This window comes from Furipterus horrens, unplaced genomic scaffold (assembly GCF_987537825.1).
Source record: "Furipterus horrens unplaced genomic scaffold, mFurHor1.1.pri manual_scaffold_5, whole genome shotgun sequence".
Lineage (NCBI taxonomy): Eukaryota > Metazoa > Chordata > Mammalia > Chiroptera > Furipteridae > Furipterus > Furipterus horrens.
Window position 1 is genome coordinate 121545909 of NW_028327175.1, and position 67992 is coordinate 121613900.

The 67992-nt window shown below is 47.5% G+C and overlaps 5 protein-coding genes across 28 annotated transcripts; 2 read left to right on the forward strand and 3 right to left on the reverse strand.

Annotated features, from left to right (window-relative positions):
* The first annotated feature begins 2388 nt into the window (after positions 1-2388).
* On the forward strand, positions 2389-7683 carry DOC2A (double C2 domain alpha). Of its 3 annotated transcripts, none has more exons than XM_090277538.1 (11): positions 2389-2472; positions 3560-3837; positions 4402-4481; positions 4701-4775; positions 4897-5006; positions 6534-6660; positions 6741-6800; positions 6876-7039; positions 7171-7252; positions 7346-7442; positions 7526-7683. In XM_090277538.1, the coding sequence occupies exons 1-11, from the start codon at positions 2456-2458 to the stop codon at positions 7669-7671; spliced, it is 1236 nt and encodes a 411-aa protein (XP_090133664.1). In that variant the 5' UTR covers positions 2389-2455; the 3' UTR covers positions 7672-7683. The 3 variants fall into 3 exon arrangements, with proteins under 3 accessions (XP_090133664.1, XP_090133665.1, XP_090133666.1); XM_090277539.1 differs by lacking the exon at positions 2389-2472 and adding an exon at positions 2821-2876; XM_090277540.1 differs by lacking the exon at positions 2389-2472 and adding an exon at positions 2870-2912.
* A 412-nt stretch (positions 7684-8095) lies between these two features.
* On the reverse strand, positions 8096-16911 carry INO80E (INO80 complex subunit E). Of its 9 annotated transcripts, none has more exons than XM_090277557.1 (8): positions 16402-16911; positions 16179-16249; positions 15902-15954; positions 13236-13314; positions 13030-13141; positions 12529-12645; positions 9358-9452; positions 8632-8692 (listed from the first exon to the last, which is right to left on the reverse strand). In XM_090277557.1, the coding sequence occupies exons 1-8, from the start codon at positions 16480-16482 to the stop codon at positions 8689-8691; spliced, it is 612 nt and encodes a 203-aa protein (XP_090133683.1). In that variant the 5' UTR covers positions 16483-16911; the 3' UTR covers positions 8632-8688. The 9 variants fall into 9 exon arrangements, 8 of the variants coding, with proteins under 8 accessions (XP_090133679.1, XP_090133678.1, XP_090133680.1 ...); XR_016511185.1 differs by lacking the exon at positions 9358-9452 and adding an exon at positions 9135-9344 and having other exon boundaries at positions 8639-8692; positions 16402-16908; XM_090277559.1 differs by lacking the exon at positions 9358-9452 and adding an exon at positions 9260-9344 and having other exon boundaries at positions 8653-8692; positions 16402-16908.
* A 63-nt stretch (positions 16912-16974) lies between these two features.
* On the forward strand, positions 16975-20756 carry HIRIP3 (HIRA interacting protein 3). Of its 2 annotated transcripts, XM_090277550.1 has the most exons (7): positions 16975-17253; positions 17331-17451; positions 17571-17682; positions 17910-19174; positions 19275-19437; positions 19521-19619; positions 19702-20756. In XM_090277550.1, the coding sequence occupies exons 1-7, from the start codon at positions 17084-17086 to the stop codon at positions 19860-19862; spliced, it is 2091 nt and encodes a 696-aa protein (XP_090133676.1). In that variant the 5' UTR covers positions 16975-17083; the 3' UTR covers positions 19863-20756. The 2 variants fall into 2 exon arrangements, with proteins under 2 accessions (XP_090133676.1, XP_090133677.1); XM_090277551.1 differs by lacking the exon at positions 19702-20756 and having other exon boundaries at positions 19275-19447; positions 19521-19581.
* Positions 20757-20814: 58 nt separating this feature from the next.
* Positions 20815-37299, reverse strand: TAOK2 (TAO kinase 2). 8 transcript variants are annotated; one of them, XM_090277546.1, is made up of 19 exons: positions 36537-37299; positions 33451-33617; positions 33191-33262; positions 32996-33097; positions 32459-32504; positions 32230-32326; positions 31958-32071; positions 31760-31851; positions 31214-31307; positions 31033-31114; positions 30074-30241; positions 29647-29907; positions 29318-29479; positions 27452-27817; positions 27162-27365; positions 26620-26859; positions 23275-23487; positions 22147-22329; positions 20815-22063 (listed from the first exon to the last, which is right to left on the reverse strand). In XM_090277546.1, exons 2-19 carry the CDS (start codon positions 33580-33582, stop codon positions 21542-21544), a joined length of 3150 nt encoding a protein of 1049 aa, XP_090133672.1. In that variant the 5' UTR covers positions 33583-33617; positions 36537-37299; the 3' UTR covers positions 20815-21541. The 8 variants fall into 8 exon arrangements, with proteins under 8 accessions (XP_090133672.1, XP_090133671.1, XP_090133673.1 ...); XM_090277545.1 differs by having other exon boundaries at positions 29647-29925; XM_090277548.1 differs by lacking the exon at positions 20815-22063 and adding an exon at positions 22519-22574 and having other exon boundaries at positions 29647-29925.
* A 790-nt stretch (positions 37300-38089) lies between these two features.
* Positions 38090-49121, reverse strand: TMEM219 (transmembrane protein 219). 6 transcript variants are annotated; one of them, XM_090277561.1, is made up of 6 exons: positions 49101-49121; positions 47181-47382; positions 46904-47093; positions 41100-41329; positions 39552-39721; positions 38090-38190 (listed from the first exon to the last, which is right to left on the reverse strand). In XM_090277561.1, exons 1-5 carry the CDS (start codon positions 49106-49108, stop codon positions 39584-39586), a joined length of 768 nt encoding a protein of 255 aa, XP_090133687.1. In that variant the 5' UTR covers positions 49109-49121; the 3' UTR covers positions 38090-38190; positions 39552-39583. The 6 variants fall into 6 exon arrangements, with proteins under 6 accessions (XP_090133687.1, XP_090133691.1, XP_090133690.1 ...); XM_090277565.1 differs by lacking the exon at positions 49101-49121 and adding an exon at positions 48591-48674; XM_090277564.1 differs by lacking the exon at positions 49101-49121 and adding an exon at positions 48591-48650 and having other exon boundaries at positions 47181-47379.
* Positions 49122-67992: the final 18871 nt, after the last annotated feature.

Sequence of the window (67992 nt, forward strand, 5' to 3'; positions counted from 1 at the left end):
CTTAAACCTAGCCCATGTCTCACCCAGCTAATTGTAACAGCCTGTGGACTTGTTGATCTCTCTCTGCTCATTCTTCCCCCAGCGAGGACAAGCCAGAAAATGCACACCCACTACTTAAAGTCCTCCAATGGCTTCCTGTGGCTCCTGTGTGAATTTGGAACTTCTTACCCTGACCTGCAAGACTTGCCCAACCCTATCCCCATACTCTCTATGGTTCTCCCTTCCTTAGCACACTCCAGCTTGGCATGCACCCCTGCCTAGGACACCCTTGCCCCACACTTGACTTGGATAAATCCTCCTCATTTTTCAGGTCTCAGCTGAGACGACACTTCCCCTGGGGAGTGCACCTAAGACCCCACACCTTGTGCCTGTCCCCAGTCACCACATCAATCCAGTCTCACTGCATGGGACTTGTCTGTGTATTGTCTATCTCCCTACAAGTCTGTGAAGCCAGAGATCATTGATTTTGGTCATAGTCTTACCACTACAATATATAGGAGGTATTTGATAAATATTTATTAACTTAATGGATGGATGAAAAGCCTCTTCACCTCTCGACAAATCAGGGCTCAGCACTGTCTATTTCCCCTGCAACAAGGCTCTCTGGAGGGTGCTGCAGGGCCTGAGCTAAGCCCCTTAAGCAGAATACAGTGGAAGTGCAGAACTCTAAGGCTCTTGCCCAGCTTAACCCTTCCCCTCACAGTAGGCCCAGGTCTGCTTCTGGCCACCCCCCCCCCCCCCAGCTCTGGTCCTGGATGGCGTCTCCCTTAGCCCTGTCTCCTTTCTTACCTTGGAGAGCCCTAAAGGAAACATAATGGTTGCCTTTACTTTAAAAATACATTATTTTAATGCTTTTGAACAGGTAACATATGCACATGGTACAAAATTTAAAAGGTATAAAACCATATACATTGAAGAAGAACTCTTTCCTATTCCTGCCTTACCCTGCCTCACAGCCATGTCCTCAGAGGTCACCACAGTTACCACTTTCTTGTGCAGCCTTCCAGAAATAATTTATGCACAAATAAGCCTCACATATAAACTCCTTTCCCCCCCGACTCAAATGAAAGCATTTCATACGTGCTACTCTGTACCTTACTTTTTTCAGTTAATGTGAGATTGTGAAGATGATTCTGTACAAGTACACAAAGGGCCTCTTTCTTTGCCATGGCTGCTTACTATTTTAATGAATGAAATTGTGTCATTACTGATTTAACTGGTCCCTTTCTCATGGACATTTAGGTTGTTTCCAATCTTTTGGCATTGCAAATAACCTTAAATTTCTATTATTTTGCTCATGGGCCAGCATATCTATAGGATAAAATCCTACAAGTGGCATTTCTGGGTCAAATAGTCTACATATTTGTCATCTTAGTATCCGCTGTCAGGCTGGCCTTCGCGATGGTGCTGTCCATTTACCCACAGCCTCATCAACATTGTGTGTTAACAGATGCTTTGACTTTTATTATTTGATAGGTGACAAAGGTAATCTCAGTGAATTCTGACTTTGCATTTCTCTCTTTAAAAATTGAGCATCTTGTGTGAGCAAAGGTCCAGTGGCCTGAGAGATCGAGGTGTGTTCTAGGAACTGCAAGTAATATTCCTGAGAGCCAGTGTGAGGAGGCGGGTGATGAGATCAGAGAAGTCAGGGTCTTGGGCTGAAGGCCCTTGGAGGCCACTGTGAGGACTTTGTCTTTGGAGGACAGCAAGTTTGGGGCAAAGGAGAGCAAAGATCAAAGGCTGAGGTTAGACTGTCAGGTGTCAGGGTTCAGGTGAGAAAAGGCAGATTGCTGAGGAAAGACTGCAGTGCTCTGGGGCATTCAGTGCGAAGCCCTACACCCCTCCGCACCTGAGGAACAGAACTGGGGGCAGCAGGGGGTAGGGAGAGGGAGGGTAGATTTCAAAAGGGGAAGCCTTGGCTGAGAAAGGGACGCACGCCCTTGGGGATGGATTGGGTCACAAGGAGAGGCACCTGAACAGTCAAAGGTAGGAGACGTGGGAAAGCCACAGCCTTGGACCTCTGTCTCCTCCCTCAGACTGTGAGATCCCCTAGCTGGACTTGGGGACCCTGAGATCCCAGGCCAGCTACCGCAGGAGGATCAGAACTCCTTGCCCTGCAGGATACTGGGACCTCCAAGCCCCGCCCCTCAGAATAAGGGGCGTGGAGGGCCCGACGCCCACCTCTCCTCCGCACCGCTGTGCTGGGGAGCGGCATGCGTTGCTTAGGGGAAGAGGTGAGAAAGGGAGAGCCGGTGTCGCCATGACAACTAGGCGGGTGGCCTGGTCCTGGAGACTCGTGAGGGCAGAAAGGAGAAAGCGAGGGAGTGGGCACCATGGGCTCCGCGCGGGGCTAGGGACGGGAGCCAGGTCTCCGGGGAGGAGTTAGGAAACACCGGGCCCTTCTCACTGTTGGTTCCTGGTGACGCAGTGAGCTCGTGTGTTTGCCAGTGTGTGTATGCGAAGTTTTCCGAGGTGAGTGTGTCAGCGCGTGTCTGGGTTTGTGCAGTGTGTGAGAGTGCGCACGTGGGTACGGGCGTGTGGGCGGGAGTGTCCGTGCAAAATGCGGGTGCCAGCCTTTGTGCTTGTGATTGTGTGCATGCACTCGTGTGCTTTTCTAAGTGTGCCCGCGCGGGCGCGGAGGGAGAGTCCGTCCCTCCCCAGCCCCGGCCCCGGCTCCCCGCCCCCAGCTGCGGGCGCCGGCGGCCTCCCGTCTCCACCTAGCTCACCCCCTCCTCCCGCACTTTCTCCGGCTCTCCCTCCCTCTCCACGCGCACAGCCCGACTCCAAGCTCTTCTCGCTGGCCATCCTGGGAATCGCCACCGCCCAGCTTGCACCCGTCGCCAGTGCTTGTGCACCTGTTGGAGGCACAGAGACAGGTGCAAGGGGCTGGGTCGCCGGGGGCAAGGGCGAGGGTATGTGCGTTAGTCTGCGTGTGCCTGTGGGTTTTTTTTTTTTTTTTTTTTTTTAGCTCGCTAGAGGCTGCAATTTCTGGCTCCTCTGGAGAGCCAGTCTCAGGAGGAGGCATCTTAGGAGGGGAATCTCAGCTTGGGCTGCAGGGAGTGGGGGATCAGGCAGGCAGGCGAGCAGATCCTGGGGACTGAATGGACAGTGGGAAGTGAATGTCTGGAGGAGTGGGTGACACCCGGACCAGACAAGCGCCTGCAGCAGAAGGATGATGGACAGAGCCTCAGAGAGACAGAGGAGACCTATGGGGAGGCTTCTGGGAGTAGGCAGGGCCCAGGGTCAGGCAGAAGCCCAGAATGAGGGGCAGGAAGGGAAGATGACAAAGGGACGATTTGGAGGTAAGTGGGCAAGGCTGAGGTGGAGCCAGGATCTATGTGGGTGGAGTTTGTTGGCAGCCCAGCCTCTGTGAAGCAAAGCTGGGGGTCTAGAGGACCCAGGCCCCCTGCCTGCCCATCAGCTGGCACAGGCTGACCTCTCCCTCCACACCTAGGAAGGGAGGCCAGAGACTGGAGGTTTCCAACTGGCCCTTAGCCAGAAGACTGTAGGTATAAGGAGTCTGCAGTGAGCTCACGCACTCAAACCTCCCTCCTCCCAGACTGGGGTGCTGCATGAGGGGCCGCAGGGGTGATCGCATGACCATCAACATCCAGGAGCACATGGCCATCAACGTGTGCCCTGGGCCCATCCAGCCCATCCGCCAAATCTCTGACTACTTCCCCCACCGGGGACCAGGACCTGAAGGGGGTGGCGGGGGCTATGGGGAGGCCCCTGCTCGGCTGTCACCCCTGGCCCTGGCTCCCCCTGCAGCCCTCCTTGGAGCCACCACACCTGAGGATGGAGCTGAGGTGGACAGCTATGACTCAGATGATGCCAGTGAGTCTGGGGCTTGAAGGGTCAGGGTGCTAATGGGGGCCTCTAGGCCGGTGGGAAGGGGCTGGGGTCCTGCTGGTGGGGGGGGAGTGCAGTGGGGAGGCAACAGGGGCACTGCCACTACAGCTGCAGTCAGTGTGATGACAGCTTCAGCAAGGCTCAACATTCAATATTTCTGCTGAGACAACCACCCACACAGCCCTAGTTGCGGCCCAACCAGAAACCCAGACACACACTCACAGGCTGACAGTTACAGGCACACACCTTCAGAGCCAGCACACACAGCTGGCCTGCCCACAGGTCTCTCACACACCTTTTTTTGAAAAAAACAATTTTTATTTATTTTTAGAGAGAGGGGAAGAAAGAGGGAGAGAAACATTGATCCGTTGCCTCTCACACACCCTCATCCAGGGACCTGGCCCACAACCCAGGCATGTGCCCTGACCAGGAATCAAACCAGTGACCTTTCAGCTCACAGGCTGGTGCTCAATCCACTGAGCACACCAGCCAGGGCTCACACACCTGTCTTTACACCCTGACTCACACCACCTCTTCTCTTTTCTCCAGCCATTTTGGGCACACTGGAGTTTGACCTTCTCTATGACCAGGCCTCCTGCACTTTGCACTGTAGTATCCTCAGGGCCAAGGTGGGTACTCCCTACCTCCCAAGCTCCAGCTCTGTTTGCCTCCCATGTGGGAGGGGTGGGATTCCATCTTATCTTCCTTTCTTCAGGCTAGACCCCTGCTCCCCTCCCCATGTCCCCCTACCTCCTAGTACCCTTCTTCTTGGCTCTCCACACCCAAGGACCCACTCTGCAGAGGGAAGGCTGGGAGCTCACAGCCATCTTTCCTCCCCTCCTATCCAGGGCCTCAAGCCCATGGATTTCAATGGCCTGGCTGACCCCTATGTCAAGCTGCACCTGCTGCCTGGAGCCTGCAAGGTAATAGCTTCCTCCCACCTCAGCCAGACCCAGCTTGTGGATCTAACCCTAACATTCCCTTGCTTTCAGCCTCTGTGGGTCTAGGGGACACGCATTGAGAATCTTCATTACCATACCACAGGCCAATAAACTAAAAACTAAGACTCAGAGGAATACTCTGAATCCTGTGTGGAACGAGGACTTGACATACAGTGGAATCACAGATGATGACATCAGCCACAAGGTGCTCAGGTGAGGGACCCAGCCTCTCTGGTACGAAGGACTTCAGCTGTCATTGGAACCTTCTTTGGTTGATCTATTTCCCATTAAGCCCTTCTCAGATGCTCAAGTACAGTCAGTGGCTTCCCATCCTCTTTGGTAGCAGGCCAGAATGTTTCCCAGGCAATCTACCCCCAAATATCTCCTACTGCTCCCCACCTCTTCTGACTGGTCAGGTTCATTACTCCTAACATTTGCCTGTTATCTCTTCTACCTGAAAAGCGCTCCCTGCTTTTCTGCCACCCTAAATTCCACTCATCCTTTGAGGTTCTGCAGCCTCCAGAAAGCTTCCCCTTGTCACCAACAGCCCTTTTCAAAGCTCCTAAGTCAGACCTATGCAGCAGAGGTCTGCCCATTCTGTTGCCTGTGTCCTTCTGATATCTCTAAGGAGTGAAGTCTTCAGGGACAGGAAACTTGCTCAGCCATTCCAGGAGGTGGAGCTGTGGGGAGAGGGGTCCCTGGTGGGGAATGAAGGGCAGCAAAACTTAGGCTCCTGAGAGAACTTTTCCTTTGTTTGGGGGGAATAGGGAGACATGGAAGAGTCTGCATCAGGGTAGGGCATAGTCAGGGCTGTGTTTTAGAGAGATCACCTTGGTGTTGGGTGTGAGGTAAGACTGGAGGACTGGGGACAGAGGCAGAAACCAGAAAGGCTAAGCCCCATATTTCAGAGGCTAAAGAATGAAGATTCAATCACTTTCTGAGTGCTTAGTAATACCCAGCCCTGGCCTATACATTTTTACATTTCTACATTTCACTTGATTCTCCTAATAGCTTTAGGAGGCAGGTAATCATCATCTCCATTTTATAGATGGGAATTGAAGCTTCAGGAGGCTGACTTGCCTAAGGTCACACAGTTGCTAGTAAGTGGAAGAGCTTTGAATTGAACACTCCTACACAACACAGCTACGTGAGTGTCACAGCAGAACTAAGTGCAGGGGGCTGAAGAAGGGGACAATAGAAGTAAAAGCAACCATTTCTTATCTCTGGCCTCATGAGTCTCTCCTAGGCTGGTTCCCTGCTCTGCACAGAAAAGGACAGGAGCTGCAGAGGTGGTGTGGGGACCTTGTTTGAATGCCCAAAGTTCCTTGAGGCCCTTCTAGCTCTTATGTCCTGAATCTGTGACCCACATTCACCAATACACACCCTATGCACATTCAGTAGAATCCTGTCCACAGGCCCTGAGTGGAGGTGGGATGGGGAGGGTCCCCAACATTTGTAAGGGCTTCCTGAAGTAGCTTAGCAGATCTTGATAGACCAGGGATGGGCTGGGAAGCTGTAAAGGGAGGAGCAGAGAAAAAGGGCAAATCAAAACATCCTTCTCAGGTGCCAGGCCTGGTGCTTACCACACAGCCTGTGAGGCAGCCCATTTTATAGGAGAGGTATAGAGTATTTAAAGCAGAGCGGGACCAGCCTCAGGTGCCCATGGTTCTACCAGAGGTACTTCCTCACTAGAGTGGGCTCAGGTACCCCAGGGGCCCTGACCTTGCAGTTCCTTGCCAGGATCTCCGTGTGTGATGAGGACAAGCTGAGCCACAACGAGTTCATCGGGGAGACCCGTGTACCTCTCCGCCGCCTCAAGCCTTCACAGAAGAAGCATTTCAATATCTGCCTCGAGCGCCAGGTCCCGGTCTGTGTGGGGCTGTAGGGTTCCCAAGAGGGAGGCCCTGGGGAAGCCAGGTTTCCAGAACCTTTTCTTTCCCCTCTCAGCTGGCTTCACCCTCTTCCATGTCGGCAGCGCTGAGGGGCATCTCCTGTTACCTGAAGGAGGTAAGGCACCTCACGGGGGCCAGTCTGGGTGGGAGGTGGTAAAGATGTAGGCTAACCTCTGTGTCTGCCCCAAAGCTGGAGCAGGTGGAACAGGGGCCTGGGCTGCTGGAAGAGCGAGGGCGCATCCTGCTGAGCCTCAGCTATAGCTCACCTCGCCGGGGACTGCTGGTGGGCATCATACGCTGTGCGCACCTGGCTGCCATGGACGTCAACGGCTACTCTGACCCCTACGTTAAGACGTGAGCCCTCCCCATGCCCTGAGGCCCACCCTCCCCTCCCCAGGGAACCTGACCCCTGCTTCATCCTCCTCTGGGGCCTGGCCTACCCCTGACCACCCTGTTCCCCTGTCCTTGCCCCACCTCCTTGGCAGGTACCTGAGGCCAGATGTGGATAAGAAATCCAAGCATAAAACAGGTGTGAAGAAGAAGACTCTCAACCCAGAATTTAATGAGGTATATAGGGCAGGGACCAAATATCAGGGGTGGAGGTGGGGGTTGATGGAGTAGGGCAATGCCTCATGGAAGGTGTGGCTTGCCCTGTCCCAGGAGTTTTTCTATGAGATGGAGCTCTCAGCTCTGGCCACCAAGACTCTGGAAGTCACAGTCTGGGACTATGACATTGGCAAATCCAACGACTTCATTGGTGAGGGAGAAGCCCGCTGGCTGGTAGTGGTGGAGGGCAGACTGGCATGATGGGGCCCTGACTTTGCCTCTACTGCTCCCCAGGTGGCGTGTCCCTGGGGCGAGGTGCCCGGGGAGAGGCCCGGAAGCACTGGAGTGACTGTCTGCAGCAGCCAGACTCAGCCCTGGAGCGCTGGCACACCCTGACCAGTGAACTGCCCCCTGCAGCCGGGGCTCTCCCCTCAGCTTGAGTGGTCAAGCAGCTGCCCAGAGCTGGCCCTTTGGGGCCGGGGCCAGTACCCAACCTTCGCACGAGTGTGTTGCACGTTTACACAGGGTGGATGCCCTGCCCCACACTACCTGTCTTATTTTGTGAGAGTCTCTGTGGCTGTGGGTCTGTCTTCTCGTAAAGGACTGTGAAGATCTATATTCACATATGCAAACTTCCTCCTGCCTGATTCACTACTACATGCAAATATGCAAGCCACCCAACCTGTGCGCAGCTGCAGGGGGAGTCCTGCCGGGGCCCCTGCGCCGAGGACCCAGCTGCTGCTCCTCTCTCCTGCCTCTCCATGCTGCCCCGTCCCCTCCACACACAGGGAGGAGGTCGGATGGGGTGGGGGGGGAGGTTGAAGGAGGAGAAAGTTCCCCCAAAAGAAAAGGACAAAAACCGAAAAAGAGCCACTCCTTTAATACAGAATCTTCATTAAAACAAAACAAAACACCACAAAACACCTAGCCCTGTACAGCTACCCTTTTAAACGGAGGTGGTGGTGGGCACTGCAGGGTCTCTGCCTCTCCTAGAGGTGGCAGATGTTCCCAGCAACTCATTTAAATAACCATCCCCAGAATGGGGCCAGGATGTGAGGGGCAGACCCGTGCCCTCCCTGGTGAGGGGCCCACCTTCCAGGGGACATTTGTGCATGTTTACGCCCTGATTGTGTCAGTGGCCGCAGCATGGCAATTGGGCGTCAATAAATGTCTCTGTGGAAACTGGGGGCTCATGCGTGTTGGCACAGGGGACGCTGGACAGCAGCTTGGGCAGGTGGGTCACTCCGGGATGTCAATCACCAGGTCATCATCCCCATCCAGGGCGTCATCCCCACTACCTGCATCGCTGAACATCTGCCGAGGGACTGCACTCAGGATTGTGGGAGGGGGCATCTTAGGGGGTGGCAGTGGGGCCAGGGCTGCCCCCACCCCAGCCCCAGAACCCCGGCTAGGGAAGGTCAGCGGCCCTCCCACAGGGCAGTCGGGGGGTCCCACCGTCATCTGCAGCAAGGAGGGAAGAAACACAGGGAGGGGCTGTCAGGGAGGAATGGGATCTCCAGGAAGCTGGCACTTTCCCTTAAGGTAATTCTGGGGGATGGGGAAGGGGCAAGGCTCATTCAAGGGGTACTAGATACAGCCGGGCCAGCCATGCTGGAGTCAGGGGGCCTGCCCACCTTAGCCCCTTCAGTCTCGAGCCAGCAAATGCATGGGGGAAAGGGGGAGTGATGGAGGTGGTGATGAGGGTGGCAGCAGGGCTTACAGGAAACCAGGAGGGAAAGGCTGGGCCCTGCCCTCCCCAGGGTGGCACCTTGGCAGCCCCTGCAATGGCAGTTAGAGCCAGAGTCAGAAAAAGCCTGGAGTGCCTGCCTGTCTGCCTACCTCTGGGCACCTCAGATACCACTTGCCACCACTGGCCTCCTCTCCCTCCCACTGTGGGACTCACTGGTTTGGTGGAAGGTGTCCTAGGGTCTTCATTCCCTGCTGTGTGAGGCTTCTCCTGTCTGGGATGGGCCCCTCCTTGGGAGCTCCACAGTCACCAGCCTAGGTCAGGCCATCCTCTGAGCTCACCTGGACCAGCCTCCTAACTGGCTTCCCTGCCTTCAGCCTCTCCCAGATCCAGCTCCTCCTCCACACTGCAGCCAGAGTGAGCTCTCTAAAATACAAACCTGAGCTTGTCATTTCTCCACTTGAGGGCCTCAGGCTCCTTGCTGCCCTGGGGACAGGCAGTGCTGCGTGCCTGACAACAGGCCAGTACCTCCACCTGGAATGTCCTTTTCTATTTGTCAGAAGTCCTGCTTTTGTTCTTCCTGCCCAACCCTCCAGCCCCACTCCTTCCAGGTCCCTACAATGCTCCCCACAGAGAATGTCTGTGGGCTTCATGCTTTGCCTGGGCCACAAACTGAGTACCTACTAACAGGGATTTCCGTTAATGATCTCTGACCATTCTGACCATCCTGGGAGAAGAGGTCATGGGCCAGAGGAGAAAACTGACATTGGGCAGTGTCCAACCTGGCCCTGGGGTGGGGGTGGCAGGAAACGCTTCTGTGTGGCCTTCACAGTGGTCCTTCTGATTGCTTTAACCCATTCAGTCCTCATGGCCTACTTTCTGCTTCTCAAGGAGCCCCCACCCTTACTGTTGCTCCTGGGGTGGCATGGAAAGCCAGAGTGGGGTTTTAATCAGGGTCAGCCCCTCAGGGTACAGGTGTCTGTCAGAACTGATGACACAGGAGGCTCAGCTCTGAACAGCACCCTTGCACCCAGTACCAGGCACCCATATGTACACATAGGAGCAGACACACATGTACAGCTGAAAAAAGCAACACAAGGACTGTCCCCCTCCTCTGGCTACTGCTCTTGATCCCTACTCTAGTTCACATGTCCTAACATTCTTGGGCTTACTCGCTGGCCTCCTCAGGTGACCGACAGTAGGTAATGTTTATCTGTGGCTTACTAGGGATCAGACACTGGGCTAAACTTTCTCCCTTAACTCAGTTTATCATAACAATGACCTCAGGAGAAGAAAACTGAAGCTCAGAGAATTAAATAATATACCCAAGTCACACGCAGGAGCTCGGATTCAAACCCAGCCATGTCTGCCTAAGGCCCAGGTTCTTACTGACCTGTGTCAGTCTTCACAGCTTTCCCTCCTCTCCTCAGACTTGCTACCACCCAGAAACTTCACGTGAAGTCACCCAGAAACTTCAGTGACCCCTGCTCCCTTTACAGACCCTCCAGATTCTGAGCATCAAGGCTTTCTCTGATCCCACACTTTCTTATATTTCTTTTCAATGTTGTTCTATCTTATCACTCCTGCTTCAGACCAAACAACATTTCATCACACCCTTTGTCCTCCTGTAATATCCAAATCTCATTTACCCTGGGCTCAAATGCTGTCTCTCCTTTGAGGCCTTCCCTGATTTATTCCCTTCCCCAAACACAGCAATTGATTTGGGACTCTCTCCCAACCAACATTTTCTCTCTCCTGTATGTCCAGAACTATGCTCCCCAACACTCCTCTAGTTTAGGACCCAACACCTCAGAAAGCCTCAGAACTGCCATGCCCACGCTGTACTATGCCTCTGTCCATCAGCTCCAGGCCTCGCTGACCCTCGCCATTTCCACCATCCAGAAACAAAACGCTGCCTGCTAAGTAGAGCGAAGGGTCAGTGTATCACCCATTTTTCAGGCTTAAGGGCCAAGATCACACAGGGAGGAGGTGCAGAGCTGGGATACAAACTCTAGAACCCACACGCAACACCACCGTAAACGTGGCGTCCCATTTCACTTCTGGCTCCAGAACTTTAAGTCAATAGTTCACCCAACTTGGGAGCTGTTCAGCCTGGAATCGATTCCACTTTGACTTAGAGCTAGAAGGGCACTGTGCCTTTTGTGTCCTCATGTCTCTCTTCTCTTCTCCATCCCTACTCCTACCTGCTGTTTGCATCCACCTCCATGCTGATGACTTCCAAGCAAGTACCCCACGAGCTCCAGGCTCACGTTACCCTGTTGTCTTGTTGGCATTTCCAGACAGAATCTCAACATGTCAAAAAACAAATTCATCTTCCCTCCCAACCCTGCTCCTCCCAGTTCTTACTTCTTCAGTTGCTCAGGCTAAAAACCCTGGTGTCATCCTTGACTTGTCTCATAGCCCACACTAGTCTTCCTGTGGCTTATCCTTTGACATAGGCCTGAGAGCCACTTTTCACCCTCTATACTGTTGTTGGATTTACTGCAGTAGCCTCCTCCCTGGTCTCCCAATTTCTATCCTGACCCAAACCCTTTCCTCTCCTCAGTCTATTCCCCACATGGCAGGGTGAGCAATTTTGTTAACATGTAAACCAGATCAGATTCTCCCTCTGCCCAATCTCTCCAAAGGCTCCCTATTCATTCACAGTGCAAGCCAAAGTCTTTACACACCTATAAGACCCTACACTACCTTGCCCCTCAGTTACTTCTCTGACCTGCTCTCTGATCATTCTCCCCCTCTGACTTGCATCCAACCATACTGGACTCCTTCCTGGTCCTTGAACAAGACAAATACACACCCCGCTCCCGGGCCTTTGCACTGTTTATTCTTTCTGGCTGAAACACTTTCCCAGAAAGCCACTTGGCTTGTACTCATTTCGTTTAAGTCTCTGACCAAATAACATCCCAGACCATCCAACCATAAGTATCTGTCCCCATCTACTCTTGTGTTTCCCATTCTCTTTACCCGACTCCATTTTTCTGCATTAATACCTATTTATCTTGCTATTTTCTGCCTATCTTGCTAGGATACCAGCTCCACAAAGACAGAGATTTATCTGCTTTGTTCACTGCTGCATCTGCAGCACCTAGAACAGTGCCTGGTACATAATAGACACTCCATAAATACTCATTGATGACATGTAGTTTGATTGCTCACTTTACAGACAGAGACTCTGAGACCTAGAAGGTGAAAGAGCCCTGCTCAAGGTCCTATAGTTTTAATTGATGCAGCCTTGACTTGATTCTAGACCCCACAACTCCACTCCTCCCTCTGGGGCTGTCTGGCATCACATAACACCTGTGAAAATGAGGCTGGGCCCCAGTCACACTGCAGCAGTGTAAGGGCAGGACCCTACGCATTTTCACTGAGTCCCCAGGGCTGGTCCTGCCCCTGGTTTATCTTCACATTGAGTCTGTGAGCCAGAACTTCTCTAACCCACCCCTCAGTGCCTGGCCCTGGGCTGGGCCCCCAGCAGCCCCAATCAATCCTTCAGAATTCTTGGACAGGCCCCCAGCCCATCTTGAGCCTCCCTCAAAGGGCTATCCTCCTGCCATTCTGGCCCCTCACTAACATCCCAAAATCAGGGTACCTTGAGTTTCCGGGGCAGGCGGGGCCGTTTCTCCCGCTTGGGCCTCAGGGGGCTGGGCTCGGGCAGCTGCAGGGTCAGGTAGTCAGAAGGGAATGGGGGGTAGGGAGGGGAAGCCAGCTGCAGGTGGGAGTCAGGGGATGGAGATGGGGAACAGAATGGATGGGTTGGGGGTGAAGGGAAAAAACGCAAATAGGAGGAAGAATGGAAAAACAAGAGATGGTGATGAGTGTGGCTTCTGAGAACAGAAGGGGATGGGACAGCAGCAGGACTTTGTCCTGGGGTCTGCTCTCCTCAGTCATTATCTGACCCCCATTCCTACACCAGAGAGAGTTGGGTAGCCCTGACTGACACCCCTCTAACGGATGCTTGCCAACCACACCCAGGCTGATGTCTCGGGAGCTGGGCTACCTTTACCCTGAGGCGCGGCCCCTCTGCCCAAATGATGCTCACCTGCTTCCCAGGCATCATAGTTACCACTTCCAATCCTTGACCCCAACTCACCGAGCTCAGGTATGGGGAAGGGGCTCCGGAGGCCTGAAGGGGAAACCCTGTTGAAGGAGGCAGAGAGAGGCTGGAGGGAGAGGGGGCACCCCCCATCGGAGGGCTTCTCTTCCTGGAGAAAGGACAGGAGAGGGGGTCAGAGGCAGCTAGGAGGCCCAGGTGCCCCCTAGCCCCACCCCCAGAGAAGAATGATGGCTTCTTCTCACCTCTTGGGGGCTGGTGTGTCTGACAACTTGGGTGTCCCCTCTGTCTCGCTGTTGTCTGAAGATGCAGTGGCATCTGAGTCTGTGGGAGGCAGGGGGAGGGCAGGTCAGTGGGGGAGATTTCTGTCTACCTCAGAGGAGTATAATTTTAACTCTATGGAAGGGCTCCAGGGAATTCAATTCTCCAGTCAGTGTGTACAGCTATTCTAGGGAGCCTAAAAATTCCCCAGCTCCTTAAAATGTCCTTTACAACTGAATTCCATAAACACTTTCTGCCCAAGCTCCTCTACAGTAACACATTTGTCAAGCATGTAGTTATGTGCCAGACTCTGACCAGGCACTTTACATTCACTGCCCCTCCTTGTCTTCATAACCATCCAGGAAGGTGACCACCTCACCTCCACTTTCCAGATGAGGTCACTGAGGCTGAGAGTAAGGTGTGGGGCTGGATTTCAGCCCAGTTCTCTGACTCCTTGACCATCTCTAAGCTGCCTTCAGATCCTGCCTCTGCTCCACTCCCTATATGCAGGGTCCTTTAATCTACCCCTCAAATCTCTCCTACTCTTATCCACTACCCCCCATTCCAATTGCCACAAGGTCAAGCCACTACCTTGTGGTGTTAAAATGACCTAAAAGCAATCTCATCTCTCCTGTAGCACACTGTCCACGCCAACTCTAGAATGACCTATAATATAAACCTGATCATATCTGAAATACTTCTGAATGTGACCTCAATCCACCTTTCTGACTTCCCAACCAAACTGTACACTTCACATCATGCCAATCAATTTCCTCAAAAAATTTTCTTATTTCTCAGTTCTGTGCCTCCACCTAGGTCTATCATTCATTTAACGAATAATTGCTACATGTGATATATGCCTTTCTCAACTTCCTGGCTCAGATATATCCTTTAAGAAGCAAATTAATATGCATGTCTAATCACTACTGTACCCCTGAAACTAATATAATATTGTATGTCAATTTTAACAGAAAAAGCAAAAAAATGAAAGAAAAAAAAGCAAGCACCATTTAATCCCACCTCTCTAACAATTAAGTCTTCCAAAATCCTCCAGGCCCAGTAAATCGCTGGCTCTTCCAGAACTCTACTGTCACTTGTCATGAGTCTCCGTATATTGTGCTAAAATATTTCACATGTGGTATTTCCCACACCAGACTGTGGGCTTCTCCAGGATATTAGTGGCGGCTTACATGTCTGGCTCTTACTCCTTGATTTATCACAATGACCATGAACATGCTGGTTCTTTCATGCTTCCTATCCTGAAATCCCCCTAGAGAAGGAAGTTAATTGGAGTACCTCAGCAAAGGAACAAGCAGACAATGAGAAGCCAGAATAACAGCCAAACATTTTGCCATGACCTACATGAGCTGGCTTCTACCTACTTCTCTGACCTCATTTATCATCTACCATCCCCCTATGATATGCAAATAAGTGTTGTGTGTTCCAATAAAACATTATTTACAAAAACAAGCACTTTGGCTGAATTTTGTTTGCTGACCCTGCTCTAGACCAATGTTTAAGGGTACCACGGACAAGGGTGATTGTCTGTGAGATGGTTTCTGAGGGTCCCACCCTGAAACAGGGGCACAGATGCCAAGCCAACTGCAGGGCTTTTTCAAACTGTGTGTCTCAGCTCATTAGTAGGTCATGAAGTCAATTTACTGGTTTGTAACCAGCACTCAGTGAAAAAAGGAGAAAGCAGTCTAAAAAGTATCAGGAAAAATTGTGTATAGTGATCTTAACATTGTTTCATTAAATTTTGTTTTATTAGTATGTACTTAGCGACTTGGTTGTGATACAAAATATGTTATTAGTGTCTCAAAAAATAGTTTGAAAACACTGTTTTATATGCTTTAGCCCTTCTGCTCTTCAGATAACCTACTCTTCTGTTACCTCAGAGTATTTGCATTTTATTATTCCCTCTGTCTGGAAATTTTTCACTTTTACCTTCTAAGAGTGATTTCTTCTTATCTAGGTCCCAGTTCAAACACTACTTACTATAAAATACTTTCCTTGAGCACTCTATTAAGACATTGCCTGTCATCTGCTTTTATATGGTCTGCAAACTAAAAATGGCTTTTACATTTTTAAGTGGTTGGGGAAAAATCCAAAGTATTTTATGATGTAAAAATTACATGAAATTCAAATTAGTGTCCATAAATAAAATTTTACTGAAACACAGCCATGCCCATTTATTTACCATCTTTGGCTGCTTTTGCACTACAACAGCAGAACTGAGTAGTTGTGACAAAGACTGTATGTTCTGCAAATTGTAAAATATTTGTTATCTGGACCTTTACAGAAAAAGTTTCCCAATCCCTGCTCTACTCCAATCACTACCACATAACCCTGATTTTATTCTAAGTTCTAATTTACTGCTTACTTATTATCCCCAACTAGAATACAAATTCCAAGAGGCTTCGTCTACCTTGGTCACCACAGCATCTCCTGTGCAAAGGACAGTGCCTAAAACACAGTGCATGTTCAATAAATACTCGAGTGAAAGAATGGTAGACGTGGAGTGCAAGCAACTAGGCTTAAGAACCAACAGAAGCTCTATCAGTCTCCACAGCCTATAAGGACGGGCCCACGAAGCTTGCTGAAGTGCCAGGAACCATGTCCTCCACCAATTTTTCATGACCTTGCTCACCAGAAGAGTCTTCATCCACGTTCTCGTACTGCAGAAGTCGGTCTAGGAGGAAACTAAGGAAAGAGGAGGAAGAACAAGAGTGTTTATTCCAACCTCATCAATGTTCTCCTGGACTTGTCCCTTCTAGCTGGCCCCTTGTATCCTAGCAACAGCCCCAAGACAACGCATCATGCATTTTGTGGCCCCATTCCCGGACGAGGTCCTAAAGTTGAGCCACAGGAGCCTCATTACCTGCAGGCCTCCCTTCTCACCCTCTCCCCTCCACCCAGAGTCTCACCTCTTGTCCCGGGACACCTTCAGCAATTTCCTCTGTGCTTTCCTCAGTTCCTCCTGAAAGCACTCGTGTTCCTGTATCACAGTCAAGGTGTGCGCTGAGCGGGCGGTAGACCGTAAAGGAACCCGGAACCCGGCGACAGCTCACCCACTCCCTTAATTCGTGGGTAAACTAAAGTCCTACAAGCGACAGGCCTCACCCCCGACCTCCCCACCGCATCACTCACGTAGATGAGGAACTTGAGCTTCCTCTTCAGGTTCCGGTATTTCTTCTTGTAGTCCACTTCGCCGTCCGCCGGCCCGTTCATGACTGGCCCCGGGAGCAGTGCCCGAGTACTGCGGTCCCGCTACCCCAAACGGTTTAAACCGGTCTCTCTCGCCCTCACTTCCGGAGACTTAGGTAAAACCGTGTCCACTGGAACTACAACTACCGGCACACCCCGCGCCCAGAGATCGTAACCAATCTGGCTGCCCGCTCAGGGAATACCGGAAAAGAAACGTTACTTCTAGGTGCTACGCTGAAGATGGAGTCGTTGCGACGCAGCAGTGATGTCGCAAAGATGATAGGTGCTGGAGAGCGTCCTTAGTTATTCTAAACGTGCTCAGCGATTGGAAGCCACAAGACTTGTTCCCCGGGGATTCCTACTTTTCAGGAGAGATGTCCTTTTCCTTCTGTTTTTCTAAGTCACAACGGCCTGGCTGGCCCGTTACCACGGACGGAGGCAGCGTCGCGGATTGATTACGTTACACCCAACGATTGCTGTGCCAAATCAGTTTCTAACGAGAATTAAGAAAAACAAAAACAAAAACGATTGATTCTAAGAAAAGGAAAGAGCCACGAGACCGTCCAACTGCCGGGAAAAGCAAGTTTTTTCTGGCAAAGTTCTCGGTCCAAGCGGCCCGTGACCGATGCCTAACGGCATCACGACACTGCGCGTGTGCAAGTTTCTGTCAAACTCACTGAAGGTGGCGGAGAAGAAAAAGGCGGGAGCCACCAATCCCAGTTGGCGCAAAATGGCGCGGGAGAACGAGATGCGGGAGTTCACCCGTACCTTCTTCCGAGGCCGCCCGGACCTCAGGTGCACTGGAGGTTGGGGTTGGGGTTGGAAAGGGCAAGGGCGGGACGGGGACTCAGCATTGATACATGTCTCCGCAGCACGCTCACACACTCCATCGTGAGGGGGAGGTTCTTGGCTTACACCGGCCGCGACCACCTGAATCCCGCGGAGAAGCAGGCACTGAGGCAGCTAGTGGAGGACGAACTGCTGAAGATGCAGGTGTGGGCGCCGAGCCCCCGCCTCGGGAGATAGGGTTTGTTGCTGAGGAGTAGTTGCCCGAGAGGGGGTGTGGCAGAACACCACCTCGATAACGTTTTGCCCTTTTGATGCACAAACAGGTTAATGAAGCCGGTGCCAGAGAAGGACTAGACCTTGCAACGAGGGTAAAGAGGCTTCCCACCCTCTGCAGTGACCCAGAGATAAAAAGGTTCCGTTTGAATTCAGAGTCAGGTTAGTGCCTTCTGTATAGTTGGTTCATTCAAAAAGTATTTATGTCCCAAGGCATTGGATGAGGGCATGAAGCCAGTGAGTCAGGAATTGGGAAGGGTGGACTGATAGCTGTTTTCTGCTGTAGTTCCCTTCATCTGTCAGAGCAGAATTTGAGGCAACCTATCCCAAGTGTAGGGAGAAGGGACAGGAAGAACCTGTCCCATCCTGCTCTTCTCTCCACATTCCAGAGTCCACTCCAGACTGCTTCAGCTCCCCAGCAACGAATGGGATGGCAGCAGTAGTCAGTCCAAAGCAAGCCTCAGAAACAGTTGAGAGCAGCGATGGGGAAGAACAGGAGCACGACCTTACTGCAAAGACTGGATTAGAGGAGGAAGAGAGCTCTGCTAGAACAAGTAAGATTTGGAAGGAAGAGAGCAGTGATGAAGATAATGAGGAGGAAAAGGAGCCCAAAGGTAGGACTAGGACAAAAGCTGTGACAAGAGACAGGACCCGGTGGAAGGGCAGCAAAAGGCAGAGTGGAAGCAATGAGGTTGGGGAAGACAGATGGAGGAAGTCGAAACTAGCTACTAAAGGCACTGGAAACTCAGCCAGAGTAGAAAGTGGAAAGTCAGTCAATGGTGAGGCAAGTGACTCGGAGAGGGAGGTGAGTGACAGTGAGGCAGGGGGGACACCCAAGGGGGAGAGGAAGAGCCACTCTTGCAGGAAGAACTCCAAGAAAAGCAGGAAACGAAGCTCTTCCTCTTCAAATGGCAGTCCGGAACCCAAAGGCAGGACAGTGAGGGTAAAGGTGGGGTGGAAGGCTACAATTAGGAACAAGCAGGCACCAGGCAAGATTTCAGCCAGTAGGAAGCAGGCCTTGGAGGAGAATGAACACAGTGAGGAGAAACCTGCCCAGGGGACAGGAAACAAAAGGGCTAAAAGCCACCAGAAGAGTGAAAAGGAGAGTGAGGAGGAGACCTTAGCCAAGAAAGAGAACAGAGAGGAAGAGGAGGAGGATTGGAAACCCAGAGCTTTGAACAATGGAGGGGAAAAGTCAGCTTGGGAGGAGAGGCGTGGTAAGCAGAAAAGCAGGACAGCGAGAGTGCTGGGAAACTGGGGGCACAGAGAGGAAGAGAAGGAAGCAGCAGAAGCAGGCAGCGGGGATAGCAGCGGGGGAGATGAAGAGCCCCTAGTGCAGAGGAAAAACAAGGACAGGACCCAGTGGAAGGGTGGCAAAAGGCAGAGTGGAAGCAGTGAGAAGCATGGGGAAGACAGATGGAGGAAGTTGAAACCAGCTACTAAAGGCCCTGGAAAGTCAGCCAGAGTGGAAAGTGGAAAGACAGTCAATGGTGAGGCAAGTGACTCGGAGAGGGAGGTGAGCAACAGTGAGACAAGGGGGATCCCCAAGGGAGAGAGGAAGAGCCGCCCTTACAGGAAGAGCTCCAAGAAAAGCAGGACCCGAAGCTCTTCCTCCTCTTCTTCAAATGGCAGTCCGGAACCCAAAGGCAGGAAGGTGAGGTGAACATGGGCTGGGAGGCCACAATTAAGGGAAGAGGGAGACTCTGCCTGAAGCCCAGAAGGCTTGGCTTTCAACTGTTGTTTTTCCTTGCCAGGCTGGTCATCATGGTGAGGACCACCCGGCTGTGATGAGGCTAAAGCGCTACATTCGGGCCTGTGGAGCCCATCGCAACTACAAGAAACTGCTGGGCTCCTGCTGCTCACGCAAGGAGCGCCTGTGTATCCTCCGGGCAGAGCTGGAAGCTCTGGGCATGAAGGGTGAGGCCATGTATGCTGTGGGGGCTGCAGGAGAGGGCCCTGGCTGCTGGGGAGGAGAGTATCACAAGCCTCTTCTGCTCCAGGTAACCCTTCTTTAGAGAAGTGTCGGGCTCTGAAGGAGCAGCGTGAGGAGGCAGCTGAGGTGGCCTCCTTGGACATTACTAACATTATCAGCTGTTCAGGTGAGGGGCTCCTTCCTACTCCCCAGGAACAGATGGGGCTTGGACTTCCTCAGATAACTGATTTCCTACTTCTTCCCTCCAGGTCGGCCACGCAGACGCACGGCCTGGAACCCTTCCGAAGCAGCCACCCATGGGGAGCTATACCGCCGGACCCTGGACTCAGAGGAAGAGCAGTGTCGTCCTCCACGCCCAGACTGGTCACATATGCGTGGTATCATCAGCAGTGATGGAGAGAGTAACTGAGCTCCCTTATCTACCAGGAGGGACTTTAGACACATATATATGTATATAGCACCTCCTCAACCAACCTCCCAACTCAGTGCCTGTACTGAGCAGAAGCACTTTCTCCCAAGACTTGGCAACCCCTAGGGACACAGTTGTTGGGATACTACTTCTCAGCTTCATGTTCCTACTTTAAAGTGCTTATAGGGATTTATTTTTTAAGACTCAATAAAGGAGTGTTTGAATCATATCAAAACTAGTCCCGCACTCTTACCCTACCTGTACTTTGGGCCAGGAGGCTGAGAACTGGCCCCTTTCCTCCTGCCTGCCTCAAGTCTGGTTCCCTTTAATTTCCCTCAGGTTTTCCAAAGAAGTCCCAGCTTTTAGATCCTGCCATCAGGCTCTGTCAAAGAAGTGTGGCTCCTATCCTCCTTCCTCCAGTCTGACTAGTGTACCTCTCTGATCCTCCTGCCTAGTTGGAAGGAGCATCTGAAAACCTGGTCTTAAGAATGTGAAGCACAAAATGAAATAACTTGGGGACAACTGGTGTTTATGTCTCATCGACACCCACTTAGTCCATGGGCCAAGTTCCAACATTACAGGAGTGGGTACAGGACCCATACTTGACCAATCAAGGGTACCACCCAGGCCTCTGGCTACAGATGGAGCCTATGAACTCACTTCAGGACTTTGCTGAGATTCTTGCTGTTGAAGTTGCTGGTAGGATGTAAGTGTGGAGCCTGAGCATGAAGTGAACCTTCTAAAAATCTTTGACGCCAAAGCAAAGGGAAGCAGAGGTCAAAAGTCTGATGATCCCCCTTTGAGGCTCTGGATCCAGCCATGCCCAAAGTCATTAAAATCATTAAAATTTTTAGTTATACAGCCCAATAAAATTAAAATATGCAAGTAACACTATTACCTGCCGCTGAACAGTTCCTAATATACACCTTGAACAGGAAGGGTGAGTCCCAAGTCTGTTAGAATAATCAAGTTTATTAAAAGCTTGCCATGGAGCTCTGTGCCAGCCCCGTAGCTGGGAGGGGCTCCCATGACTGCCCCCAGACCTGGGAACAGTCCCTTCCAAGGTCCTTCCCTTGTTCCCCTGCCCCAGCTCTGATCGATCTCAATTAAAAAAAAAAAAAAAAAGACTGCACAGGACATCAATGGCAACAGGGGAATGGAAAGACCCAGGCATCCTGACCCCAAGACCCCATTCTGATCCTTCGTGCTAGGAAGGACTTTTCCTCTTGTTGTTCCCACCTAGATCCCAGACTTGCTCTGCCACATCCCAGGCCTGGGGTTGGGGGACCTGGTGTCCCCAGTCCATGGCCCCATTGCAGGGGTTAGTATAGTTCTCTGAATATAATACGTCTAGACCCACCCTTCCCCTCCCCCAGGGGACTAGATGAATATTTGACACACACACACATCTCCCTCCTTTGCCGAGGCTGTGATGGAGAGAGACCCTGGCACCATGGTGGGGAGGCAGGGACTCCTGGTCAGCCTTGAGGCAACTATGCCCAAGTTGACACTAGGCCACTGGCCAGCCCAAGAAGCTCATGAGATGAGGAGGTTTGAGGGGAGCTGGAACCAACATCCTGTTTCCCACCCTTGGGTGGACCTCAAGCTCACAGCCTCTCCAGAATCAGGCTCCACCCACCCCTGCCCTTGCCCCTGCATCTGCTTATCCACCTTGCACTTCAGGAATAGAAGTGGGAGGAACCATTGAGGATGTGGGAAGCAACACTGGTGCTGCGGCTCAGAGGCCCAGGCACTGCGGCAGCAGGTGGACCCACATTGTCACTACCACTGCCCCCTGAAGCTGCACGCCGCAGGGGCTGGGGGCTGTTTCTTAGCAGCAGCAGGGCTCCACCACGGGGTGTCCCACTTTGTGCTGGGGGCCCCAGCCAATTTGGGGGACCTGGGGGAGCCAGCAAAGAGGGCTGACGCCAGGCTGGGGGAGGCATGCCTGGTGGAGGAGGGCCGTGGCTCCAGTGTGCCCCTGAACGGGGAACAGGGCGGGAAGGCCAAGCAGGGGCAGGAGGTGGAGCAGGATAGCCCTGAGCAGCAGCCTCAGCTGGGATGCCCCCCAGAGCCATACTGGAGAAACCCAGCCTCATGCTCTCAGCATCAAAAGCCTCTATCTCACGGGCCTGCCGTTCAAGCAAACTCCGGATTCGCTCGGAGCGCCCTGTCTGTAGGGCCAGCAGCTCCTCTTCCACCTGGGGCACCAAGAAGAGAGAGAGTCCAGTGAGAGTGAGGGGACTGCCCTCCCCACCCTGTCTTGGAGGTCAAGCCCTCTCACCCGCTGTTCTAGCAGTGCCCGCCTCAGAGCTACTCTCTGCTCCAGCTCTCTCAACTCCCTCTCGTGTTGGCTCTCTGTGCGGATCTTGATCTTGCTTTGATAAGCATTGAGCAACTCCAGTTCCTGTTGAAGCTGCTGCCGAAGGGCCTGGAACTCTGCTTCTTGGGTCTCATCAAGCCGCAGCTGGAGAACAGAAAGAACTAGTTTTAGGGGCCTCCTCCCCCACTCCCACAATCCTCCCCTGCCCCAGGTAGGCCTGGGCCCTAATGTTTCAAGAAGCAGCCAGTGTCAACATCTATCAAAATAAAAGGTCATCATACCCTGTAACACAGCAATTACACTTCCAGGAATTTATCCCCAAGGTATACTTGCACATGTGCTCGAAGGTGTTCACTGAAGCGTTGTAATAGCAAAATACTGGAAACAACCTAAATGTCCACCAATAAGGGATGGGTTAAATAAATTATGGTACATCCATACCATGGAAAATTCTATGCCGTTAAAAAAATGATATGTGTACTGACATGGGAAGATGTCCAAGAAATATTAGGTGGAAAAAAAGGTTAAAGAACAGTATGTAAATTATTATTCCATTTTTGTTAAAAGATTTTATGTAACTTTTAAAATATGCATAGGAAAAAATCTGTACAATGAATTATTAACAAGTTTCCTCTGAGAGGTAGCATTGGGTGGAAAAATGGAATAGCATTACTTTTTATACCATGTGTATATTTTAAGTGGCCCATTCCAGTGTTACGTGTGATCATTTTTAGAACAGCAACCTTCAAAATCCTCCAGAAGTCTGAGAGAATTGGCCTGAGGGCTACAAGCATTTTGATTTGCTCCCTCTTCACACATTAAACTAACTCAGGCTCAATAAAAATTATAGCCACTCTTCCCTTGGTGGTTCTTGGTAGAGTAGGCAGGCTGGCTTTGTCAAGACCTTAAGAAAATACTCGAGAGATAATAGAACCATTGCTGAAAATACTAACAGTGGGAGAGTTCTGAGTTTGCCAGGAACAAAAGGCCCCTTCTACGTCCACCTGCCCCCCACTTTCACTGCCCATAACTAAGCGGGAAATAGATGCCAACCTCCACCATGTTCACTCCCTGGAACCCAGGCCTCACCGCCTGTGAGCTGAGCATCTCTGAGATGGACTGGTCGTATTGCTCAGCTAGGATTGCCAGCTTTCGGGTCTGTTCTTCTTTGAGCCGTTTAAGGAGGCTCTTATGCTGAGCTTTGGGCGTGGTCTCCAGCAAGTGTGCCCGCAGAGCCTTGTACTGCCGAGTCTGGATCTTACACGTCTCCTGGAACTGCTTCTTGATCTGCAGCTCCTTAGACTATGCAGTGGATGGACCGATGGGAAACGGGGGCAGGGGAGAAGAGGAAGACGAGGAAGAGGAGGAGGAAAGGAGGAGGAACAATCAGGAGAGAAAGGGAGAAGAGAGGAGGAGAGGAGACAGAAACAGAGACAGGGAGAGGGAGAGAAACAGAAAACATGTTAGACAGAGGGGGTGGGGGGAACTGTATACAGACAGACATGGAGAGGTGGGATTGTGTTGAGAAAGATCAGAAAGATTCTCAATGGGCAAGAGATGTAAAGAAAACAAGACAGGTTCCAAGAGCATCTTCAGAGTTGGGTGGAAAACTCACAAGAAACAGCAGAAGAGGTTGTAGACAGAAAACAATTTTTAGAGTACTGAGGGCATACAAGAAGCTTTGACCATGCAAACAGAAAATAGGACCCAGAGATAGAAGCATGTGAGCAGGTACAGAATGTGTCTAAGAGGAGTGAGAAAACCAAGTCACACAACACACCCACGGAAGAGAGCAACACAGCTAAAGACAAAGGAAGGCCCAGGTTCAGTACCTCTGGGTGGGAAGGAGGCAAGGAGGATAAGCAGCGAGCTGAGAAATGGATAAGAAGAGGTGGCCTCATCTCGGACCATGTTAAGTCAAAGGTGCAAAAGGGCAAAGGAGGTGGCCAAAAAGGGCCTGACAAAGTCAGTGGGCCAGCAGCTGTCACTCTGGCCAGATCTCCACATTGCAGCCAGCCCCTTATGCACTCGGCTCCCAATCCAAGCCCACAACTAATTCCATTTCCATGGCCCCCATACTCTCTGCCTGGCCCCCCAAGTTCATCACCCGCTACTGTAGAGCGTTTCCAGTCCCATCCCCTAGCCTTCTAGGATAATGCCTGATGCCAGGAGAGAAACTCAGCTCCCAGAAAGAAGGGAACCACATTGGGAACAGGTTGGGAGACAAAGTAGGGGATGAGCACAAAAGGACCTGGAACCTAAGGAGTCCACAAATGGGAACTGTGGGACCAAGAAGTAACGTCAAAGTTCAAAGACGTCCAGACCCCCAAGTTGGTGGTGGTCATGATGCAACAAAGCTATGATGGCAAAGAGGATGAGGCTGAGGAGTGAAAGGGGTTGAGATAACGCAGAGGGAGGTAAAGAGGTCATGGAACTGGGGGCCAAGGGTCTGAATTGGGGGCATACCAGGGAGGCTAGGCGGCAGGACAAAGCAGACAGAGGCAGCCTGGGCCAAAGGTACAGTTCCGCTCAGTATTTTATTTGTGTTTGTCTTTTTCTTTTGTTTGGTGGGGGGAAAGGGGACAGGTTGGAAGGGAGACAGAAAAACAAAATCAAAGAGAGAAAAAAAAAAACATGACTTCCCACCCACCACCACCCCTGGCCCCAGGCCTGAGTCGATGAGGGTGAGGATGAGCACACACACAGCAGGAGAACAGCAATAACTTAGGGGGGCCGGGGGGAGCTTCGGGAGAACACGAAGTGTATCTTGTGGGCTCCGCAGTGGAGGAGGCTGCCTGTCTAGAGGTCCAAAGGGCTGGGGGGGTAGGTGTGGAGGTGGGAAAGTATACTGAGGAAGGATGGGTGACAAGGAGGACTGGAACTGCAGAATCTTCACTGAGTAGTGGGAGATAAAGTGCTCAATGCTCTAGATTTGGGCTAGTGAAGAGCTAGAGTTGGTTACCTCCAGGGAGGCAGGGCCCGGGACTGACGGGTTCGAAATTTCCGCACAGCTAGAGTCCCTGGGGGTGGTTGGTGGGAGGCAGGGGGCCCTAGCCTGCGTTGGCTGCGTGGTAGCAGTCGGGGGATACGGCTGGGCCGCTCACCTCGAAGCAGGCCCCAGCTGGCCAGTGTGTGGATAGCCCAGGGAGGTAAGCGAGAGGCCAAACCCTGGCTGGCCCGTGCCAGGCGCCAGTTCCAGCCCTTGCACAGGGCCCAAAACCTTGCCAATAAGGCTAGTGGGTGTCGGGCAGCACGGGAATTACTCCGCCGAGGCCCAGGGACGGGCAGTCGGCTGCGGAAGCCATCCTTGTTGGTTTTGGGGTAGAGTGCAAACAGACCCCGATCCCCAACAGCCCCACAGCCCTGTAGGGCTCTAAAGGCCATAGGTGACAGGCACAGCAGAGCCCGCAACCAGAGCCGAGAGATGCTCCGGCGGATCCGAGGGCCCTGCTGCTGCACCCACTTGCCCCCAGCTGCCATAACTGCCAAAGGTAGAGCCAGGCCTAGCCAGGTTAAAAGCCAGGCTGCCCCAAGGCCCAGAGGAACACCCATAAGGCCTCGGCGCCAGCTCAGACTCAGGACAGCCCCCACTGCAGTGCCTTGGGCCAGGAGTAAGAACAGACTGGGGGGCAGATGCAGAGCTGTACAAAGAAGTAGGTAGGAGGCCCCCAGGCCTACCAGCCCCACTTCAAGGGCCAGCAGTGAGGCCTGCAAGCCACCCCCACCCTGGGCTGCCAGGAGTGGGAGCAACAACAGAAGTAGTAGGGGCAGGAGGCCAGAGGAGGACCCCACTGCAAAGGAGAGACCAGCCAGGAGGCCATGGGACAGGAGTCCAGGTAACTGGCTAGCAGGGCTGGGCCTCAGATATGTTGGAGGTGGTTCAGGGGGGATGTCTGGGGAGGGACAGCCATCTCCAGGATCCCTAGGGGTCCTAATTGGAGCCCTCTCCTCCTCTTCCTCCTCCTCCTCAGGCACTGGGGTCAGTGCTAGACCCTGAATCCAGTCAAGCTCAAATTCCTCATCCAGGAGGCTCCCATCCCCCTTTGTCCACAACCTCCATGCCCCAGTCACCTCCTGGTCCACAACGTTCCTCTCCTGAGGTGCTATGGATGGGACTCTAAGCTCCTCTATTTCCACCTCAGGAAGACCCCAAACTTCCTCATTAAAACTCCTTAGTTTTTGTGGACTAGGACTAGGGGTTTCTGATTCTTCCCCCAATATCCTCTGCTCCTCTGGTTCCAAGGTGGCCCCTTCCTTTCCCAGAATCCTTCTCTCTGGAACTGCTTCCTCCTCCTCTCCCAGAATTCTTTGGTCCAGGACTGCCTCCTGGCCAGATAAGCAGGGCTGCTCTTCTCTAGGGGTGCCTGTGCTGGGTGGTCCCAGAGCCCCAGGAATGGGGGGTGGGAGGCCCGGGGGACGCTGGCCTGCACGTACTTTGAGGCTCTTGGGCTGCTGGCGAACCTGGGCTGCATGCTTCTGCCGCAACTCTTGCTCACGCCGCTTGTTGTACTCCAGCTGGTTGCCCAGCTCTGTCTGATGCTGCAGGCGGGTGAGCTCTGCCCTTGTGCGCTGTACAGCCTGAAGCTGTCGTAGCTCCAGCTCCCGTGTGGCCTCATGCTGTCGCAGCAGCAATGCACACTCCAAGTCCTTCTGTGTCTGTTTCTTGTTCAAGTCCTAAAGCAGAAGAGAGGCAGGGTCCAGAGCTCGATTAGGAAGCCTTATTGGTGTCAAGGAAATAAGAGCCCCAAAACTCCTTGACAGAGGGAGCTGACGGTTAGGACAAGAGGTGTGTAGATGAAGAGTGTATGGGAGCTAAACTCCTGGCTGGCTCGAGAACAGAATCCTACAAGGACTCCAGCAGGGTCTGCCTGATGGGCACAAGAAGCAAAAGTGCTCAAGGAAGCAGAATCATAACGTGAGCAAATGGAAAATGGTTTCTGGGATCCTGGAGGGGAATGGGGGATGGGGTGACCTACCTCTCGCAGCAGATCCTGGTCTAGGCTGTGACGAGCCAACAGCATCTTGCGCTTGTACTGGCGACACTGCAGCTCAAAGTACTGGCGCTGCCTCCGTAGCAGCCCTGCCTCCTCCTCCGCCTGGCACTGTTGTAGCTGCTCCTTCTGCCGCAAAAGCCACTCAGCCTTCTCCCGCTTGGGTGTGCTGGGGTTCTCCTGGAGCTCCTGGACACGGGCAGTGGGGAGTGCAGGGTGGTCAGGTTCTGCCACACCCACCAGCAGGCCCTACCAGCTGCTGTAGCCTACCCCACCTCCTTCAGCTGCTCCTTCCGAAGTTTGTAGGTTCTCTTCTGTGCCTCCAGCAGGGCAGCCAGCTCCTTCTTCTGCTGCCCAAGGATGTGCTGCTGGAACTTACGCTCCTCAGCCTGGGCAGCTCGCGCCTCTTTCTCACCGATAGCCTGGTGCCGCCGTGCCAGCTTTTCTGCCTCTGCCCCAAAGCCAGCCCGCTGCGCCTCAAGCTCCCGCTGTAGCCGTGCACTATGCTCCTCACGTTCACCCCTCAGCCGTGACTCCAGGGCCAGTAGCTGTTTCTGGTGCTGTCTTCGCATCCGCTTATAGCCACTAAGCTGCTCCCGCAGAGCTGAGTCCTGCTCATGCTCCTGGATCTGACGGCTGACCTAGGGTGGGAGACAGGATGAGAAGGGCTCAGCCCTGGTCCTCATTTTAACACTCACAATCTTCATTCTCTATGGAGAAAGAATATAGGTTTTAGACTCAAAGGTTTAATTCTCATCTGGTATATTCCTCACACATAAACCTCTCTAAGCCTGCCACCTCCACTGGATAATGGAGATATAATCAACTTCACAGGCTGATGTGACTGAATGAGACAATAAAAGGTCCTGAGCACAGGGACTGGCATCAAGGCAGATACACTTCAGATTACTTCATAGACATGGGTCCAAGTCCCAGCTCTGCCACTTACTAACCATGTGACCTCAAGCAAGTTAAGGCTGCTAAGCCTTGGTTTTCTCATCCATTAAATGGGGCAATAATACCTCTTCATAGGGGGCTGTGGAGATTAACTTTGATACGTACGTACTAGTGGCTAAAACACTCTGAACGAGTAAGTGTTGGCTTCCTTGCCCTTCAGCAAACACTGAGGACCATTACAGCCCAAGTACAGAGCCGGGATCTGGGCCATGAGATACCGGAATAACAAGAACACTGGGCCTAGATGTCCTCATTTGAGGTCTGAGCTCAGGTCCATTGTCAAGGGGTTACGTCAGTGGACCCCAAATTATTCCAGGTGGCCAATAGCCTGGAAATCACAGACTTCTCTGCACAGTACCACAAAGAACCTAGTATCACAGGATCTGAAGAGTTGTCCTAGCAGACCAACCAACTACATGCAGAGATCATAAGAACATATTAGATCAACCAGTAGCCTCTAAAGAATGCAGTCTAAATGTTTATTTAAAAGTATGGATGAAAAACTATGTTTTATAAAAAGTGTACCTACTTTTTCCTGTCAACTGAGAAAAACATTGCTATGATTTAATTTTAGGAACAGACCAAGGTCCTGCTTGAAGAATTTGAGAACCATCAAAGGTGTCTGGCCAAGTGCCTTGGGCAAGTAGGCCCTCTGAGTCATGGCCGCCTCACCTCGCAGATGGGATCATACCCTCTCCCTCCCAGAGGAGCTTGAAGGATAAAACACAGTCATGTGAACAGGCCTGAGAACCAATCAGTGCTATGAGGCAGACACCTGAACACCACCCCTGCCCTCCACAAAAACAGAACCCAGCATACCTGTCATAATGTTGTTCAGGAGCAGCACAGTACAGGAATATAAAGCAGTGGTTGGCCAGGAGCCTGGGAAGGCACCTCAGGAGATACTATTTAAGCCCAGCCACAAAAATGAAATGAGTTTGCCAAGCTAGGAGCACCCAGTGTGGCCAATCCCCTAGAGGTCTGTGACTTCCAGGGGATTGGCCACACTGGGCGATGTGACCAAAACAGTCTGCAGGAAGGAGCAAGGGTCGATGTGAGGAAAAGGTGAGAAGACAGCAACCAAATGTGAGGGTGGAATCTGGACTTGCTCATGTGCCACAAGGAGAAAATCATTTCTGGACTTAGATGGGGCCTTCAGGCAGAGGGAGGATGGCTACACTTACCAGGGAGGCAGTACGGATGGTGGCAAAGTGGTCCCGGTTGCGGCAGTAGGCTCGGCGGCGGGCAGAAGAGGTGGTAGAGGTGGGAGCTGGGGCTGCAGGTGGCTGGAGAGGGCCTGGGGTCAGTTCTGGCTGGTAGGGGTCATCATACAGGTTGTCAGAGCCCTAGAGGGAGGGTGGGAAAGATGTCTCAGGCTCAGAGGCCACAGTGCTCAAAGGGAGTTCCCTGGAGACCCAGATTTAGAGGCAGTCATGCCTGGGAGAGAGAGCATGAGCAGGAGAGCTGGGCTGGGCCTTGCCACTGTCAGGCCTACTCAGGGTGAGTTGCATACCGGCAGCCGGTGTATAATGGAACTATGGGAGGTGACTGTGTGCTCCCCCTCCTGCATCATGGCCATCTCCCGGGCTTCAGGGCCTTCTTCCTCCTCTTCCTCTTCTTCCTCCTCTTCCTCCTCCTCCTCATTGTCTGAGGCATCTGCTAGGCTGTTGACTGAGCTGCTCTGACTGGAGGCGCTGATGGACATGCTGGGTACTGAGTGGCTACTCTCTAGACTGGTCAGTGTCCCAGCCCGGTGCATATAGGGCTCCGTCTCCTGTAGACAGGGAGTAGGCTGTTGGGCAGGGGAGGACAAGGGGTGTGTATGTGGAGGTAGCACAAGGAGACAATGGGTGTGATGAGGCGTGGAGAAGGTGGGGGTGAGCAGCTGCTAGGAGACAGCACAACATGGTAGTAAAGGGTGGCAGGACAAGATGGGTCACCTCCTCCTCCTCTGGGGCCTCGGCACCAGGGCCATTGGGTGCCTCTTGGAACAGTATCTTCTTCATCTTGCGGTATTGCAGGTTGTCTAGCTCCCGCACAGCATCCTTGGTCCTCTGAATTAGGTCCATAATGACTGTGGGTGGCCGCTCCCGGAGCACAAAGCGGTGCTGGGGAAAGAGAACACTGAGGCCTGCTGCCAAGCAACCCCATGACCCTCAATATCCTATGGGTGTTGGCATTTCTCTAGCCTGAGGCAACTCCCGTGGGGTCCATGCCCATCATGGGCTAATGCAGGCCTTGTCCTAGCCTCTCTTTCCACATTAATTTCCACCACCCAATCTCTACTCCACAGTCTCTTGTTCCTTTAGCTATGGCTGACAGGCAGGAATAGTCAGATCTGGATTCTAGTCCAGGGCCTATATCAAAGTTGTGCATGGCCTGGGCATATCACGAGGCTTCCCTGGGCCTCATAAGGTATTCCACAATTATAAAATACCTGTCAAACTAGACAATCTATGTCTGTTCCCAACTAGGGCTCCTAAGGCCCCCATGGATCTGTGAAGGGAATGGGGGCCCCTCTACTTCTGATAACTCAAAAAAACCTAAGGAAATCATACATTTACCCATGGCAAGGCTACACAGGCTTTTGGCTTGATTTACATCAGATCAGTGTGGTAACTCTGGTTATCGCACGCTGACCAGAAGCTCTGGCTGGCAATTATATACATCTTTGATTAATAAAAGATGGGAAAACAAATTATTACTTAATATCTAAAGGCAGTCTGGCAGATAAAATCCAGTAAAACACAGAGTCCATGGGGTGTGGGGATGGGGGTGGGAATTCATAAATGAAGTTCTTGGAGGAGAAAGAATTAGAAATCACTACTTTCATTGAAGGGTTTCTTGTGGCTCTAACAAGCTACAGTTCTAGGAGACTGCTAGGCCAGTGAACCCTTACCTTCAGAAGAACCTCTGAGGTTGGTCTGTCTTGAGGGATTTTCTGAAGACAGGAGTCAACAAAATTCCGGAAGTACTCAGACCTAGTAGTCACAGGAGGATGAGGGAAGGGTCAGGAAGCTGTGAGTCAGGCAGCCTAACCCTATGGCCTAACCCCTGGGCCCAGGAATCCAGGTCTTTACCAGTGTCCTGACTGGAGCACAGGGGACTCGTTCTGTGCAATGTGGTATAAGGCACTCATCGCGTTCATGTTAAACAGTGGTGGTTTCCGTTCAGCTACAGAAAAAGGTCAAGTGAGAGAAAGTGAGAGGTGGCAGGTGGGTAGGAGACAGGAATGGAAATCAGAAGACTTGGGTTCATATTCCAGCTCCCCCGTTCAGTTCTGACCACGTTGAAAGATGCCTCCTTCCCCAACTTGAATTTGTAAATTCCATGAAGGCAGGAGCCTCATTCACTGCTATACCCCCAGAACATACTAGCACAGCACACACGGTATACAGTGAGTGCTCAAGAAAGGTTTAGGACTAGAGCATTAGCCAGAAAGCGATGAATACTATGAAATCTTTAGGTATAAGAACTGGCAGGATTTGACAGCTGCCTGTATTGGGGATCAAGAGTTGAGTCAAAATGGACAGTTTGGAGACCTCGAAGGATGTTATGGCATGGGGATAGGAAAAGAAAGAGGAGGGAGTGAAAAGAGGATGAGAGGGCAGAGAGGATGTCTTTACCCAGCTCGATGCAGGTTATCCCCAAGGACCAGACATCCACCTTGCCATCGTACTGCCCTTCATCCATTGCCAGGATCACCTCCGGAGCCATCCTGGGAGAATGGTCAGGAGGAAGAGGCTAATTAACTGCCCAGACCCTGCCAATTCCTGCTCCCAACATCCTGGGAGCTCTCTCCACTCACCACCAGTCCCGCTCACCAGTATGGGGTGCCCACAAAGGAGTTGGCAGGTGCCATGATGGATGCAGAGCCGAAGTCCCCCAGCTTCACCAAGCCTGGTTCTGACAGCAGGATGTTTCCAGCCTTCACATCCCTGCCAGAGAAGCCAGCATAGGAATAAGACATGCATCTCAGAAAGGCTGGGCAGGAGCTTTAGCACCAAGTTTCAAAGAAGGCTGTAGCCCAACTGAATGAAGAGTGGTGTAGAGAGCACCCCTCCTCCCTCCCAGCCATCATCAGTGCTGCTTGTACCTATGGATCATGTTGTGGGAATGCAGATAAGCCAGGCCCTGAAGGGCCCCGTGGGTCACAGCTGCAATCTCCACCTCCTGAAGGGGCTTCTTATGCACTGGGGAGTGAGGGGAAACATCAAACTGAGGGAACTTAAGGGTGGGCCTGGAACAAGCCCACTTTAACCTCCCCTTGCAGCTTCTCTGTTCTTCTTCTCTCTCTCCCACTTGTTGGACAAACAGTTACTTACCTTCTAGAAGGTCAGAAGCTGAGCCCAGGCAATACTCCATCACCAGCTAAGGAAGGGTCAAGGGTCAGAGATCAGCAGAATTGGCCACCCCTGGCCCATCTCCCTTGGGCAGAGATGTAAAACAGAGAGCTTCCTTGCTCTATCCTTCACTCATGCAATACCCGGATGGTAATAACAGGGTGGAAGGACAACTGAGAAAATGACGGGGTGGTGGGAGAATCCCTAGAGTCAGGGTTTCTCCCACCTGAATCCCTTCAAAGCCCTATTCAATCTCTTTTTCCTCCAACCCATGTGCCCCTTTCCAGCTACTAAGAGTCTGTGTCACTCTTCACACCAGATTCTCCTTCTGGACAGACACTGCTGCTCGTGGCTTTGTTTGAGAACTAGAGGTTGGAAGAGATTTCCTTTTTCACAAGATCCCCACACCAGCACTCTGAATAGGGCCCAAGTAAGAGACTAGACCAAGATAAGGATGGGCCTGAGTGGGAAGGGGTGAGAGGTGGCAAAGACCAGGCTGGAGTCAGGGGGCTTGCTCACCCAAGCCGTGTGTTCCCTCAGGTAACAGCCCCGGTACTGAATGGTATTGGGATGCCGGAGCTTCTGTAGGAACCGAACCTCCTTGATAATGTCTTGCCACTTCTGGGAGGCGGTCAGAGGGAGGAGAGGCTTACTCAGCTGCATCCTGAGACTGGGGTCTCCTGCTCCCACACAGTCTTGTTAAGCCTAACCCACCTCATTTGACTGCTTCCCACTGTAGGACATCTTCTTGATGGCCACCACCTCATTATTCCGGACATCCCGGGCCTAGAGGACCAGACCAAAAGGTGGGTGAATGCACCAGTGAGAACTGGGTAGTGGGAAGACTTGCTGGCACGGTAGGAGAGAGCAGGAAAGGCTGGTGTAGTAGAGTAATGTAGAGGACTGTTTGGACGTCCACGGGAAGAATAATGCAGTCCCCATCCCTACCCCTGCCCTCCCAAGCTCCAACTCACAAAGTACACAGCTCCAAAGCTGCCATGGCCAATTTCCCGAAGGTCGGAGAAGAGCTTTTCAGGGTCATCCTTGAAAAAGAGCTCAGCCACATCAGGGTCCTTCAGGCTCCCCGCCCGGCCCCCAGCTGGCATGGTGGCCCCTGAGGGCCCTGAGAGTGGGGCCTGACCTGAAGGATGAAAACGGGACCCTTAGAGCAAGGATGGGACTCTCAGAGAGGAAGGGGCCCCTCAAGTTTGTCTTCTTCCCTAGTTCTCTGATGAGGGGGAGGCACTGCTGAGGATGGGTGGGGTGGGGAGATTAGGAACAACATCAAAGCTCCAAAAAAAATGAAGTTGCCCTGGCAACCAGAGCACAGGGGCTGCTGGGGCCGGAGTCCCTGGAGTTCCTAAAACTGCTAGGAAGACTGGGAGCTAAGCATCATCACCAACCCCCTCAGCTCTCAACAAGTTCCATTTCCCTATAACCCCTACTTCCCCCTTCAAGTATAAAAGATTCTGCCTCCCAGCCAGAACCCCAAATCCCCAAGTGTCCTGTCTCACAAGTCCCATACTCCAAGTATTTCCAGGTACCTTCCAAATCCCCTTGACGTTGAGGTCCCCTCCTCCCTCAACCTCTCACGCCCTGGAAGAGAGCAGGAAATGGCCAGGCCGGAGGTAGTGGAAATCCGGCCATTGTTAGAAGTGGGTACTGGCCCAATAGGGCCAGAAGACTCATTCTCAAAAAAGGGCTAGGGACACTGGCAGAGAGGAGATCTAGGATGGGAAGTACAAGGCCAGAAATGGCATCTGGTTTTGGGGGCCTCTCTGTGACCTGGTCTGCCTTATTTGTTCATTCCAATTGCATAGGCACCACATACAGGTATAGGATATTTGAGATATACAAATAACATTTATTGAGCATGTGTAGCAACAGCTTAGATGCATCATCTCTCATTCAATCCTGACCACAACCTTATGAGGTTATTACTATTACCCCTACTTCGCAGATAAGGAAGTGGGCTCAGAAAAGATAACTGACTTTTCCAAAACTGGTCCTCTACCACTGTGCTTTCAAAACAGCCCTATGGAATAAGCAGGGCAAGATCATGATCACCATTTCACAGATGAAGTCACTGAGGAACAGACAGGAAAGAGGACTTCTCCAAGGTCAGAGAAGAGGACCTCCTCCCCAGCCAGCCATGTGTGCTCATTATGCTCTCAGCAACTCACTACAAGCTCAGCTCCCTCCTGCAGGAAGCTTCCCCTTCTGACCACTCCAGTGCTTAGGGAGAGCTCCTAGAGCACCCAGCCAAACACCCAAAGAAAGCTCTCACATCAAAGCCAAGACCCCCAAGGGGATTCCAGGCCAGACTCCTGACTAAGCACTTGTTGGAATTTAGGCACAAAGAAGCCTTCAGCAGAGCTAGACTCCTAGGGCAGAGTTCTAGCCCTCTGAAAGAGCCTAACAATTTAGCATGTAATTATATTTTGTCATGCACTGTTTCCTATTGTGTTGTTAATTTTGTCTCCTCAGCCCAACTGGAAGCTGAAGGGCAAGGAGCAAGCGCAGCTTTCTCCAGTGGGCCCCCAGGGTGCAGAGGGCTCAGAGTAGCCTGGGAGATTGATTGACTGCCCTCAGCAGCTCCCAGACTGCTCAAAGCAGGCCCCTTTCTCCATTCTCCTGTCAGCAACCCTGCCAGGCACCCTTCACCCCCTCCACATATCCACACACAAAGGCAGGTGCTCAAAACTTGCCAAAGGAATATTCTTGACCTCTTTACCAGCTCCCAGCCAAGAATGCTAACACAGAACCCTATGCCACATCACACGAGGCCTCTTTCTCAAATAATATTGAACATTTGAGCGACTACCAAGGTCTGTGATAAAGCACAACCATCTTATAAAGTGGACAATGTTATCCACATCTACAGATGAGGAAATCTAAGTGTGTCTGTCCCTACACTACCAGTAGTACATTTCCTCTTCAATGTACAGCAACAGGGCTTTGAATAAGTTCCTTATACTTGGTCTTCTCTTCAGTAAAATGAATTACAGCATAGGTCTGTTGTGAAATTTTTAATGAGATCCCATACTTAGAAACACTATCCAGACACTCAACATATGGATTTTCCTTTCCTGCCTCCAGGGTTACCACAACAAGGCTTTAATATTTTGGGGATGATCCTACCCCCAGCAGCTTGGCCTTAACACCATTGTGGCTATCATCTGTCAGAAGAGAGCACCCTCTCAGCAACCCAGGCCAAAGACTGGGACCACATTAAAGATGAAGGTCACAGTGAAGAGAAAAATCTATGAGGCAGAGAGGTAGGAGCCAGAGCTCCTGAACTAAGCCCTCCTAAAAAGGAAGCTCTTCTTCCTCCCTTTCTTAAGTCTTACCCCAACTCAAATCCTGACTCTGCCACTGAGTGACCTTGGGCAACCTCTCTGGGCCTTAATATTTTCAACTGTAAAATGGGAAGAGAGCATAAAAGGGTGAAGAGAGGGTCATGTGAGAAAATGGATGCAAAGTACTTTGTAAATAAGAGATCACCTGACAAATATGAGATTTGCACGATCACAGCAAGAGGCTGGAAGGTAACTATACAACCGGGGGAAAATACTGCCAGGCACCCCCAAATACAAATGCACACACATATTTCCTTGAAAGGACAAGAAACCCAACCAGCCCATGCCTAAAAAAGATAAGCAGACCAACTGTAGGGGTCAGAGGCACAGAAATCAACACTCCAGAAAAATCACTTAAAAGGGTTATAATCATGGGAAAGAGGTAGCTGTGAGGCGCAAATTGAACAGGGGAGCAGAAAGGTGCAAACCCATCTGATTAGCTCAAGCACCTAGGGCGTGATGCCTGGTGACATCAGAAACCCTGTCATCTGAGGTCCCCCATCAAGCAGACATAATGAAGGGAAGAGAAAGGGGAAGAGGGTGGCAGCTGAAGGTAAGGCTAGCTAGAGGCTGACCACTGGCCCAGCTGGGCTTCCCCATCCTGAGGTGAGGGCCTACTTAGGCCCAGCTTCTGAGAAAGGAGCACACTTTCTTCTCCATGCTAGACACAGGGACCCACGTCCCTGCTCCCCGTGTCTCACCTGGTAGGGGTCACTATGGTGCCCCAGCGCTTCCGACTCCTCCTGGGGTCCTCCAGCGGCTCTGCCAAGTTGGGAGAGGGGCAAGGAGGCCTTTCCCCTTGCCACCTCTTCCTCGGCTTTCTCCCTTCCTGAGGGGCGGGCCCGGGAAGCCTCCCCTGGAGGCGAGGGGGGTGACAACCTGATCTGACCTCGCGGTCCAGTCCTCCCCCTGGAGGGCGACAGTTGCTTAGTCCCGTATTTCTGATTGCGGGATCTGAACCCCAGATATTTCAACGGGGCCCTGAATCTGGTATTTGAACGCGTGGGGAGTGAACCCCGGATACTGGTGTACGCGGGGCCCTGAACCCCAGATATCTGAAACTCTATAAAACAAGAGCCCTAGGTTTAGAGAGGTTGGGACCCGAGTCGCAAATATCTGGATTATGGGGCTGATACCCGGATATTTGAGAAGTGAGGGATCAAGCCCGGAGATTCTGGACCTAAGGTCCAGAGCCCCAGGTGTCCTGCCACCGAAACGGCGCCCACCCCTAGGACGTCCGGCCAAACGGCCCCCCTCACGTCAGGGTCCGAGGGTGACAGCCCCCACTCCTTCCCCGGCCTCCTCCCCTTCTCGTCTTCTCTCCTGAGGGTGGCTGAAAGATCGTAGCTAAGGGTAGTCCCGGCGCCCTCTCTCCCTTTCCTCTTCAGTCTCAGCTTCTAGCCGCACCACAACCCGAGTCTCGTCCGGGTCTCCCTCTCCCTCTTCCTCCCAATTCCAAGATGGAGACCGGGCGGGAGCGCGCAGGCGCTGTAGGGACGACCGGCCATAGGGGGCGGGGCTCAAAAAGAAACTGCCCCGCCCCTCTCTCCACACTGCCGCGGCCCCGGAGACAGGCAGCCACGAAGCCAGAGTGCGCACGCGCCCCGCCACGCGGACCGTGGGAGGAAGGCGGGGTAAACGGTTAGGCCTGAAGGGGGAGGAGTCCAACGCGCTTTAGAACAACTGGTGTTGGAGGGGCTGCGGAGCATGCGTTCGCCCCGCCTTAGCCGTGAGCCTGAGCTTGTTGCTAGGGGAAGCTTTGAGGGGGCGCGAGTGGAAGATGAAAAGAAGCCGTGAGCTGCGCTTGCGTGCGGGATAGATGCTGGGAGAGGAAGGGAAGGCTGGTGCTGGCCGCGGAAAAGGCGGGAAAATGGGCTGTTCAGGTTAGTAAACAGGCAGCCTGGCCGTGCATTTCCCAAGTTCGTGGAATCTTTGCTGGGTAGCCTGTGAAGTCATTTTAGTAAACTGAGGCCTTTTACAGTTTCATGACCTGTCCAAGGTCATATTGCATTATGTAAAAGCATTCCCATGACCAAACCCACCTAACTCTCTCAACGGGCTGAAATTATCAATTTTATTTCATAGGCATAAGGTGGCAGAGCTGGGATCAAAACCAGGTGTTTACCAAGGGCAAGGTACAACTATGGGAATAGCTGCAGTAACTCATGCCCCGTGACAACCTGTATTCCAAACCAGTCTATGTACTCTAAAATTCCCATCTCAATCTAATTCCCAATAAACACACTGGGCAGCATTGGGCAAAAAAATCCTTTTATTTCCCCCAACATTCTAGGTCTCCACTTTCTGTAACATCTCTTCCAACTCAGAACCAAGGCCCTATAAGTTGATTCACACCTGGAGAGAAATAAAATAAGAAAACAAGGCAGGTGAGAAAGCCCTTTGGGGAAGTGCTGGAATGGCTGCAGGAACTGAGGAAAGAGCAGAAGAAATGACAACTAGAGATAGGTACAGGCACTCATCCCAACTGGGATGGCCTCAGGACTCCAGGATCTGCCTGGGGGCAGAAAGTACAGTAGTCCCTCTCTATATCCTGTTCACTTATTGTGGCCTCACTGTATCGCGGGATTTTAAAAAATATTACATTTAATTATCGCAGATTTTTTGCTATATTGCGGGATTTTGTGGTACTGTATACGTATGTTGTTAAAGTTACATAGGTTTAAGAGTGTAGAATAAATGTAAGGTTCCTGCTTTGCCGGGGGGGGGGGTCTAGAACATAATACCCGTGATAAGTGAGGAAACACTGTATTCCTTTTCCAGTCTGTTCAGATCTAAGAAAGGCCTGGTCTCTCCTGCACTCAGCCAGTCTCTTCCACTCAGCACCAGTGGCCCCCATGGCCTGCAGTGTCAAGTCATAGCATCTTAGCCTGGTATCTCAATACCTCATTTCCTGTCTCAAATAATGGTTGCAGCAGTTAGGCCTAGCCCTAAGCAAAATAAGCAAAGTTAATCTTGAACGTCCGGTTCCACTGGCCTTTCAGTGGGCCTGAGCTGTTTCTACTACTTCCATGGTTATGTCCTAGGACACAGCAGCTGGCTGAAGCTGAAGACAATTTAAGAGCTGGATGCACAATATATGACTCATATTGTATAAGACCCATCTGACAGGGTAAGAATATTTTACAGAAGTATTTCTTTTTCCTTAATGAGCTGACACACAAACTAGTTAGCCAACATGTTTCCCAGCCACTGCTACCTTTGTGAGGTTGTGTCCATCTAAAGATCCTCTTAGCAGAATCAACTTTTTCTAAAGGCAATGATGGCTAATGGAAAAGAGACAGAACATGTAAAGTGCCTGGGCACATAGTATGTGTCTAGTAACTGGCATCATCAATCAATTCTTTTGAGCTGTTCAAGATGAATTTTACAAAATCTGCATCATAAAAGTGGGTATTTGAATTTCAGGAAAAAGCAAGACAAACATTATTCACATCCCAGGATACATCATCAAATTTGAACCCTCTTAATTCACCAGTTAGAAAAGCTTGGATGTGAACTAGATTTGTGGGTAAATTTTAAGATCAGAATGTTAACCGAAAGAAGTCAGTCACAAAAGAGTATGTATGATTCCATCTATATAAAGTTCAAAAATAAGTAAAACCAAACCATATTGTTTAGGAATGACTCTATCTCAGTTACAGTTTCCACCCCTACCCCATTCCCTATTCTCACAGGACTGGGGCAAAAAGCCTTACCTGAGAATAAGACAGGAACTAGGCAAGTGCCATCAGAGCCGGGTCCTAGACCAGGAGGACTCCCGGCATGGTTGAAAGCACACAGCAGTGAAAAAGCAGAGAAGGCCACAGAAGAGAAGCAGGAAGGAGCCCAAAACCAGTAGCCTGGAGCCACACAGAGCCAGCTCCTCCTAGGGGTGGGCACGGGGAGGGAAGGAGAAATGAATGAGATGGAGGAGAGAGAATGTCCCTTAGGAAGACATCTTACCCCCAGCCCAAGGCTATGGAGAGAAACCTTCATGGGGAAAAGGGCTCTCCACATCCAGGGAGCAACTAAAGGGGAAATGTTATTTCTATTACACGCTAACTGCCTTCATGGTCTACAAACTGCTTTCTTGCCCAGCCAGCAACCCCCCTAATAATGACTCTATGAGAGTTCACTATTTTCCACATTTTAAAGATGTGCAAGCAGGGCCTGGTCGGAAATCCAGATCTTCTCTGATTCCGAGCTCCCAGGTGATGCTCCTCACCAGCGTCTTTGCAAATGTGAGGGAAGAGTATGCAGCCGGCTCCTGACTGGTCTCTCTTCTCCACTTGGCCAGTCTCCTCCACCCAGCATCAGTGGGCCCCAAGGCCTGCAGTGTCAGGCCTTAGCATCACAGCCTGGTATCACAGTGCCTCATGATCAGGCCCCTGCATCTCTCCTGCCTCCAACCCTAAGTCATTCCTAAGCCCCTCATCATGAAGTGTCCCCAAAGGCTAAACACTTTTCATTCTCTAGGGCTGTGCTCATGCTGGTCCCTTATGCCTGGAATATATTTCCTCTTTCTTGAACCCCTTCTAGTACATTCTCTGCCCGAATCTTCCCCATTCTTCAGGGATCATCCTGGCAGGGCAGAACAAGGCTGGGACTTAAGAGTTGGAAACCCTAGGTCTGCCACTTAAATTAGTTGTGTGGATGGGGACAATTCACTCCCGCTCTCTGAACCTGTTTTTACATCTGTAAAATGGGATAATAACAGCTACCTCAAAAGGCTATTTTAAGATCAAATGAGATAATGAATCTGAAAGCACTCTGTACATTATAAACTACTATACACAGTTTCTTTTTAAATGCTACCATGACTGTGAAACACTCTCCATAAATGTTCAAGTTAAGAGTTAATGGTTCCTTACTCTGTGCTTGAATAACACTTTTTCACATCTCTATGCTAGCAATTAACTTATTATGCCTCCTAGTCTTAATTTCTCTGAGGAGAGGTCATGTTTAATTGTATTTAAAAACAATAGTTAATAGTAATAGCTGTAATTTTCAAGTCTCTATTATGTACCAGGCATTGTACTGAGTACTTTACATTCATTCTCATTTACTTGTTGGAATTAGGAGATAGTATCATGTTTTCTGTTTTACAGATGAGGAAGTGAGGCTCAGACTCAGGTGCTTTTCAAGATCACACAGCCTCCCAGTCAGGATTACAAAGCCTATGTTTTATCTACTAGGTAACATTGCCTTCAAGACACAGCCCAAGGCATGAAGTCTATGAAAGCCTGATAACCTGAAGCTCTTACCAATGTGAGCAGCTTGGTGAGCACAAGACCTTCCTGGCTCCAGACCCTGACACAACCCTCAGCTGTCCTAGGGCTCAGTGTGGCATTTCCTACTCCCTCCTCGAAGCAGGATATGGGTGGCTGGCTGGAGGGCAAAAGTCCTGGAGCAGCACTAAAATATAGGCAGATTCCTGGGGTTCTTTCTGTGGTGATCTGGGCTGTAATGAGGACCCATTCTCCTGCAGAAGATCCTAGGAGAGGCACAGGAGAGGAGATGGAAGAAAATGAAGGGTCAGGTGGGAACCATCCATTTTCAGATTTCTATTCATTTCAAAGGCTTCCTACAGTACCAGATGTTTGGCACTGATTCTATTCAATAAAGTACTCTATATACCATCATTTACATCACTGAAAATATGAAAATAACTGTGTACCAATATAAACAAAAATTAATTCAAATTAGCTTGCAACCAACAAAACAAACACACCAATAATCCCAAGGCTGCAATGAAACTGGGATAGATACAGATTGTCCATGTTAGTTTGTATGAATTAGTTTGTTCTTCTTAAAGAAAGCAGTCTTCTACCAGGCACCAAAATACATGAAAAGGTTCACATCTCAATTTCAAATCAGTGGGACAATAGTGGTCTATTCAGTCAATGGCCTTGGGACAATTTCCATTTGGGAAAAAAAAGTTAGACTCTTATCTCGCACTATAAAATAAAGTCCAGATGTATTACAAACAAACCAAACTAAACAAACTAAAACAAAACAAAGCAATACAAAAACCTAGGCTGTATGGAAGTTCAAGAACCAAGAAATTAAAGAAGTCACATTCATCCAGATGGGTAGGACTGGAGACATGGAACGGGTAGTACCATACTCATGTGTGGTGGATAAAAATCAGGAGGGATACTTTGGGATTGAGGGATCCCAGCCCTACACCAGACCACCCAAGCCAGGGTTCCAGTGCCAGAAAGATAAATCCCCATAACTTCTGGCTGTGAAAACCAGTGGGGGTTGGGGCAGGAGAAGAAACTGCAGGATTCTCAGGCATCTCCTTTTAAAGGGCCCGCATCAGACTTAGGACTTAATGCAGACTCATTCCTTCTGGCTCCAGCACTGGGGAAGCAGCTGGAAGGGCACCACTGGCATACAGGGAGAAACTAAAGTGTCTGGCATCAGGGCGAGTGCCAGGGAACAGCCTCCTCCCAGACAAAACTCTAAAGGCCAGGAAGCAGCCATTGTCCTTTCTCTGAGCCCTCTCCCACAGAGAGCCACAGAACGGCAACACCATACATACCTGAAACCATCAATCTGGTTCACAGAATTTGCCCTGTCCTGGCGATTACCTAAGGCCCCACCTCATCCAAACTACGACTGCACTTTTCTACAACAGGCCATGCTACTAAGACAGGGTGTCAAAGAAGCTCTACCTAATACATAGAAACAAACACGGGGAGGCTGCTAAAGAGGAGACAAAGAAATATGACCTAAATGAAAGAACAGAACAGAACTCTTTAAAAAAAGAACTAAACAAAATGGAGCTCAGCAATCTATCAGATGCAGAGTTCAAAACACTGATTATCGAGATGCTCAAGGAACTCACTGGGTACTTCAACAGCATAAAAAAAGACCCAGGCAGAAATGAAGGTTACACTAAGTGAAATAAATAAAAATTTACAGGAAATCAACAGTGGAGGTGATGATGCTGAGAATCAAATCAATGATTTGGAATATAAGGAAGAAAAAACATGCAATCAGAATAGCAAGGAGAAAAAAGTATCCAAAAAAAACAAGGATAGGGTAAGGAGCCTCTGGGACAACTTCAAACGTACCAACATTCAAATCATAGGGGTGCCAGAAGGAGAAGAGGAAGAGCAAGAAATTGAAAACCTATCTGAAGAAAGAAAACTTCCCTAATTTGGCAAAGGAAATATACATACAAGTCTAGGAAGCACAGAGTCCCAAACAAGCTAGACCCAAAGAGGACCACACCAAGACACATCATGATTAAAATGCCAAAGTTTCAAGATAGAGAATCTTAAAAGCAGCAAGAGAAAAGCAGGGAGTTACCTACAAAGAAGTTCCCGTAAGACTGTCAGGTGATTTCTCAAAAGAAACTTTGCAGGCAAGAAGGGACTAGCAAGAAATATTCAGAGTGATGAAAATCAAGGAGCTACAACCTAGATTGCTCTACCAGCAAAGCTATCATTTAGAATGGAAGGGCAGATAAAGAGATTCCCAGACAAGGTAAAGCTAAAGGAGTTCATCATCACCAAGCCATTATTATATGAAATGTTAAAGGGACTTATTTAAGAAAAAGAACAATAAAATGGCAATAGATTCACAACTATCAACAACTGAATCTTAAATACAAACTAAGCAAACAACCAGAACAGAAATGGAATCATAGATATGGAGATCATTTGGAGGGTTATCACTTGGGAGGCGGAAGAGGGAGAATGGGGGAAAAGGTACAGGCATTAAGAAGTACAAATTGGTAGGTACAGAATAAACAAGGGGATGTTAAGAACTGTATAGGAACTGAACTGGAGTAACTGGAGTAGCCAAAGAACTTACATGCATGACCCATGGACATGAACTAAGGTGGGGGGGGGAGGGCAGTTGCCAGAAGAAATGGGGCGTACTGGATAGAGGGGGGTACAAGGGGAAAAACTGGGACAACTGTAATAGCATAATCAATAAAATATATATTTTTAAATACAAGTAACAGATTGGTTGAAAATACCTATAATAGATTTAATTGGCAAAACGTTTACTATCCATAATGTATAAAAACCTAAAACTCAAGAAGATAGCCTTGGCTGGTGTGGCTCAGTGGATTGAGTGCCAGCCTGCGAACCCAAAGGTTGCCAATTTGATTCCCAATCAGTGCACATGCCTGGGTTGCAGGCTAGGTCTCCACCTGGGGGTGTGCAAGAGGCAACAGGTCAATGTATCCTTTCCACATTGATGTTTCTCTCCTCTCCCTTCCTTCCCTTCTCACTAAAAGTAAATAAATAAAATATTTAAAGAAAAGATAAACACAAAAATAAGCAAAGAATAGAAACAGGAAATTCAGAGAAAATATGAAAATTGCCAATAAACTTATAAGAAGATGCTCAACCTCACTAGCAATCAGAAGAAAGTAAATTAAAACTATCGGGTAATTCCTTTGCCCATTAAACTGGTAAAAATTAAAAAGAATAATAGTGACAAGTTGTTGAAGATGTGGGGAAATGGGCACTCTCAATTGGTGACATCTTTTAGAAGACAATCTGGCTGTTATCTGTTCTTATCTGGGTACAGAGAGGGACTAAGATGCCTACCAAAGTGGCAACTCTGCAGGAGAGGTAGGGGGACTTTTACATCTGCTTTGTACACTTCTGTGCGGTCGGAATCCACAATGTAATGAATTTGTCTGTTTAAAGAAAGAGTATTCAAGGAAAAAAAAAGTGGGGTGCATATCCTTTGACACAGTAATACCACTTATAGAAACTAATCCTAAGGAAAATATTAAAAGAAAAATGCAAAGTATACTAAGATATTTATTGTGATTTCATTTTTTTTTTTTAAGTAGGAAACAATAGAGATGTTTAACAACCGGGAAAGCATTAAAAATGATGGCCTAACTACTTAATGAGTCACTACATCCTTTAAAATAATGCTTTTGTTTTTTTGCACTAATACAAAACACACGATGTCATAAGTGAAAAAAGAGCAATACAACCAGTATATACATAATGACAACTGAGAAACTTACATGTAAAATTTTATAAGTGAACTTCCCTTTTTTCTGTGTACCCAGATCGAAGCAGTCACCAATCTCACACTTCTAATGTCTCTCTCAAACCAGTCACCTTCTCTCAGGGTCCTGTCTTAGCTTAGTTTTTCCCATCATCTTTTTATTGCAACCACCTTCCAACTGGTCTTCCTGCATCTGGACACATTCCTTCCAGATTAAAATCTTTGACTCTCCCCAATGTATTAAACAAAGTCCAACTACCTTGGATTGGCACATGAAACCCTCCATGGGATTCTGAGTGCTTCACCAGGTCTTTACCTACCACGCTCATCAACAATCTTTCCCCTGTACCCCCAGAAGTTCCTAAACATGCCATCAACGGTCCCCCCATCTGCATGCTTTTGTATACTCATAGGCCTACCTCAAAGCTTAGCTCAGGCATTGTATCCTTGGAGAAGCCTGTCTTTACCATCCCTGCTTGACAGACTTCTGAGTACTCCCACTGTACCTACTGTTCTATTTCACACATTGCAAGGTATTTATTTCTGTTCACATCTGTATCCTTACTAGACCACAAGCAACTTGAAATAAAGGTCCGTGTCTTACAGACCTCTGTGTTCCCCATGCTTGGTACATAGTAAGTGCTCATTTCTAATTCTGTCCAAAATAATCCCTGCTGTTACTACTTCATTTCTAACCATTATTTAAAAGACAGGGCTTCTTTGCAGAGGCAAAAAATTGACAAGCTGATCCTAAAATTCATATGGAAATTCAAAGGATAAAGAATAGCCAAAAAAATCTTTAAATAAAAAGAACAAAGTTTGCCCTCGCTGGTGTGGCTCAGTGGATTGAGCGCCAACCTACAAATCAAAAGGCTGCTGGTTCGATTCCCGGTCAGGGCACATGCCTGGGTTAAGGGTTGTTTGGCCCCTGGTAGGAGCGCATATGAGAGGCAACTGATAGGTGTTTCTCTCTCACATCAATGTTTCTCTCCCTCTCTTTCTCTTTCCCTTCCCCTCTCTCTAAAAAAATTAATGAATACAATTAAAAAAATATCATACATAAACTTGTATATGACTGTTCCTAGCAGCATCATTCATAATAGCCAAAAGGTGAAAACAATCCAAATGTCAATTAAATGATGAATGGACAGATAAAATGTGCAACAGTCATACAGTGAATACTATTAAGCAAAAAGAAATGAAGTACTATTATGTGTTACAACATCGATGAACATTACACACATTATGCTAGGTGAAAGAAAGAAGCCAGTCGCAAAAATACATATATGAAATGTTCAGAATAAGCAAATCTATAGAGGCAGGAAGTAGATGAGTTAGTGGTTGCCGAGAGCTGAGAGATTAGGAAAAGAAAAAGGACTGCTATATATCAGACATATTCCTTTATTCTTGCTCTTTGATCACACACATGTACACCTAGACATACAAAGACCTATCTCCCCACATACACATATGTGATTTATAGGAGAATCTTAGAATGATGGTGTTGAAAAACACCTCAGAAGTCAGAGAACTCCACCATTCTCTCCTCCCTCTTCATCTTCCCATTTTTTAGACAAGGAGCCTGAGGCAAAATCTCACACAGGAGTTAATAGAACCCACTGACTCTCTCTCAGTTATCATTTTCCCGGAAGGCTTTAAGCGCTTTGGAAACGGATGATGTCTAATTTATTCTGTATCCTTTGCACATAGAGCTCTGCTAAGCACATAGCAGGCACTAAAGACACGTTTAACTGAACAGAACATGTTTGTTAAGATATCCCTGAGGTAAAAGGTGCCTCTATGAGGAGAAGGCCATAGGAAGGAAGAGGGATGACAAAAAACATTAGGTCAAATCTAGCCCATTTCATCACACCTCCAAGGACAAAATCAAAGAACCCCAGAGCTGGAAGGGAGAGAGAAAACATTTATAGAGAATCTATACAGTGGGCATCGTTTTCACTGTAAGTATTTAGTTGTTATTACAGCAGAAGTGACTACAGCCCAGGAATGTGTCTAAGGTCACCAGGTTGGTGAGTGTTCTGATGTCCAACCCCACAGTCCTCCTTGATCTCACCTTTCAATCCCATCTGACTACCCAGAACCTTGGCTTGGAATGTCTGGGTCTTGTTCCTGTTTGGACCATCTCCGAAGTTCAAGGTGGTCAGCAAGCCCACGATGTGGGACCCATGCCATTCTCCTGTGACTTTCCTAGTCACAGGGCAGAGGGTCAGCTGGCCAAAAGATCTCAAGAAGGAGACCCAGTCCTGTGTGCAAAAGAGAGGTGGGAGAGGTGAGAGATTATCAGCAAGTGCAGGCCTGCGTGGGACAGATTAGCAGGAGGGTATACTCACCTGAGGGATGTCAGGGCTGTGCAGGCCAGTCTTGCGAGTGAGGAGGAAGCCACCAAGGCCCAGGCCAGAAAGGCCAAGAAGCAGCACCATCAAAGTCGCACAGACCAGAGGTGGGTGGTGGGTCAGACAGAGATGCAGGTTGTGCCCTGCCTGGCAGCTGCCCATGGGGAGCAAGGAGGTCTGGGCCTCCACACAAAGTCTGCTGGAGAACAGGAAGGGAGAACTGGACCAGAGCCTGCCAGTCAGAAGGCACTTACCCATTTTACTCAAAGGGAAGCTAAAGCACCAAGACAAGGGACTTGCCCAAGGCCACACAGACAGTGGCAGAGACAGGACAAGAATCCAAGGCTCTTGACTCCAATTGTTTATTTCCCTGCACCACTCAATAAATTTTGTTGCATTCCATTCTGAAGTAAGGCGGCAGTAGAGTGCAGTGCACTGTGCTGGAAAATGGAACTCAAAAAGGAAAATTCTTAAAGGTAGAAATTCAAGAAACAGCTGTTCTGGGGCTAGGGTTTGGCTGCAGAACAGTCCTAGCCAAGAAACCCACTTTGGAGTTAAACTGCTCAATTTGAATCCCCGTCTGCCATTCATTGAGAAAAAAATCAGTCAAACTTTGGAAATTTAAGGATCTGTAAAACTGGAGTTCTAAACCATGTAATGAAGACTAAATGTGGCAGATAAAGCCGTTTGCATAATACTTGGCCATGCAAGAACTCAACAAGTATCCATTTCTTTTCTATTTTTCTGTGTCATATTTATCTTCAAAACCAGGTGAGGCAAAGCAACAATACTGTGGGGAAAATTGAGGCTCGCGGACATTAACATAAGAATGGTAGGGCCGAGGTGTCTCCTGCTTCCAAGTGGAGTGCTTTTTCCTAGGCGAGAAGCAACAGCCTGACAAAAGGAACATCTGGAAAGGGGATGGGGATAGGAGAAGAGCTCCAGAAAAATGGAGGTGTCACAAGTGCTCAGCCCCTGCCCCGCCTCCCGTCCTGGCACTTTTGAAAAGGGGGAAAGAACAGGAAGCGAGAGGGCAGAGGCTAAGGGTCTGCGGCCGACGGTGCCCCAGGGCCTGCCCCGCCCCTAGCCGCCCAGCAGGAACGCTACACACGCATCCCTCCCCGGTCCGGCAGCTACGAGGCCGCCGGCCGCTCGCTCTCACCGCTCAGAGCCGCTCGAGGCCGGGCCCCGGCAACGTCACGCGTGGAGCCGCGGAGGGGCGGGGTCTATGATCCCACCACTACCACCCACGGCGGGGATTCGCATGCGCGGTGCCCCCGCTTGCGGCCGCCTGGCTTCAAATCGGTGTGGGGGTGTACCAAGAGGAAATCCAATGAAGGGGCAAAGGGAAAGAAATAGCTCAGCGCAAGGTGAGTAAAAGGGAAAGAGGCACGGGAACTAACTAACCCCAGAGACGTTGTTAGAACTGTAAGCTCTCCTTCCGCAGAAACTGTGAGGGTACTTCCACTTGATTCTCGTCGCAGGCGTTTTCCTGTTCTAGGCTCCCACCCGCACCAATAGCACGGCCCAGCCGCGCCCAGGTTCCGGGTAAGGACTTAAGTCCGCCCCGGGATGGGGCGCCAGCACTAGGGTTTTGGTCTTCCGGGGGTGTGAACTGCGTTCTTCTCTGAAGCCAAGTAAACGCCTTCACATTGGGTCTGGCCCTTGGCTTTTAGTGACTCTTTTGTAAAAAAAAATTATCACAGGAGGGTATGTTTATTGATTTTAGAGAGAGAGAAAGGAAAGAAAGAAAAAAAAAAAAAACCGATGGGAGAGAGAAACTTCCATCAGTTGTCTTTGTGAACGCCCCCACCGGGATTGAATGCGCAAACTCTTGGTGTATGGAGCCACCGGGCCAGGGCTCGTGACTCCGTAATGAATAGGATCCTACCAGCTGCAAGGCTGCTCAATAGTTACCATCTCATTTCACTCTTGTCCACATTTTGGAGATGAGAACACCGAGGTCCATCTAACCTGAAATAACAGGACAAGTAGAGCCAGAAACTTGGATTCAAACCCTGACTCTGCCCTTGCATAAGCTATAACCATGCTTTTCTGAGGACTGAGTTTATTCCTCTGTTAAAAGAGGGTCATTGTACACACCTCACTGGTTGGCTGGGAAGCTTAGACGAAGTATGGGAAACCATGGGCCCAAATGTCCACTGAGCACACAACCAGCACAGGACAACTACTGTAGAAACAGAATCTGAGTACTAAACTCTGCTGAAGCTTCCTTAAGACAGAGATCATGTCATTTCTATACCACCTCCAAAAGTTTATAGCACAAAGTCATCTCATATGGTCGAATGATATTTGACAAAGGGGCCAAAACCATTCAGTGGGGAAAAAATAATCTTATTAAACAAATGACGTTGGGAAAACTGGATATCCACATATAAAAGAAGGAAGCTAAACCCTTACCTTTACACCATATACAAAAGTTAATTAAAAATGCATGGAAGAACTAAATGAAAGAGCTGAAACTATACAATTTTTAGAAGAAAACATAGGGGGAAAGTTGTATGACATTGGATTTGACACCAGAAGCAAAGACAACAAAAGAAAAAAATAGATAAATTGGACTATGTCAAAATTTAAAACTTCTCTGCAACAGAAGACACAACAGATTGAAAAGGCAACCCAGGAAATGTGAGGAAATATTTGCAAATTTTATATCTGAGAAGGAGTTTATATCTAGAAGATGTAAAGACCAGTCCTGCAACTAAACAACACAAGAAACCAACTTAATTAAAAACTGCACCAAGGACGTGAATAGACATTTCTCCAAAGAAAGATACACAAATGACCGACAACACATGAACAGGTGCTCGATGTCACTAACATGGGAAATGCGAGTCAAAACCACAACTGGTCTCTAGCTCACACCTATTAGGATGATTTTTTTTTTTTTTTAAAGAGGAAAATAGGTGTTGGCAAGGCTGTGGAGAGAGTGGAACCCTTGTGCACCATTGGTGGGAATGTAAAATGGTACAGCCTCTATGGTATATCTTCAAAAAATTAAAAACAGAATTACCTTATTATCCAGTAATTCCACTTTTCAGTATATACCCCCAAGAATTAAAAGTAGGGTTTCAAAGAGATATTTGTATACCCAAAATTATAGCAGCATTGTTCATGAGAACTAAAAGGTGGAAGCAACCCAAGTGTCTATTGACAGAGGACTGGAAAAACAAAATATGCTATATACATACAATGGAATACTATTTAGCCTTAAAAAAGAAGGGCAGCCCTGGCTGGATGGCTCAGTTGTTTGGAGTGTTTTCTGTACACAAAAAGGCTGCAGGTTTGATTTCTGGTCAGGGCACGTACCTAGATTGTGTGTTTGAACCCTGATCAGGGAGTGCATGGGAGGCAACCAATCAATGTTTCTCTCTCACATTGATGTATTTCTCTCTTTCTCTCTCCCTTCCTTTCTTTTAAATTAATAAACATATCCTCAAGTGAGAATTAAAAAAAGAAGCTATGACATCCTGGCACATGGTACAACATGGATGAACCTTTTACAAAGTGCAAAAAGCCAGTCACAAAAAGATAAATATTGAATGATTCCACTTATACGAGGTACCTACAGTAGTCAAATTTACTAAAACAGTAGAATGATGGGAATAGGGACTTATAGTTTAATGGGTTTAGAGTTTGAGTTTTGCAGGATGAAAAGAGTTCTGGAGATGGAAGGTTTGGATAGTTGCAAAACAAGATGAATGTACTTAACAGTACTGAACTATACACTTAAAAATGGTTAAGATGGTAAATTTTATGTTATGTGCATTTTGCTACAATTAAAAATATTTTTTAAGGATATTTTATTGATTATGTTGTTACAGTAATTCCAATTTTTTCTCCTTTACTCCCCTCTGCCTAGTACCCTACTTCCCTCCAGCAATCCCACCCCCCTTAGTTCATGTCTGTGGGATGTGCATATAAGTTCTTTGGCTTCACTCTTTCCTATATTATTCTTAACTTCCCCCTGTCTATTTTGTACCAATCCATTATGCTTCTTAATCCCTGCACCATTTCACCATTTCTCCCCCTTCCCCATCCCAGCTGATAACCCTCCAAATGATCCCCACACTTATGATTCTGTTCCTATTCTGGTTTGCTTAGTTGGATTTTGTTTTTATTTTTTAGATTCAGTTGTTGATATTTGTGAGTTTGTTGTCATTTTAATGTTCATAATTTCAGTCTTCTTTTTCTTAAGTCCCTTTGGCATTTCATATAATAATAGCTTGGTGATGATGAGCTCCTTTAGCTTTACCTAGTCTGGGAAGCAGCTGATCTGCCCTTCCATTCTAAATGATAGCTTTGCTGAATAGAGTAATCTTGGTTGTAAGTCCTTGCTTTTCATCACTTTGAATACTTCTTGCCAGTCCCTTCTTGCCTGCAAAGTTTCTTTTGAGAAATAAGCTGATAGTCTTATAGGCACCCCTTTGTAGGGAACTCTCTGCTTTTCTCTTGTTGCTTTTAAGATTCTCTCTTTATCTTGGACCTTCGGCATTTTAATTATGATGTGTCTTGGTGTAGTCCTTTTAGGGTCTATCTTGTTTGGGACTCTGTGCTTCCTGGACTTGTATGTCTATTTCCTTCACCAAATTTGGGGAGTTTTCCTTCATTATTTTCTCACATAAGCTTTCAATTTCTTGCTCTTCATCTTCTTCTGGCACCGCTATGGTTCAGATGTTGGCATGTTTAGAGTTCTCCCAGAGATTCCTAAACCTCTCCTCGTTTTTTTCAATTCTTGTTTCCTTATTCTGTACTGGTTGTTTTTTCTTCCTTATGTTCCAAATCATTGATTTGAACCCTGGTTTCCTTCCCTTCACCATTGGTTTTGTGTGGATTTTTCTTCATTTCATTTAGCATACCCTTCACTTCTTCCCTCATGCGTTTGCCGTACTTAAGCATATCTGTCAAACCTGTGAGCATCTTTATCCCCAGTGTTTTGAACTCTGTGTCTGTTAGGTTGGCTATCTCCTCATTGCTTAGTTCTCCCACTGGAACCTTGATTTGTTCCCTCTTTTGGGCCATACTTCTCTGTCTCCTCATCTTGACGGGCTCCTGTGTTTGTTTGCCTTTGTGTCTTAGGTAGAGCTGTAGCACCTGCTATGTTGTAAGGGGATTCGTCAGTACAGGGCGACCCGTTTCACCAAGTTGTGGCGCTGTATGTTGGGGAGGGATCTGAGAGGGAACAATGCTTGCTGCTTGCTCAGCACTCGCCCCTTTCTAGGCACTTCTCCCACTTCCATATGGGACTGGCGCCTCTCTAGCTGTTTCCCTGGCTGTTGTTCTGAGTGGATGGGTCTGCAGACATTCTAGGACTGTGGGGTCCCTTTAAACAAGCGGACTCTGCTGAGAGACCAGCAGTTTCTTTCTCCACCCCAACCCCCACTAGTTTGCACAGTCCGAAGCAATGAGTCTTGATTTTCCCCAGCACTGGAACCATGAGCTGCGCAGTCTGGTCTGGTGCTGGGGGTGCTCCCCAGGTGTCTCTCCCTAGTTTTTAAAATATGTGACTGCCATTGTGGCTCAGTGGTTGGAGAATCATCTGGTAACTGAAAGGTTGCAGGTTGGATTCCTGGTCAGGGCATGTGTCTGGGTTGCAGATCCATACCTGGTCTGGGTGCCTACATGTGTGACATCCCCCCTCCCCATCCAGATGTCTGTGATCCCTGGTCCTGGTCCCAGTGTGGATCCCTGGTTTGGGTGTATATAAAGCAACCAATTGATGCTTCTCTCGCATCGCTTTTCTCTTTCTCCCTTCCTCTCTTCCTTCCCCTCTCTCTCTCTCAAAAAGAAAATGAAAATGTCCTTGGAGAGAGGGTGGAATTTATGGCATCTTCTGGAGTATAGTGCGTTTTATAAATGCCAGTGATTGACTTCAATGAAATTCCAAGCATAGGAAGTATTTTCTTCTCAAAGGAAAAATAAAAGTGTGGCTGACAGAGAATTTTAGGATCTAGGAATTGAAAGACACTTAATAATGGAGGAAGTTCAACAACCCTCCCCCCTTTATTTTCCAAATGTTAAACTGATGTCTGGAGAGATTAAGGGACTTGCCCCAAGTCTACCAACCAATGTCTCAGTACCAAATCTAGTCCTTTCCCACTAAATTCTCCTTCTTCAGTCCTGCCAAGAGATCTCTCCTGTAAACCTTCAAAGGTCTCTGCCCATTCACTCAGTTATACCCAGCCCACGCTGGGCCAACTAGGTAGGCTTTCCCTAGTCTTGGTCTAATCTCTCCAGCCAACACCTCAGTTTCTGGAGTAGTATGTCCTTGCAAGCCCCAGGTCTTCCATAGTCTGAGCATATAGTATTCACTCTATAAATATTTGTTGATTGATTTATTAAAAATAGCTTCATACAGACCCACTTCCTGAGAACTCACTAATTTTTAGTCTCATTTTATGGTTGGGAACACGTCTGCCCATGCTTGAATGTTCATGAAATGTAAGTTAAAATACAAAAAAAGTGTATACAGTCAACTACATTTTAGTATCTACTATGGTCCAGTTACAAAATTAATATCCATGCAGCAAAAATTCTGTCAGTGCTTCTAATTAATGACAAGTCTGATTTGTAGAGTAAGATAAGGCATGAAAGTGCTGGTATACAATAGGAAGTCAGCAAATGTGAGTTTCCCCCTTTATTCTTGCCCTGCAGAGTAATTGAGCATATTTGGACAGAAGTTCCTTTAAATGACTCTAATTAATATTTACTTATATAATCAAACCAAGCAATTCTGTGGACCAGTAGAGGTTAGAGAGAAGAACTGCCTCAAGGCCTGAGCATCAGGGTAAATGTATGTGAACAATGTCTTATACCATAAAAAAGAAAAGGTGGTGGTTTGAGTACAAGAGGACACAAAATTGGTTGTGCATTGTAATGCTCCAGCATTATACCAACATTCTGAATTTATCCAACTCATCAGGCTCTCAAGTTAGGTGTTACGGTGACAACCTGCTCCTAGACAGCTTAAATAATTTAACTTAGGGCATGGATAACAGGTAGCAGAAGCTAGCTTATGACTTAAGCCTGACTACAGCCTACAAGTGAGAATCAGAAAGCTGAGGAGGGAATCATCCAGTCCCTTGAAAGGAATCAGGAGAGGGGTTCCTTGGTCATTCCATGGTGATAAATTCCTCTCAGAGCTCTGGACCAGACAGCTTCTTCTTTGACGTTTTCTTCCTTCAAGATTATTGAGACTCAAAACTTTTTGGGGTTAAAGACCCCTTTGAAAATCTGATGAAAGCGTTTCATTCATTCATTCAGTCAGATATTCATTCAATGAACACCTCTGAGTTACAAGACTCTCTTCTATGGGCTGGGAATACAATGACAGACAAAGTATTCAGGATCCCCAGCCTTCTGTAACAACAGTCTACCTACCTGTGGACCCTTTCCCTGGAAAATGCACTTCACCTAAATGTTTACATGCAATTTCAGTCAGTGAAACCTCAGTCCTCTTGAAGCCCATCCTTGTACAAGAGCCCCTATTTATTTAATAAGGTTCCTTCTACCCTAGCTGGACCTCAGTTTTGTGTTTAGTTTTGTATCAGAGTTGCTTGATAAAATTAGTCCTCCTTTCCCCATTTACTATTAATACTTGGTTTTATCCTCTGCTATTCATTTATTCATTCAACCCATTCATTCATTTAGCAAACATTTGAACACTTGTTAAATGTCGGGCACTTGGTTAGGCACTGAGGGAAGTGAAATGAACATCCTTAGTGAAAGAGGCAGATACACAAAGAATTATGATAAAATGTCAAGTTCCATAATAGACAGGTAATAACAGAATATATAAGAACAATAGGTATCATGTACAGAGTGACTTCTAAATGGGTCAAGCATTTAATGGCCTTCAGATGTTATTTTGTTCAATCATGTCAATAACAAAACAAAATGGGCAGTATCCCTGTTCTACAGATGAGAAAACCAAGGCTTAACAATGTTAGGAAACTTGCCTGTGGTTTCCAGCTAGTCAATGGCTACATGTTTATAAACCTGGAATAAGAGATACTTTCTAAAGCAGGACATAAATACAGAAACCATAAATGAAAAACAGATCAACTTAATTATTTGAAATTAAAAGCCTCTATATGATGAAAGACCTCATATAAGTGAGAAGTAGAAGAAAATGACTGACATATATATATTAATAGTCAGGGGGTTAACAGTAGCTAATAAAGTCCCCTCCCTGGGCTACAACTTATATTGAGTAAAATGCACAGATTTTTAAAGTATATTTTATTAATTATGCTATTACAGTTGTCCTAATTTTTCCCCCTTTGGTCCCCTACGCTTGGTAACATCCCCCTCCACTTAGTTTATGTCCATGGATTGTGCATATAAGTTCTTTGGCTTCTCCATTTCCTTCACTATTCTTAACATCCCCCTGTCTATTTTGGAACTACCAATTATTCTTCTTACTCCCTGTACCTTTTCCTCTACTCACCCCCTCCCCACTGAAAACACCCCATATGATCTCCATATTTATGATTCTGTTCCTATTCTAGTTATTTGCTTAGTTTGTTCTTGCTTTTTAGATTCAGTTGTTGATAGTTGTCAGTTGTTGTCATTTTTTTGTTATTTTTAATATGATTTATTGATTATGCTGTTGCAGTTGTCCCAATTTCTTTTCCCTTTGTTCCCCTCCACCCAGTGACCCCCCTCCCTCTAGTTGCCCCCCTCCACTTAGTCCATGCGCATTGGTTGTACATATAGTTCTTCTCAACATCTTCTTCCTGTCTACTCCACTCCCTCCTACTGTGCTTCTTAATTCCTGTACCATCTCCCTCCCTTTCCCCCTTCCCCCTTGCCGCTGACCTCCACCCAAAATGTTCCCCATACCTATAATTCTTTTCCCACTCTCGTTGCCTATTTAGTTTGCCTTTGTTTCGATTCCCTAGCTTCTGTTGTTGGCTGTTGTGATACAGTTTTCATTTTAGCGTTCATAGTTTTGATCCTCTTTCTCCTAAACAAGTCCCTTTAACATTTCACATAACAGTGGTTTGGATCTGATGAACTCCTTCAGTTTTATTTTGTCCTGGAAGCACTATCTCTGAATGGCAGCTTCACTGGATAGAGTAATTGTGGTTTTTGCTTTTCATTACTTTGAATATTTCTTGCCAGTCTCTTCTTGCCTGCAGTTTCTTTTGAGAAATCAGCTGATAGTCTTATTGGGACCCCTTTGTACGTAATTCTCTTCTTCTCTCCTGCTGCTTTTAAGATTCTCTCTTTATCCTTAATTTTTGACATTTCGATTACAATGTGTCTTGGTGTGGTTCTCCCTGAGTCCAGTTTTTTTGGAACTCTCTGTACTTCCTAGACCTGTAAGTCTTATTTCCTTCCTCAAGTTAAGGAAGTTCTGCTTCATTATATTTTTCACATAATTTTTCAATTTCTAGTTCTTCTTCTTCACCTTCTGGCAACCCTATGATTCAGATGTTGGCCTGCTTATAGCTGTCCCATAGGTTTCTGAGCCTCTCCTCATTTTCCTCACTTTTCATTTCCTCTTTCTGCACTGGTTGACTTTCGTTCCTTCCCTATGTTCCTATTTGTTGATTTGATGATCCCTGGCTTTCTTTCCCTCACCACTAGTTTCGTATGTGTTTTTGTTCATTTCAGCCTTCATTCCTTCCCCTTCTTTTTTAAGATCTGCTGTTAGGTCTGTAAGCATTCGTATAACCAAAGCTCTGAACTGTGCCTCAGAAAGATTTCCTATGTGCTGATCTGTAGGATTAGATATTTGCTGTCTGGTCAGCTGCGTCACCAGGATCTCTGTCATGATATGTGCCAACCTGACAGTTTTGTGTTTACCTTTGCTTCCTGGGCAGGGCTGTCACACCTCCTACACTATAGGGGGCGGAGCCCCATGCACTTGTCACTAATGGGTGACCCTCCTCACCACGCTGTGGCGTTTTGTGTGTGTGGGGGGTCCAAGATGGATTCCTGCCGTTCACTCTCTGTTGAGAGACAAAGAGCCTCCTCCTCTGTCCCTACCCCATCCAGCCCTCACAGTCCAAGGCAATGGAGGTCTGCCTTCCCTGGCATTGGAATCGCAAGCTGACGGGTCTGGTCTGCAGCCAACGGTACTCCTCAGGCGCTTCTCTCGTCCCCGTAAATACAGGTGTCTGTGCTCAATGCCGTCCCACCACCGTAGCTATAGCTGCCACCGCCAGCACAGCTTGACCTCTCCGCCCTGGCTTTGCATCTCCTACCCGTCCGGACGAGCACCACTTCTTTATAACTTCATACGTTGGACTTCCATGTACAGTAGTCCCTCTCTATATCATGGTTCACTTATCATGGCCTCACTGTATCGCAGGATTTTTTAAAATATTATATCTAATTACTTATTGTGGATTTTTCTCTATATCAGGGGATTTTGTGGTATTGTATACATATGTTGTTAAAGTTACGTAGGTTTAAGAGTGTAGAATATGTTTAAGAACGTAAGTAGTGTTTATAAAAGTGTGGAAAAGGTTAATAAGGGAGTGGGAAAGGTTGATAAGGGACTTCTCGGATTTTCACCCATTCGTGGGGGGGGGGTGTCTAGAATGTAATACCCGCGATAAGTGAGGGAATACTGTAGCTTTATTTTCTGGAACCTCTGGTTATTTCTTGTTTTGCAGTAGTTGTATTCCTTTTCAGTTGTAGATGGCGATAGAGCGTGTCAGTCTAGGCCTCTATCTTGGCTGGAAGTCCCATTTTACTGTTCATAGTTTTGATCTTTTCTTTTTCTTAAATAAGTCCCTTTAACATTTCATATAATAATGGCTTGGTGATGATGAATTCCTTTAGCTTTACCTTGTCTGGGAAGCACTTTATCTATCCTTCCATTCTAAATGATAGCTTTGCTGTATAGAGCAATCTTGGTTGTAGGTCCTTGCTTTTCATTACTTTGAATACTTCTTGCCAGCCCCTACTTGCCTGCAAAGTTTCTTTTGAGAAATCTGATAGTCTTATAGGAACACCTTTGTAGGTAACTCTTCTTTTCTCTTGCTGCTTTTAAGATTCTCTCTTTATCTTTAGCCTTTGGGATTTTAATGATGATGTGTCTTGGTGTGGTCCTTTTGGGGTCCAACTTGTTTGGGACTCTGTGCTTCCTGGACTTGAATGTTTATTTCCTTCGCCAAATTAGGAATTTTTTTTTCATTTTTTCAAATAAGTTTTCAATTTCTTGCTCTTCCTCTTCTCCTTCTGGCATTCCTATGATTCAGATGTTAACAGTTTTGGAGATGTCCCGGAGTCTTTTATTCTCTCCTCTTTTTTCTGCAATTCTTGTTTCTTCATTCTGTACTGGTTAACTACTTATTTATTCCTTATGTTTCAATTCATTGATTTGAACCTCGGCTTCCTTCCCTTCACTGTTGGTTCTTTGTGGATTTTTCTTTATTTCACTTAGTGTAGCCTTCATTTCTTCCCTTATGAATTTACCATACTCAGTCATTTCTCTGAGTATCATCATCACCAGTGTTTTGAACTCTGTGTCTGATAGGTTGGCTAGTTCCTTTTCACTTAGTTCTTTTTCTGGAGTGTCTTTTTTTTTCTTTTTAAGATTTTATTTATTTATTTTTAGAGAAAGGGGAAGGGAGAGATAAAGAGAGGGAGAGAAACATCGATGTGAGAGAAAAACATTGACTGGTTGCTTCTCACATACCCCCAACCGAGAATCTGGCCTGCAACTCAGGCATGTGCCCTAACCAAGAATTGAACTGGTGACCTTTTAGTTCAAAGGCCAGCACACAATCCACTAATCATGGCTTTTAAATTTATTATTATTATTATTATTATTATTATTTTAGCTTCCACATGTAAATGAGGTCAAATGGTATTTGTCTTTCTCTGACTTATTTCACTTAGCATTTCTTCTGGAGTTTTGATCTGTTCTTTTATTTCAGCCATACTTCTTTGTCTCCTCAATTTGACGGCCTCCCTGTGTTTGCTTCTGTGTATGAGGTAAAGCTGCCATACCTGTTATATTGTAGGGGGTGGAGCCTTAGGTATTCATCAGTACGGGCTGACCCATTTCACTGCTTTGTGGCACTGTATGTGGGGGAGGGGTCAGAAAGGAAACAATGCTGTTTGCTCGGCACTCACCCTTTCCAGTCACTTCTTCCACTTTCCATATGCAACTGGTGCTTCTCTAGCTGTTGCCCTGGTGGTGGTTCCCAGAGTGGGTGGGTTTGCATGTATTCTAGGACCATGGCGGCTTCTAAGTGGACTCTCCTGAGAAACTGGCAGTTTCTTCTACTACCCCAACCCCCACTGGTTTTCACAGCCAGAAGTTATGAGGCTTTATTTTCCTAGTGCTGGAACCGTGAGCTGGGCGATTTAGCCTGGGGCTGGGATCGCTCCCCAGCTGTCTGTCCAGGCTTTTATCTGCCACACATGAATGTGGGAACACTTGTTTGCCGGCCACAGCTGCTGCCTTGCCACTGCTGCCTCACCTCTGCAGCACTTCATCTCCTCTGACCTGGCTCCCTGTCTCTGCCCCTCCTGCCTGTCTAAATGAATATTTCTTCTTTAAATCTTTGGTTGTCAGACTTCCGTATAGTTCAATTTTCTGGCAGTTCTGGTTATTTTTTTGTTTTGGGGTAGTTGTATTCTTTCTTATGGTTGTGTGAGGAGGTGAAGCAGGTCTACCTATGCCTCCTTCTTGGCCCTTAAATGCACAGTTTTGACAAATGTAATGCCATCTAAACACCCTAATCAACATAGAAAAGTCTGTCCTGACAAGTGTGACTCAATTGGTTGGGCATTGTCCCATAAAGTGAAAGGTTACTGGTTTGATTTCCAGTCAGGGCACATGCCTGGGTTGTGCGCCAGGTCCCCAGTTGGGGGCACGTGAGAGGCAGCCACACACTGATGTTTCTCTCCCTCTTTTTCCCCTCTCTCTAAAAACAAATAAATGAAATCTTTCTAAAAACAGAAGAAGAAAAAAGATGCTTTGACTGGTGTGGGCATTGTCTCGCAAAGCAAAAAGTCACAGGTTTGATTCCTGGTCAGGGCACATACCTTGACTGCAGATTTGGTCCCCAGTTGGGGTGTGTATGAGAGGCAACTGATCAATGTTTCTCTTTCTCATCAATGTTTCTCTGTCCCTCTTCATCTCCGTCCTTTCACCTCTCTCTGATAATTAATAAAACCTTTTTAAAAATCTCAATTTAATAACCTGTTTAACACTGAAAAAATTAGAAACAAAAGAACAAATGAAACACAAATCTTAAAGAGGGAATGAATTAATAAATTTTGGAGTGGAGATAAAGTTACAGAATAGAAAAACAATAGAGAAACCCAATGAAGATATAAGTTGGTTCTTTGAAAAGATTAACAAAATTGACAAACCTGACTAAGCTAAACTAAGAAAAAAAGAGAAAATCCAAATTAGTAAAATATAAAATGAAAGTGGGGACATTATGGCCAACCTACAGTAAAAACAGGATTATGAGAGAAACATGAGCAATTGTAGAATAACAAATTAGAAAACTTAGATGAAATGGATAAATTACTGGAAACACACAGATTTGATTCAAATATAAGTAGAAAATCTGAACAGATCCATAACAAGTACAGAGGTTGCATCAATAATTATAAAACAAAAACAAAAACAAAAAAACCTCACCACAAAGAAAATCTCAGGACCAGATGGCTTCACTGGTAAATTCTACCAAACATCTAAAAGAGAATTAACACCAATTCTTCATAAACTCTTCTGAAAAACAGAAGAGGAGAGTACACTTCCTAACTCATCCTATGAGGCCAGCATAACTGATACCAAAGCCAAAGACATCACAATCAAAGAAAACTGTAGACTAATATCCCTTATAAATATAAATGCAGAAATCCTCAACAAACCACTAACAAATGAGGTCCAGGTTCATATTAAAAGGATTATACACCATTACCAACTGGGATTTATCTCAGGAATGCAAGGGCAGTTTGACATACAAAAAGTGATCAATGTAATATATTACATTAATATAGAATGAAGGGGAAAAACTACATGATGCCCTGATTGAATAGCTCAGTTGGTTAGAGTGTCGTCACAATATGCCAAGGTTTTAAGTTCAAACCCGGTCTGGACACATACAAGAATCAATCGATGAATGCATAAATAAATGACACAAATCGATGCCCTCCCTCTCTCTCTCTCTCTCTCTCTCTCTCTCTCTCTCTCTCTCTTTACAAATCAATAAATAAAATTTTTAAAAGACAACTACATGATCATTAAAATATATACAGAAAAGCCTTTGATAAAACCAATACCTATTCATGATCAAAACGCTCAATAAACTAGGATTAGAAAGGAACTTCCTCAGAATGATAAAGGCGGTAGTTTAATAACCAACAACTAACAATATACCCAATGATAAAAGACTGAAAGCGTTCTCCTAAGATCAGGAACAAGACATGGGTGCCTACTTTGGTCACTTCTATTCAACATATACTAGAAGTTCTAGCCAGAGCAATTAGGCAAGAAGAAGAAATTAAAAACTTCCAAATTGGGAAGAAAGAAGCATATGTATCTATTTTCACAGATGATATGATCATATGTAGAAAAATCCAAGGAATCCACAAAAAATATTTAGAGCTAATAAGTAAATTCAGCAAATTTGAAGGATATAAAATTAACACACACAAATCAGTTTCCTCTACATTTGTAACAAACTGCAAATGAAAATTTAAAGACAATTTTATTTGAAATAGCATCAAAAAGATAAAATACTTAGAAATAAATTTATTGAAGGAGGCCAAAGACGTGTACACTAAAAACTACAAAACATTGCTGCAAGAACTTAAAGGAGAACTAAATACATGTGAAAACATACTGTGTTCATGGATTGAAAGACAGTATTGGCAAGATGATGGTACCACTCAAAGTGATATTTGTTAATTTTTTAAAAACAAAGACAGCTGTTTTTATTTTAGTATTATTTTTTATTCTCACTTGAGGACACCTCTTCATTGCTTTTTAGAGACAGAGAGAGAGAGAGACAGAGAGAGAGAGAGAGAGAGAGAGAGATCAATATGAAAAGAGAAACATCAATTGGCTGTATTATGTCATGCACCCCAAATGGGGATCCAACCCAAAACCTGGACATGTGCCCTGACTGGAAATAAGACCCACAAACTTTTGGTCCATGGGATGATGCTCCAACCAACTGAGCTACAATGGCCAGGGCTCAAAGTGATCTTTAGATTCAATGCAATCTCCACAAAACACCAATGATGTTCTTTAAAAAAAAGTAGAAAAACTTATCCAAAAAACATATGGACCATAAACAGCCAACAATATCTGAAAAAGAAGAGCAAATTTGGAAGGTTCACTTTCTTGGTTTCAAAACACACTCCAAAGCTACAGTAATCAAAGCAGTGTGGTATTATCATGCAAATAGATAAAACAATGAAATAGAACAGAGAACCAATAAGTAAACCCTTATATACATGACTTTCAACAAAGGAGCCAAGAGCATTCAATGGAGAAATGACAGTCTTTTCAACAAATTGTAAAAGGAAAGCTAGATATCCATCCACATGCAAAAGAATGAGATTGGACTCTTATTTTCTACCATATAAGAAAATGACTCAAAATAGATCAAAGATATAAACTTAAGTGATAAAACTATAAAACTCTTAGAAGAAAACATAAGGGCAAATCTTTGTCATATTATATTTGGTGATGATTTCTTTTGTGTCCCAAAGGCATAAGCTACAGAAACTAAAATGAGATAAATAGGACTTAATCAAAATTCAAAACTTTTGTGTATTCAGGAATACTACCAAGAGCTCTGACTGGTGTGGCTCAGTTGGTTGGGCATTGCCCTGCAAAGCTAAAGGTCATCTGTTTGATTCCTGATCAGGTCACATGACTGGATTGCAGGTTCAGTCCCCAGTTGGTGTGTATGCAAGAGGCAACAGATTGATGTTTCTCTCTCACATCAATGTTTCTCTCTCTCTTTTTCTCTTTCCCTTCCTCTCTCTCTAAAAATAAATAGATACAATATTTTTTTAAAAGAATACTGTCAAGCCCTGGCTGCTGTGGCTCAGTGGATTGAGCGTCGGCCTGTGAGCCAAGTGTTGCTGGTTCAATTCCCAGTCAGGGTACATGACTAGGTTGCACGTCAGGTCCCCAGTTGGGGGCACAAGTGAGAGGCAACCGCACAGTGATGTTTCTCTCCCTCTCTTTCTCCTTTCCCCTCTCTCTAAAATTAAAGTAAATAGACAAACAGACAAACAAATTAATTAATTAAAAAAAAAGAATACTATCAAGGGAAAAGCAAACCCAAAGAATAGGAGAAAATATCTGCAAATCATATATCTGATAAGGGGTTAATATCTACAATATATGAAGAACTCAAAATCAACAACAAAATCAACCCAATTTTAAATAGGCAAAGGACTTGAATAGACATTTCTCCAAAGGGGTTACAGAAATGGCTAACAAGAACATGAAGAGATGCTCTATATCATTAGTCATTAGGGAAATGCCAACCAAAACCACTATGAGATAATACTTCACAAGACTTCTGATCAAGATGGTGGCATAGGTAAACATGGCTCCTTGCACAACCATATCAAAATTACAACTAATATATAGCTGAATAAAGCACCCATAAAGATTCAATCCTGTCTCTGCTTATTGGGTCTCATAGATGACAGGTAGCACGGTCACTGGCTTTTCCGGTTTCATATTTTGGCGACTCCGCCGGGACAGACTTTGGGACTCTCTGAGGCTTCTCCCTTACAGGTTTGCTAAATATCTTTGGGCCTGGAGATAAGGTGCTACTCAAGACCTGGAAGATAGGATTTCCATAGAGCCAACTAGAAGAAAAGTGGACTGGGCCTTGGGATGTACTTCTCACACCACGGTGAAGTTGGCAGAAATAAAACCCTGAATTCAGTGCACCAGAGTAAAGAAAGCACTGGAGGAATAATGGACCATTGAGCCTCAAGAAGACCTGAAAGTCATTTTTCAAAAACAATGACTTTTATTATTTTCCTTACTTTTTGTTTACCCCATGTTATGGAGAACTTGTTCCTTTCAAATGAGATGAAAATATTTGGGTATTTTTAGCAAAAATTTTCTAAACGTCTCTGAATTTTGCAGGAAGAATTTACATTGAACAGATTTTCACTAAGTGTCTTATGGGTGTTTGTACTCCTCTGGAAAGCCTTCAGAATTATACTTTATTTGTTTAAATAACCTACTCCAATATTTATAATTGGGAATCTGTGGTAAGTGTAAAAGACAGGGAAATGTTTTTCTTAAAAGTCACTAATGTAACCCCAGCTGGAGAGTGTGCACCTTTTGTCAAACGTGCTAAAAACTGTTTTGTGCTTTATCATAGTGTGTTGTTGTGTACAGTGTTCCCCTTTATGTGGATCTGCTATTAAATGTATTCCTAATGCTAAGGTACCTGCTCAACAACAAAATGAGTACTTCCAAATGAAACTGATCTTATAGAAATAAGATAGTTTAAACTAACAGTGGGGGAATGATGGGGGACTCAAATGCTGGAAAATTTTGGTTTCAGGAAACAGCTAATTAGTTTACTAATCAATGTATGTAAAAAGCTATTGTTTCAGGAACTGGAGGTATGACCCACCTTGACTCCAGGACACCATAAGCATTTCCACCTCTGTGCCTCAGGAGGACTGCTTCAAGCAGTCGACTGTATCTGAGTCATTGTACTTCAGGGTGACCAGGTCCCAGGACACAAAGACCACAGCCCAGGGCACAAGGACCGCCACCCAGGACACAAATGAAAGAATGCTGCAGCTTTTATCCAGTTATCCCATTAACCTTTTCGCTGAATTCCAACCCCCTTACCTACTCTTCTCCTTATGAAAAGGGCCCATTTATACTGGAATTTAAGACAGTCAGGGTACAAACCCCCACTATCTTCTCAGATGCCAACGTTCTGAATAAAGCACCCATAAAGATTCAGAAAACAAAATTATAACTAATATATAGAACAACCATCACTCAGAACCATCAGAAATCAAGTTGAATGGAAGTCTGACAGCTACGGAATTAAAGAAAACACATCAATTCAGACTGGTAGGAAGGTGGAGATGCAGAGGGGTGCAGAGGGGCTGATCCACATCCATGTGTCCTGTATAAAAATTTGAGAGGGGTATCTCAGGAGAGAGGAGCTCCGGCCCCACACCAGGCCCCCAGCTCAGGGTTCCAGTGCCAGGAAGGTAAGCCCCATAGCTTCTGGCTGCAAAATCCAATCGGGATTTGAGTCAGTGGAAGAAATTTCTGGAGTCCCAAGAAGTTCCTCTTAAAGAACCCCCACACAGACTTAATCAGACTCACCACCCTCTGAGCTCCAGTACCGGGGTAGGAGCTTGAAAGGCACCAGTAGCATACAGGGAGAAAGTGAAGTGTCTGGCATCAAGGCGAGAACTGGGAGACATCCCTCTCCCAAACAGGAAAGTGGGCCATTCTCCTTTTTCTGAACCATCTCCCACTAGAACCACAGAGCCAGCAAGCTGGTGCTGTATCTGAGGCTCCACCAACCAGGCTAACACTGATTGAGTGGCCCTGGAGATCCCCAAAGATGCTGCCCCACCCAACTGATAGGCCCACCCAAGCTACTTTTCTGTATGAATGGCTGGTCTTGGCTCATGTTTCACAACTTCCTAAATGCTCTCAAACAAGCAACAGCTGGCCTCAGTGAGCCCCAAGACCCCACAGGCCCAGCACCAGCAACAACCAGCCTTGATTCACAGCTTGGCTTCTCCTGTCAATCTCCAAGCCCAGCACAAGTAGCAGCCATCTCAGCTTTATAGCTCAGGAAAGGTGGCCCCAGGCAAAATACATGTAGGGGCTGACCTTGGCCTGCACAACCTGGGAAATCCCAGAGCCTGCACACCCAGTGGACAACTACACACCACGTCGGAGCACCACCACCCTGCCCCTGCACAGCTGATCTTCCATGGAGGGCAGAGGTTTGTGGTCAGTGATTACAGCCAGTCCTTGCAGCTGACAGGCCTGGGTAAATGCCTCCCATTGACCTGCCAACCATAATCAAGGCTCATCTACAAGAAGAGGCTGTACTCGGCCCACACAAAGGGTGCACCTCAAGTACCCAGCTTGGGTGATAGGGAGGACCCTACAGGACACCTACTACATTAGGCCACGCTGCCGAGACAGGGAGTCATAGAAGCTCTACCTAATACATAGAAACAAACACAGGGAGACTGCCAAAATGAGATGATGAAGAAACATGGCCCACAGGAAAGAACAGGTCAAAACTTCAGAAAAAGAACTAAATAAAATGGAGATAAACAATCTATCAGATGCAGAACTCAAAACACTGGTTATAAAGATGCTCAAGAAACTTAATAAAACAGACCCATCAGAAATGAAGGATACACTAATAAAAATGAAGAACAATTCACAGGGAAACAACAGTAGAGTAGATGAAGCTGAGAATCAAATCAATGATTTGGAACATAAGGAAGCAAAAACCAATCAATCAGAACAAGAAGAAGAAAAAAGAATCCAAAAAATGAGGATAGTGTAAGCAACTTCTGGGACAACTTCAAGCATTCCAACATTCGCATGATAGGGGTGCCAGAAGGAGAAGAGAAAGAGCAAGAAATTGGAAATCTACTTGAAAAAATAATGAAAGAAAACTTCCCTGATTGGGTGAAGGAAATAGACATGCAGGTCCAGGAAGCATAGAGTCCCAAACAAGATAGATGCAAAGAGGCCTACTCCAAGACACATCAAAATTAAAATGCTAAAGGTTAAAATAAAGAGAGAATCTTAAAAGTAGCCAGAGAAAACCAGTTAGTTATCTACAGGGGAGTTCCCATAAGACCGTCAGCTGATTTCTCAAAAGAAACTCTGCCAGCTAGAAGGGATTAGCAAGAAATATTCAAAGTCAACAGCCAAGATTGTTCTACCCAGCAAAGATATTTAGAATCAAAGGGCAGGTAAAGAGTTTTACAGACAAGAAAAAACTAAAGGAGTTCATCATCACCAAACCATTATTATATGAACTGTTGAAGGGACTTATTTAAGAAAAAGATTAAAACTATGAACAATAAAATGGCAAAAAATACAATTATCAACAATTGAATCTAAAAAGAAAACTAAGCAAACAAGAATAACAGAGATGGAGTCATGGATATGGAAAGCTATAAAGCAATCTGACATGGCTGCTACTTGTGCCGGGATTGGAGATTCACAGGAGAAGCCAAGCTGAGACTCTAAGCTGGCTGCTGCTAGTGTCGGGCCTGGGGCTCACTGAGACCAGCTGTTGCTTGTTTGATAGGATTTAGAAAGTTGTGAAGCATTAGTCAGAACCAGTCATTCATATGGAAAAGCAGCTAGGGTGGGCTCCTAAGTTGGGTGGGACAGAGTCTCTGGAGATCTCCAAGGTTGGTCAAAGGGCATTAGCCAGGGTGATGGAGTCTCAGATATGGCACCAGCATGCGGGCTCTGTTAGGGGAGGGTTTAGAGAAAGGACAATGACCTCTGCTCACATTGATGCCAGACACTTCAGTTCCTCCCCGTATGCCACTGGTGCCTTTCAAGCTGCTATCCCAGTGATGGAGCTCAGAGGGAGTGAATCGGAGTAAGTCCACATGTGGGTTCTTTAAGAGGAACTGGTTGGGGCTCTAGCAGTTTCTTCTACCAACTCAATCCCCACTGGTTTTTGCAGCCAGGAGTTATGGGGACTTATCTTCCTGGCACTGGAACCCTGGGCTGGGGGGCCCAGTGTGGGGCTGAGACTCCTCGCTCCCAAGATACCCATCTCAATATATTCCT

Coding starts and splice junctions, on each gene's coding strand:
- DOC2A (XM_090277538.1), top strand. Junction 4,776..4,896: donor TGCTGCCTGGAGCCTGCAAG/GTAATAGCTTCC, acceptor ACCATACCACAG/GCCAATAAACTAAAAACTAA. Junction 7,040..7,170: donor TCTGACCCCTACGTTAAGAC/GTGAGCCCTCCC, acceptor CCTCCTTGGCAG/GTACCTGAGGCCAGATGTGG.
- INO80E (XM_090277552.1), bottom strand. CDS start 16,482: ATGAACGGGCCGGCGGACGGCGAAGTGGACTACAAGAAGAAATACCGG. Junction 12,646..13,029: donor CTTCCCCATACCTGAGCTCG/GTGAGTTGGGGT, acceptor TCCCACCTGCAG/CTGGCTTCCCCTCCCTACCC. Junction 8,693..12,528: donor GCCTGCCCCGGAAACTCAAG/GTACCCTGATTT, acceptor TCCTTGCTGCAG/ATGACGGTGGGACCCCCCGA.
- HIRIP3 (XM_090277550.1), top strand. CDS start 17,084: ATGCCTAACGGCATCACGACACTGCGCGTGTGCAAGTTTCTGTCAAAC. Junction 17,683..17,909: donor CCGTTTGAATTCAGAGTCAG/GTTAGTGCCTTC, acceptor TCCACATTCCAG/AGTCCACTCCAGACTGCTTC. Junction 19,438..19,520: donor GGAAGCTCTGGGCATGAAGG/GTGAGGCCATGT, acceptor CTTCTGCTCCAG/GTAACCCTTCTTTAGAGAAG.
- TAOK2 (XM_090277541.1), bottom strand. CDS start 33,582: ATGCCAGCTGGGGGCCGGGCGGGGAGCCTGAAGGACCCTGATGTGGCT. Junction 32,072..32,229: donor TCCCACAACATGATCCATAG/GTACAAGCAGCA, acceptor CTTCTCTGGCAG/GGATGTGAAGGCTGGAAACA. Junction 26,860..27,161: donor ACCAGGATCTGCTGCGAGAG/GTAGGTCACCCC, acceptor CTTCTGCTTTAG/GACTTGAACAAGAAACAGAC.
- TMEM219 (XM_090277560.1), bottom strand. CDS start 47,774: ATGAATGGCAGACGGGGATTCAAATTGAGCAGTTTAACTCCAAAGTGG. Junction 47,094..47,180: donor ACAGCCCTGACATCCCTCAG/GTGAGTATACCC, acceptor TTTTGCACACAG/GACTGGGTCTCCTTCTTGAG. Junction 39,722..41,099: donor TCACCAAGCTGCTCACATTG/GTAAGAGCTTCA, acceptor GCCCACCCCTAG/GAGGAGCTGGCTCTGTGTGG.